Source organism: Dama dama, chromosome 8 (assembly GCF_033118175.1).
Source record: "Dama dama isolate Ldn47 chromosome 8, ASM3311817v1, whole genome shotgun sequence".
Taxonomy (NCBI): Eukaryota; Metazoa; Chordata; class Mammalia; order Artiodactyla; family Cervidae; genus Dama; species Dama dama.
Genome location: NC_083688.1, coordinates 10,755,673 through 10,824,090, shown reverse-complemented (window position 1 = coordinate 10,824,090; position 68,418 = coordinate 10,755,673). Strand labels below are relative to the sequence as shown.

Here is a 68,418-nt window from a genome sequence, read left to right as displayed (position 1 = left end):
ACAATGGAAACGAATATGATAAAAATGTATAAATATGTGTATAACTGAATCACTTTGCTGTACAGCAGAAATTAACAGAATATTGTAAATCAACTATACTTCAATAAAATAAAAAATAGGGACTAACCTTGTGGTCTAATGGTTAAGGACCTGCCTTGCAATGCAGGGCATGCTGGTCTCGTGGGGGAGCTGAGATTCTCAGATTCCGCGAGGCAACTAAGCCCGTGCCCTAACTAGCGAGAAGCCCTCGCATTGCAATGAAGATCCCATGTGCAACGAGTAAGACCTGAAGCAACCAAATAATTACATGAATTTTTTTTTAATGTTTTTCAAAAAAGAATTGCTGTCAGTTGTGTGGTCATCTCTCCTCTGAGCACCAATGTTCTAGTAACACCCCACCCTTGGCCTTTTGTTCTCCTGAGAGGTTGTAACTTCTTTATACAGTTTTTAGTCTCTGGGTTACCTCAGCATCTTTTTTCAGCTTTATTCTCTTTTAAGCTTTAATTATATGTCTAATTCCCTATATTAAATCTCATTAAAAGAAAGTTGCGATAGTTTAGCCCAATAACATGGGCCAGGTATTAAGGTTTATCACTAACTATCTATATTTAGAGTAAACAATTCTCCTGATGATTTATTTTTTCTTTGTTTGATATAATGACTGTCTTCCTATTCAACGAGACCGTGAAACAAAACTTTCATCATTTCTCCCCATTTCTTCCTTAAGTTGACATCTCTTTCAAATTTCAGAGTCATTCTTTTTCTTTTTTTTTTCCTGGCCGCACCATGTGGCATGTGGAACTTCCCCAACCAAGGATGGAACCCACACCCCCTGAAGTGGAAGCGTGGAATCTTAACCACTGGACCACTAGGGAAGTCCCAGACTCACTCTTAATTTGTGTATCATGAAATTAAAGGAAGAGATCAGAAAAATTGGATAATGACTATTGCTCCCTAATTCTTTCTTTTAAAAATGACTTTAAAAAATATTTAAATTAAATTTAAAATATTGCCTTACATGTAAGTAAGCATCTCTGTACCTCTTGTAAATTTGTAGGTATAGTTTTAAATCAGTGCTCAACTTGTCTTCAGTAAATGGACAAATTGTGATTATTACTAATTCTTTTCTACCATTGAAAGTGCTAGCCGCACAGTCACGTCCAACTCTTTGTGATCCCATGGACTGTAGCCCACCAGGCTCCTCTGTCCGTGGAATTCTCCAGGCAAGAATACTGAAGTGGGTTGCCATTCCCTTCTCCAGGGGGTCTTTCTGACTCAAGAATCGAACACGGGGCTCCTGCACTGCAGGCAGATTCTCTACCATCTGAGCCACCAGGGAAGCCGATTATCTAATGACTACTATGTTCATTAGCAAATGCCTGGAAGGAAAATATTGTCCTAAGCCTAGTGAAGTAATACATTTTGTTGCATTTTCTTTTTTGTTCTAATTTTTGAATACAAAACTTTGTGATTTACTAATAAAAAAGTGAATAATTGACAACAACACAGACGTGTATGTGGTTCACCACAGTTGCATGTCTTGAGCTGCAGTTCTCTACTGCTCCCAAATAAACCTGTTTTGCTGGTAAAAATAACTGTTGACCTGGCCAACAAAGATCCATCTAGTCGAAGCTACAGTTTTCCAGTAGTCATGTATGGATGTGAGGGTTGGACTATAAAGAAAGCTGAGTGCTGAAGAATTGGTGCTTTTGAACTGTGGTGTTGGAGAAGACTCTTAAAGAGTCCCTTGGACTGCAAGGAGATCCAACCAGTCCATCCTAAAGAGATCAGTCCTAAATATTCATTGGAAGGACTGATGCTGAAGCTGAAACTCCAATACTTTGGCCACCTGATGCGAAGAACTGACTCATTGGAAAAGACCCTGGTGCTGGGAAAGATTGAAGGCAGGAGGAGAAGGGGACGACAGAGGACGAAATGGTTGGAAGGCATCACCGACTCAATGGACATGAGTTTGAGTAAACTCCAGGAGTTGGTGATCGACAGGGAGGCCAGGCATGCTGCAGACCGTGGGGTCGCAAAGAGTCAGACACGACTGAGCGACTGAACTGAACTGAATTGAACTGACCTGACCTGTGTTTCAGATCAACAAATTCTAGGTAAAAGTTTTGCATGCTGAAGTGATTGGGGTGCAGTGTATCAATATTTGTAACTTATCTTAAAATTTATCAGAGATAAGATGAATCAATAGAGGGATGGCTAGAGTATATATGTGATTAAACAACTACAGCAAAATGTTCATTGTAGAATCTAGGTGGTGGGTATACAGTTTCACTGTAAATTCTTTCAGACTTTCTAAATGTTGCAAAATTTGCATTAAAATGTTGGTGGGGGGAAAGAGTGTTAAGAAAAAAAGAAGAAGAACAACAACAAACTAACCTGTAGTGACAGAAAGCAGAGAGAAGGTGTCTGCGGGACACGAGAAAGGGGACTGGGGGACTCACTGCACAGGGAGACAAGGGAATTTGATTTGGGTTAGTTATGTAGCATTTGATTAGTTACATGTGTGTCAAAACTCATGGAACCGTGCATTTAAATCATGCATTTTATTGCATGCAAATTATACTTCAATGAGTTTTATTCGAAAGGAAAAATTTTAGAGAAGAACACCAACCTCAAAGGGGAAAAAGTAAAACTTAGAGAACCTGGCAAGTCTTGCTTTGGCTGGTCTGTGACTTCAACTCCAAGCTTTTTTTCTCCCAAATCTTACCTATCTTTAAGGCCTAGCTGAAATGTCACCACTTCCAGGAAAGTTCCCCAGCCTTTCCAGCTCACAATGATTCATTTTTGAAGTCAATATTGATTCTGAATATTAATATAAAAAATACTCCATGAACAAGTATAGTGCTTCAGTTTATTCCATGCTTTCAGCTCACTATCCCATCTGACTTTCACCTTAACCACTAGTTAGGGCAAGGATTCTTCTATCTTCTACCCATTGTAGAGTTGGGAAAACTGAGCCTCGGGAAGGGAATCTTAACCTAATCTTACAGCCTCCAATTCCTGGGCTTCCAATTCTCCTTCTCCATTGGAAGGGTGGGTGGAGACAGCACAGGTCAAAGAGTTAGAACTCTTGGTAATATGCTTGAGAAATTCCTGGGCAATATATTTTTAAAAATATTCATTTGGCTGTGGCGGGTCTTGGTTGTGGCATGCAGGATCTTTAGTTAGAGCATGTGAGATCCAGTTTCTTGACCAGGGATCAAACCCAGGCCCCCTGCATTGGGAATGTGGAGTCTTAGCCACTGGATCACCAGGGATATATATATTGCTAGACCTCAGCTTCCACAGCTGTAAAATGAGTGAAATCCCTGTCCTGCCAATGTCTCAGGGCTGTGGTTAGGATTGCTGAGAACAGTCTCTGGTTGGTGAGTAAGTAATCAATAGCTATTTAATGCAATCAACATATAGTTATTGAGCATTTATGCAAGCACTGTCTCTGGCAGACAGTGGAGATACAACAGTGAGCAAGGAGACAGGCAAGAAACAATAAATATTATGAAAGACGCTGAAGAGAAAAGGGGTGGAGTTAGGTTGAGAAACAAGGATCAGGCCAGACCTCTTGACGAGACGATATTAAAGGTGAGGACTGAAGGTTTAGAAAAAGCTAGCCCCACACAGGTCTGGGAGGGAAGCATTCTAGGTCATGGGAATTCCATATCATCTTTCATTTCACAACTTCCATTTCACAGATGAGGAAATAGAGGCAATTCATCTGACAGAATGACATTGATCTAATTCCTGTCTTCCATGCAAGGGAGGAACTAAATGAACTAAACAAGCACTCTGTGAACATTTTCTCATTTGATCCCAACACTAACAATTTTTGATGGTAATATTCTCATTTTATAGATGAGAAAATTAAAGTTACCAAAGGCCATATAGGTAACTGGTTCTATTTACTTATCTTCTGCCTCATTCCAGATGGACTTGCACTTAGGTTTCAGCCTCGTCTGCAGGGTTCCAAAGTCCAAGCTCTTTCCCTGACACCAGACTGACGCTGAGAGTCTGAGAGCTGGAGACATAACAGACAACCACCTGGAGCCAAGGCCAAGTTCAGAACACGGGAAGGTTGTTATTTCTGGAGCACTGCTGCCCAGATCCAGCAGCAGACCAGGCATACTAGACCAGGATGTGGTGTGCTCAGTCGCTCAGTCGTTTCTGACTCTTTGCAACCCCGTGGACTGTAGCCCGCCAGGCTCCTCTGTCCATGGGACTCTCCAGGCAAGAATCCTGGAATGGGTAGCCATTCCCTTCTTCAGGGGATCTTCCCAACCCAGGGATTGAACCTAGGTCTCCACGTTGTAGGTGGATTCTTTACCAGTTGAGCCCATCCTGCTGGATACAAACATATATTCCACACCTATTTTATTTATTCAGCCCTGATCACATGCCAGGTCCTACTCTAGGCCCTGGAGATCAAGCAGGGAACATGCTAGACAAATATCTTCTACCTTCACAGGACTTGCAGTCAAGTGGGGAGATTAGTGAGCCAAGTAAAGGTTATAATATTGGGGAAAAAAATGCCTTCAAAAAACAGAAGCACTTGCTAAGTTTAGGCCAAAGGAGGAAGATGTATACTGAGGGTGGAGATGGGGAAGCAGAGAAGCTTTTTTTGACTCAGGGGACTTTTGAGTCTCATTTCCATCATGTATGATGTGCTAGGTTGCATCAGTTATGTCCAACTCTTTGTGATCCTATGGACCAGAGCCCGCCAGGCTCCTCTGTCCATGGGATTCTCCAGGCAAGAATACTGGAGTGGGTTACCATGCCCTCCTCCGGGCAATCTTCCCAACCCAGGGATCAAACCCAAGTCTCTCACATCTCCTGCATGGGCAGGCGCGTTCTTTACCACTAGTGACACCTGGGAAGCCCTCACTTCCGTTATGACCATCTGTAAAAGGGAGACAATACGAGGCTCTACTCTACAGGGCTGTGGGGAGAATGAAATGAGGTCATGCTTGTGAATCACTTATGGACGACTCGGCACGTAGGCAGTCTTAAGTCTCACGACCTTCTCTACTCCTTCTTCTAATAAAGGCTGCCTATTGTTTTAATTCAGGCTGCTATCACAAAAATATCTTAGACTGAGTGACATAAACAACAGACACTTTTCACAGTTCTAGAGGCTGGGAGGACGTGCTGCCATCCATGGGGTTTCAAAGAGTCGGACACGACTGAGTGACTGAACTGAACTGAGAGGCTAGGAAGTTCAAGGTCAAGGTACCAGCCAGACCAGCTGTTGATGAGAACCGTTGTCCTTGCTATGTCTTCACATAGTGAAGAGAGAGAGAGAGGAAGCAAGCTCCCTCCCGTCTCTTCTCATAAGGTCAGTAATCCCATCAAGAGTGGTTGAGAGTCATGACCTAATTACCTCCCAAAGGCCCTGTCTTCAAATAACATCACACTGGGATTTAGAATTTCAACATATGAATTCGAGAGGGACACGGACATTCAATCCACAGTGTCTATTTTGTCATAAATAGCAAGCTCTCCTCTGAAGACTTCCCCTTGCCAATAGGATAAAGTTCAAAATTCTTAATATGACTGGCTTGTCCTGGGCTTTCTCCTTACCTCCCCCTTCCTCATATTCTCTCTGATCTCTCTGCCCCTGCCAGGCTGCCTTCCTGTTTTCAATCTTCTCTTGTGTCGTTTCCTCTGCCAGAAATCTTTTATTTAATAAAAGATTACTTATTCATTTATTTGGCTGTGTCAGGTATCATTTGTGGCAGTGGAATCTTCTCTGTTGAGTCATGTGGGATCTTTTGCTGTGGCTTGTGGAATCTAGTCCCCCAACCAGGGATTGAACCCCGGCCCACTCTCTGCCTTGGGAATGCAGTCTTAGCCGCTGGACCACCAGGGAAGTCCCAGCCAGAAATCGTTTTTTGTTCCATCCCCTTTCTCTCCTCCCATCCTTGACTGTCTTTCTCATCCTTCATGTCCAAGATATTTCTCTGGGAACTCCCATCCTGAGTGTGGACATTCCCCTGCTGCGTGTTCTCATGGCTCCCTGCGCATTTTGTTGTCTTCCGCCCAGGACTCATCAAAGTACTTGCGGGATGTTCATCTTTAACACTGGGTTTTAAGGTCCTTGAAGGCCAGGACTGTGTCTGTCTCATTCACTGCTGTACCGTCCCCATCCAGCAGTGTCTGCAACAATGTAAGCACTTGATGATGTGGGCATGAACTTAGAAAAGGGGTTCCTGCTTGGGAGGTGAGTTTAGAAACTTGGGATTGGGACAGAAGCTCAAGGCTTCCCTGAACGGGAAGCAACACTGAAGTTAGAGGTGATTCAGAGAGAAGGGGAAAGAAGCTCTTCCAGCTGAGACATGGTTTTTCTCAGAACCAGGGCCATGCCACGGGGTGGCTTAAGAGAAGGCAGGACACTCGGGCAGTGAGTGTACTTAACATTCTCCCCAGAGATGGCAAGTAACTTGTCCAAGGTCTCCCGCCTTGGCAGTGGGGATGGGAGAGAGGAAATTTGCGGCCCTTTCAGTATCGCAGCGGTCGCCTCCAGCCTTGGGAAAAGAAAGTTGAGACAGGAAGTTGTTGGACTCTGTCATAGGGCGGTGACAAACTTTGAAGAGGGTCTAAAGATTCAGGCTTGTGAGACCACAAGCAAGAAATTTCTCCTCTCTGGTCTTTACTTTCACCGTCTGCAATAAGCGTGTTTTAGGCTAAGTACCTTGGTGAGCAGACTCTGAGATGGAAATCTGCATAGGTTTATTGGGGATCAGAATCAGACAGAATTTGGACGGCAAGCGCAGCAGCAACATGGGCCTCAGCTGATCATGAAGGGAGCCGAAGAGCTGGGACTATCCTTGAGTTGTTTCAAATGGAGGCAAAGAGGTCAGACCTTTGTATACGCCTCTCCCATCCACCAGGCCTTGGAGGCAGACTAGATTGCCTGGTGGGACATAACCGTGAACTTGGTTGCTCCCTTCAACTCAGGGCAGTTCCCAGAAAGGCACTCAGCAATCCACTCTCCCAACGGAGTGTGGGGTGTAGGAAGGAGTGCCTGACAGTCTGTGTTGCACACAACAGCATCCATTACAGAGGAATATAGGTTAGCAGTTTCCTAACTATTCCATGGAGACTTTGGGTTCCAAGAAGGTGCTTGGAAATGGGAGGGTGGGAAATTGCTCCTCTTGGATGTGTGTTCATTTCTGCAGAAATCCAACATATTTCCTTGGAAGAAAAGCCTCTGATGTTAGGTTGAAAATACTCTGACAGCACCTTGAATCTCTCCTTTTGAGGTGCCGATCGCAATCATAATTGAAACAATTAGTTGCGTAATGATTTAATATCTGTCTCCTCCACTAGATAATAAATTGCGAGAAGACAGGAGCCACGCCTGTCTTTCCCACTGCTCTGTGTCCAGGGCATTTACATATTAGGTGCACACCATCTGTTGCTGAACGAAAAGAATGACCTTGGCATCAGAACAGTGGGGAAGCTGTTAAAGCTGCTAGTTTCTGAGCTCCACCTCTAAACACTGACCCTCTAGGAGATTCGGAGGCACAGAAAGTTTGCGAGCCACTTCTCCATTCCACTTGTCCCAGGGCTCTGGTGAACGTTTGAAATCTGCTAGAGGAGACTCATCCAGCTCCCATTTCTACCTGCTCTTGGTCCGTCTTCAAAAGCCAGACCAACCAAGAATTAAGCTACCAGAAAGTTTCCACTAACTCCAACCTGGGTAAACATGCTCAGGTCCTGGACTGCAGGTTGCAGAAGTCTAAAACAGATTCATTTGATCCAGTCTGGAGCCAATAGTTTTCAATTCTACAGGCAAGTCAACTCGAACATGATTTTTAGAGATGCAGACTGAGGGCATAGGGGGTTTGGGGACTAAAGTAATGCTCTGGAGTCAGACTGACAAGGGTTCAAATTCTGTCTCTGTTCTGTGATGCTGAGCAGGTTTCTGAATACAGAGTGACTTAGTTTGAGGTAGCTGAACTGTACCAGGTGCTTTCCAAGCATTATTTAATCCACACAACCCTCCTGTGACCCTAGGTATTCATTCTGCTGCATAGATAAGCAACTCAAGGAGAGAGAATTGAAGTAACTTGCTTATGGTCAAACATTAAGTGTCAGGGTTGGAATTTGAACCTGGTTCTGCCTATCATGTTCTTAGACTGTAACTTGAGGTTCCTCCACATCTGTAAAATGGGACCACCGCTCCTTTCTCACAGGGTTGCTGTGAAGATGGAGCGATTACATTAGGCAAGAGTCACTCAGTAATGCTACCTGGAAAAGAAAACGTTTTGCCCTGTTTTTTTGGGCAAACTTGAGACGCTGTGAAACAAATCAACCCTCCCCCTCCCAGGGATACTAAATGGCTAAGTCAGGACCAGAATCTAAGTTCTGTACTCCAAGTCTGACTTATTTTCTCTCCCACCCTCTCAAATGACTGTAGAAGGCAGAAAAAGTGTATAGGAACATTGCAAAAATGAAGCGGGGATATTACTACCACGTGTAAAACAGATTGTTAGAGGGAAGCTGCCATATGACAGAGGGAGCCCAGCTTGGTGCTCTGTGATGACCCACAGGGGTGGGATGGCGGGGAGACCCAAGGAGGAGGGGACACATAGCAGATTCACGTTGTCCTACAGCAGAAACCTGCACAACATTATAAAGCCATTATCCCTCAATCAAAAACTAATTTAAAGGGGACCTCCCTAGTGGTCCAGTGGCTAAGACTCAGTCCTCCTAATGCAGGGGACCGGGGTTCAGTCCCTGGTCAGGGAACTGGATCCCACATGCCACAGCTGAGAGTTTTCATGACACAACTAAAGATCCTGCATGCTGCAAATAAGACTTGGCACCGCCAAATAAGTATTTTTAAAAATACATGAATTTTTAAAAAGTGAAGGGAGGAAAGGGTTACAGGGAAGTCAATCAGGGGAGGCTTCCTGGAGGAGACCTGGTTTTCATTTTGTGACGGCAGCATTAAGAGGAAGTGGGAAACCAGCAGGAGCGGTCTTAACCTCTTAGTCATAATGTGGTTTTTCTGATAACTGTGCTGGAGTTCCTGATGCCCAGAGAAGCTAAGACGCTTGACCAAGGTCACACAGCTACTACCAAGTGGCACTGGCACAACTTGGAGTCATATTAACTCCTCATGCCTGTCTCCTTTGTTCTGGGGAGGGAGCGGGGGTGGGGGGTGAGAAGCCAGAAAGAATGAAGTGACAGGGCAGGAGAAACAGAGGGTCCCCCCAAAAATTCTCACATATCCTCCTTCTGCCTCAGGAGGAACTCGGTAGTGGGAAAACAGCAAGGTGAAACGCCATGGCCTCACAATCAAGTTGACCCCAGTTGGAATCCTGACTCCATCATTGACCTGACATGGTCTCAGCAAAGCCACTCGACCCCTGAGTCTCAATTCTCTTGCAAGATTTTGCTGCAGATTCAGAGAAATGACCTCTAAGTACCCAGTCTGGGGCCAGGCTGAGTGAGAAAAACAACACAGCCATTATTATTCCACAGTGCCAGGCCAGCCACAGGGGGGTGGCAGGGCTGGACACTCAAGGGACAAAAGTAGACTTTGAGTGCCAACCACTCCCAATCCTGCGGTCACTGGCACAAATGCTCAGTGGGGTAAGGGCTGCGAGGTCAGGTCCCTGATGCAATCGCAGCTCCCTGCTTATGCTAAGAGGTGAACCATGACCCCCAGGAAATGGAAAAACAGCCCAGTACCAAGAAGTACAAAACAAAACCTTGGTGAACTTTTATTTCTCATCATACAGAACTGGTAGCAAAGGCAAAGATTTCTGCACTTGAACACTGGATACCCCTCCCCAGCCACCTGGGGACACTGACGGTCATCACGTCCCCTCTAGAATCCAAACCCCAATGCTGGGGCCTCTTCCCTCCTGCCCAGCTTCACTGCAGGGAGGGCTTTGAGGCCAGAAAGGGGTGCCAGTTGCTCGCCCATGCCTGCACGGGTATGAAATGTGGCACAATGAACCAGGCTCCTCTCCTGCCCTGCCCCAGAGAGGAGGGTCAGAAGCAGCAGCATCTTGGCCCTTGCCTTTCTCCAGTCCCCTCCCAGCTGGTCAGAGGGGAGGCACCTACGGCCAGAAGAAGGGCAAGGGAAGTCAGAATTCACAGTTTGTTTGCTATAGAAAGTGCCTGGGATCAGTCCTTGGCTGCTTCTGCCTCCAAGGGATCCACCTAAAACCAACCGAGAAGGGACAGAAACTAGGATGGGGGTAGGAAGGTCCTTGGCAGGTAGCCCAGAGAGACTGACTGCAGGCGTGTGTGTGTGTGTGTGTGTGTGTGTGTGTGTGTGTGTGTGTGTAAAAAATCCCCAGAGGCCCTCGGGATACTGCAATGCGTGCAGCTGGCTGCTGGCAGGCTGGCCTCAGAATCTGAGCAAAGGCCCAGACATCACAAGATGCAGTCCTGCCCCTCAGTCCGTAACCGTGGAAACGGGGCTCACTTGGCCATGACAGGGCCCAGGCAGGAAACCTGGGGTCTCGTGCCTATCTCCCTGAGCCACTGAAACCACGTGGAAAGGCTCACTTTTTTGGCAAATGTCTGTGGCAAAGCCAGGGGAGATGAGAGACCGTGGAGTGCCAGCCTCTGCCAGGTAGCTCAGCTCTGGGGAGACACTCCTGCTCTCCTCTCAGACACTGCCTAAGGCTCTGGGGGTGGGCAGTGAAGAACCTCGCCCATGAAAAATCAAAACACAGAGAATTTATCATATAATACTCTCTCCTCATCTGGACGGGCTTGGTCTCTCTCCTGGGGCCTCCTTCCAACAGGTGGTGGAGAAAAGGGTAAGAGGGCAAAGGGGGGGTCAAGGGAATTGAACTAGGACTGGCGTGACCAGGGAGCAAGGAGCCTGTGGGCTGCTGGACAGAACCGGCTTCTGGGGAGCCAGATGCACAGACCGGCTGTGACCCTGACTTTCACATTGATGGGTGAATGGCTGGTGGGAGGTAATGAAATCTTGTGGAGGAGGAAGCTGGAGGAGAGAGGTGAAGCCGCTTGGAGTGTCAGTCCCTGGTGTTTGCCCCTCTCCCTGGGGGCCAGCCAGGGACTTCCCAGGCCAGGAAGGCCAAAGTACTTGTGCTGCCTGGGCCCCCGCCTGCTGGCACACAAGTCCACGCTCAGTCCATTTTCCTTCCTGTGCCCTTGGCCTCTGAGGGTAAGGGCGGTTAGGAGGGGCTGGCACCTGGGAATCCGCTAGTCCTCTGCCAGCCCCCCACGCCCCGGGGTCAGAGCTGAGATACCAGAGTCAGTGCGATGGTCCTGTCCATTCCAGTGAGAAGGAGGGTGTGGCTGGGGGGGGCTGCACGTCACACCCCAGGCCCACCCCCAGAGTAGGGTAGGTGGGTATGGGACAGGAAGAGATTAGGGTCTGTCTCCAGAGAAGTCCTTGCAGCGAGGAGGCCCCCCAGGGTCAGCTGTTCCAGGCGCAGGCCTTGCATTGAGTCAGGTCATGTAGCGGGTGATGGCACGAAGGGCATAGAGCAGGGCGGCTTGCATGCGGGCCTCCAGCAGTAGCAAGTTCACGTGGACCTGGGGGCACAGACGAGGGCTTGTTGGCAACTGATGTCACTTCTCACCATCCCCTTCCCTCCCAGAGTGCCGTCATCCCTGACCACCCATTTCATCCTTCCCTTTCCTAAGGCTCTGAGTAACGGTGCAAGGACTGTGGGAGAATTTCAAGCACATTGATCCCAGTCATGACTAATCTCGTTATCCCCCAAAGCTAAAAAATACAGCTACCTCTGAGCATTTATTTGGGATCAGAGGTTTACCTTCATTTTCTCACTTCATCCTCCCAATAACCTTGAAATGCAGGCAGTTTTTAATTTTTATTGTCAAGAAAACAAGCTCAGAGAGGCAAAATGACCTGCCCAAGGTCACACAGCTCCCAAGTGATAGTGTTATGATTTGAACCCAGGTCCTTCCGGCGGCCACTGAGGACACCCATTTTACAGGTGAGTAAATGGGCTTCCCAGCGGGCGCTCATGGTAAAGAGCCTGCCTGCCGATGCAGGAGACATGAAGAGAGGCAGGTTGGATCCCTGGGTCAGGACCTCACTGGGTCCCGAGCCCTCGCCTCCTCCACAGGCTTCCATCCTGTTCCTCCCCCGCGAGCCGCACCTTCTCTGAGTGGCGGAAGTGCCTCCAGAAGTGGTTGTACATTCTTCGGGTGGTCTTCTCCGGATAGCAGGCCACTGTCTTGATATAGACCTTGAGGTTCCGCTCCAGGAGCTGGTTCACCTCCCCGTAGTCATAGTCATCATATCTGAATGGAAAGACCCAGAAAGAATCACTCACACCTCTGCTCCCACAGAGCTCCTCTCCCCCAGCCCCACCCTGCAGAAGGGGGAACAGAGAGCGGCAAGAAAAGGCAGAAGGTAGGAAGCAGCTAGAAGCTTGGTTCCTCTTAGAAAAGCAGCTAATATCATATATCACAGGGCACTGGACTTGCAAGGGAATGCACAGAGGCTGAGCACGCTGCACTGACCATGTGAACATATCCTCAAAACTTCAGTACAGGACTGGATACAAAACTATTGTATACAATGTACTGCACTCATCAGTCTCATTTTATAGATGAAATGGAGGTTCAGAGAAGTGAAGTCCCAGGTCACACAGCTGGGAATGGAATTCAAACCCAGCTCTGCCTGCCTCTACTTTACAGCTAAGGCCATGCATGGTAGATGGGGTAGGAGATCAGTGTGAATATTTACCCTGGAGAAGGAAGAGGGAAAGGGAAAAAGAAATTGGTAGTCATTTTACTGATGGGCAAACTGAGGCCTATGGAAGGCAATCAGCTTGTTCAAAGTCAAAGAGCAAGTTGGTGACAAGTCTAGAAGCTATTATGTCCCTCCCCAGTCCAGTGAGCCGGTGAGTCATCACAGATCAGCGTGGATGAGGAGGACTGGTTTTAGACTAGAGGGCAGATTGGGTAAACAAAGGTTTAGGAGCGAGGGCCATGTTGCATAGTGGAGCATCCTTGACCTGGAAGCCTGGCAGCAAGGGAGGTCACAGTGGCCACATATACACCCTAAGATGCCCATCCATCCTTGGCCTCCCCTGGATTAGAAACTTGTCAATGAGGTTGGCCAGTGGGAGACTGGTCAATTAAGCACAGCTCAACCCACGCAGTGAAATGTGATCTACAGCTAGTAACACACAGAAATGCACATTTTCTCCAAGGAATGTGCACCTTTTCAAAACTTTGGGGATTTCTGTTTTTTGTTTCTGTTGTTTTTTGATACTTAGAATAAACTGTTAAACTAGAAAAGCAAGGGAAAAAATCATGTTCATTAAAATATGCTCTCACTTGATTAAACTGAGTAAAATAAATGAGTAGACAAGAAAGTCTTATTTTTGTAAAATTATGTATGATTGAGTATTTGTGCATGGAAAGAAAAGACAGGAAGGAAATATTGGGTTAGTCAAAAAATGCATTCAGGTTTTTCCATAAGATGTTAACGGAAAAACCCAAATGAACTTTTTGACCAAGCCAATACCTGACAATAGTAAGAACAGGTGGGATCATGAATGATTTTTATTCTCTTCTTTTTGTTATCTCTTTTTCCTTACATTTACTAAAAACTGAATTTCACCATTGGGCATTTCTGTTGTTTTTCTTTATTATGAGAGAAGAACTGCTACTTGGAATGGAAATACAAACATTACTCTCTTTGAATGTATATATATGTGTATGTATGTAAGCATACTTGTGTGTGTGTGTGTGTGTATAATCTCCCTAGTTATTTCTGGGGGGTGGAACTAAAGACTTTCAAAAACTAAGCATGGCTATTATCTTTTATAATCAGCCAAGAAATAACATTTGCTTTGAAGAACAGTATAGGCAGGAAGAAAGAGAAAGACAAACAAAGAAAAAGGAAACAATTGTGAGCTCAGATGGAGGGCTTGTGGTACACCATGACCGGATGAGGGGACTTGCACTCACCTGATGCCAAAGACGCAGTGGATGTAATTCCAGATGGCCCTGCGGAGCACGGAAGTGTCTACTCCACTGTGCATGGCGATGGTGTTGTAGGTGAGGCTATAGGCTGCCTGGAACTTCTCATCCAGCAGCTGTCCACCCTCAGGGTAGAGCCGCTGGATCAGCGAGTAGCCGTGGTCTTCCCAGGTATAATCCTGAGAAACAGGGAAAGGAGTGGGTCAGTGAGCAGAATCCTTAGGGCCTGAGGCTGGCCAGAGGGATGCCATCTTCTGCAGCACAGCTGGGATCTCCATAATGCCTCTCTCCACCCCCGCAAATCTAACCCGCTGCTTGGTCTGGACCTGAGAAGCTGAGGAGGATGCAGCTTGGTGATGACTTCCTTCCTGTGGTCAGGATCCCCTGAGCTTAGGACCCAGCTGGGTCTTTTCACCTTCAGGGTCTCCCACTTCTTTCATGGAATCTTGAGGGAGAGAAGGTGCCCAAACTCTGATCACACAAACTACCCACTTCTGCTTGTTTGTAAAGCAATGCTGGGGCTTCCCTGGAGTTTCAGTGGCTTAGAATCCACCTTCCAAGGCAGAAGACATGGGTTCCATCCCTAGTCTGGGAAGATCCCACATGCTGTGGGTCAACCAAGCCCCTGAACCACAATTACTGAGCCTGTGCTCGGCAGTGAGAAGCCCTTACACCGCAACAGAGAAGCACCTGCTCACCACAACTAAAGAAAGCATGTACACAGCAGTGAAGACCCAGAGCAGTCCAAAAAAATACTAACTAATTAATTTTAAAAAAGCAATGCTAAGACCAGTAGGGAGAGCCTACCTGGGCACGGAAGGTGGGAGGTGCCTGAGTCCCCCGCCGGGTAAAGTCCTCATATCCGAAAGTGGGGTCTTCCACGAAGCACAGCATATCTGGGTTTGCAGAGGGCTCCAGGATGTCCGCTGAGGATGTCAGAAAGAGGTCACAGTGAGGCCAAGGCACGGAGCACAGAGGCCTCCACTCCCCATTAATCATCAATGGGGAGAGGGTGCTGGGGAACGTGGAATAGGGGGCCCAAGAAAGCCCCTCGCCACAGTGAGTGGAACCAGGACTTCGGCAGGAGGGCCTGGGGGAGGGGGTAACTCAGGTCCGTGGTCCAGGGGCTAAGGCCCCCAGTAATAACAATAGCAATCCTAACAACAGTGGCTACTTATGGAGCCGCTTACCCTGGGCCAGGCTCTGTGCTCAGCGCTTTGCTTCTGTTGTCTCATTTCCCCTACACACGAATCCCTCACGGGGGAGGAGGCTGGGACCTGAGACAGCAAGCGACTTATCAGTGGTCACACTGCCAGAAAAGCTACCAGGGGACTTCCCTGGTGGCCCAGAGGTTGAGAATCTGCCTTTCCTGGGCTCCATGCCTGGTCAGGGAACTAAGACCCCTAAGATCCTGCATGCTACATGGCCTGGCCAAAAAGAAAGAAGAAAGGCTAGCAGGCCTGACCCCAGAGCCCATGCTCAGAACTTCTTGGAAGTGGTGGCTGGGATGTGGCTACCGAGGTGCAGTAACATGAAGATGCCAGCTTCCCAGCAGAGAGGGTGCAAGGAGGGGGTGGCCCCTGAACTTGGATGCCCGGGACCCTGTACCTGAGGGGGTCACCAGCAGGCTCTCTGACTTCTCCAGCTCGAAGCGGCTCTCCATCTCCTCCTGCGAGGCGCCCTCGTCCCGCAGCAGGCTCTCCTGCAGCTGCCTCATGCGCTCCATCAGAGCTTCCACGTCGCGGGCAGCCTCAAAGCCCTGTAGGAATGACCCGGTGGTGACCATCCACCCCTTCTCCCTTGACCCCAGAAACCCCACACGTCTTTCTCAGATGCCGGGCCTTCCTGGGCAATCATGAAGGCCCAGGGCCTCCTCTGAGCTGGACAGCTCACGTGGCCTGTGCTTCCGGAAGTGATGTTTAAGCAGCTAGAGAACAGACAGGTCTTCTCTGAGGGTCAACTCCCCTCACAGGAAAGGGCTTTTTAAAGTATCTGTATTTTTAAAATACACACAACCAAGGCCACTTTACAGAATAAGAGGCAAACTTTGTATTGTTAAAGTGGTAAAAGTCAGCTACTTTAAGCCCACGGGGTTCCATGCTGAGGCCAGTCACATGGTTATTTCACCTCAGACTCGCAACCCTTTATGATGAGGGAGTCTTTATCCTCATCTTCCATATGAGGAAACTGAGTTTCAGAACCAAATGACTTAGGGCTTCCCAGGTGGTCCAGTGGTTAAGGATCCGCCTGCCAATGCAGGGTGCATGGGTTCGATTCTACATGCTACAGGGCAAGTAAGCCTCTGCACTACAACTCCTGAGCCAGCACCCTAGAGCCTGCGAACCGTGACAAAGAGTAGCCGCCCGGCTGGCTGCAACTAAAGAAAGCCCAGGTACAGCAAGGAAGACCCTGTGTGGCCAAAAATAAATAAATACACCTTAAAAAAGTAAAAGACTTTTCTAAAGTCTCCCAGGGTGTGATAAGGAAGCAGCTGCAGACAGGGAGGCACTGTCTTCTACCCAAGGACCAGGGGCCCCCAGCTTCCTCTCCCATCAAGACTCAGGCCCCTGACTTACCCCAGAGTGGTTCAGCGAGTCCCTGCTGGGGGGCGTGCTCTGCTCACTGGGGGGCGAAGGGGCCTGGGGGGCGGGGCTGCCCTCAGGGTCCCCCTCAGGGAGGATGCCACAGCCGAACACGAAGGAGGCCAGTGAGTGGCAGTGTGTGAGCAGGACCAGGGCCTGGATGAGCTCAGCCAGGGACCAGCTGTGCTCGCCCGTCTTCAGCAAGGCCTGGAGAGAAAAGGCAAGGCCAGACTTGCTCAGTTGCTTTGCCCCGAGCTGCCGGCCAAGCCCCATCCCAGCCCCACGCTCCCCCGGGGACCCGCCTCCCTGCCCACCGCACCTGGATGTGCTCCTTGGTGATGAGCCACGGCCGATGGGCCAGCAGCTTGTTGATCTCACTGAGTTTGCGCAGTTTCTCAGGGGCGCGGTGGAGGCCAAGCAGCCACTCAGGGTCACCGCCAGTCTGCAGGAACTCGGCCATGTGGGAGCCCACCAAGTAGGAACACTGGTGGCGGGCGGCAGCCTGGAGGCGGTGGACAGAGCCCAGGTCACCCTATCCTTCCTGTGCCCTGGTCAGGGTGGGCACCCCATGGAGGGAAAAGTCACAAGCCTCACTGTTGCCTGAGAGGCAGGAAACTTAGGTTCTAACGCCAGCTTTGCCACTGGCTGGGTGGTCCTGAGTGAGACAGTGTCTTTTTGAATGGATAAATGTATATCTAAATTACTTTGCTGTACACTTAAAACTAAACCAACATTGTAAAGCAATGATCCTCTGACATAAAATAAAAATTAAATTGCCTACTTAAAAAAAAAAAAAGCCTCTCTTCAAAATCTAAAATTCGATGGATGGTCAGATAAAGCTAGGGCTCTGCTCTAAGCCGCCTCTTCTCCTGTTTGTAGAATCAAGACCCCAGCAAAGAGATCTGAGGGCTGAACCCCACAATGAATCCACCCCTACGAAAGTCAGGCTCAGACCAGCTCACCATGATGGCGATGTAGTGGCGCCAGGAATTGGCCAGGGGCCCATCCGTGTGCAGCAACAGGTAGTGTAGGCGCCAGAAGCTGGTAAAGTAGTCGGGGTGTAGGCCCATCACCACGGCCAGGTTGTCCACCCGCCCCGAGGACATCAGTGCCTCCAGCCCCAGGTGCTGCTCGAGGCTCTCGGCTCCCTCCTGCAGGACCTGCCAAGCAAAGGTGAGGAAGGGTGACTCCCTAGTGCCCTCCCCACCAGAGAAACCAACATATTCATTGCCTGCGTTGTGATTTTAATAGCAAGAAACTGAAGACAACCACTATGTCCAACAAAAAGGAGATCAGGGGAGGAAAAGATATTTCATTAAGTGATTAATCAAATACTTATTGGACACTTTATGCAATGGTAGTCAATACTTATACAATGCTTGCAATGTGACAAGTACTGTTCAAACACATTATATATATGAAATTAGAAACTTATTTTCTCCAAGTTTAGATAGAAAGACCCAGGCACAGAGATTAGAATACAGCTTCTCCTACTTTCATAGAGCTTTTTTTTTTTTTTTTTGGCCATACCACGTGGCTTGTGGGATCTTAGTTCACCAACCAGGGGTTGAACCTGGGCCCTTGGTAGTAATGGTGCAAAGCTGTGCAGTCATTGGAAACAGATTCTAAACAGTTCACATTTCTTGAGTGCTTTCTCCACACCGGGTCTGAGTTTGGAGCTTTCCCTGTCTATATTATCTCATCAGTTCTTCCCAATTTCCTGTGAGGTGAATAGTATTATTTTCCACCACTGACACATGAGAGAATCAAGGCCCAGAGAGGTTTCATCTTGGCTTAAGGTTACAGATCTAATAAATGACAGAATCAGAATTTAATTCCCAATTAAGTTCAAAGACTATTTCTTTCCTTTATTACAGAGGAAGAGTAGTTATTTATCAATGAAAAAAAAAGATAAGAATATTTGAGTTTAACATTCTGGGCTACAGCAGGTGGTTGTGTGCTTTCATCCATTTACAAAGGGTGAAAGAAACTGGAGAGTTTAGACATTTGTTAACAGCTCATTAACTATTTGGCCTACACATTTAGGAAGGCAAGGAGGACAAGGAAATGTTTATCTTTGTTCAATGAAGGCCAAAGGAAAAGAAGGAAACGATTATTTTTTAATTTGTTTGTGTGTGTGCTTTGAAGTTCTCCCCACCACAAACCCCCCACTGGAATGTCAGTTTTGTGAATGGCAAGGAGTTTTGTTTGTCTTGTTCTCATCTGTATCCCCAGCACCTAGAACAGTGCCTGATAGATTAATCATTCAACAGACACCTGTTAAATAAATGAATGCATGATCTGACTCAGTAGATGAAAGATGTCTCTGATGTATTATGTGAAATAACAAAACATAACAACCAAATGAAAAAAAAAAAAACTTCCCAAATGAACAAAAATAACAAAATCATGTTACAAACTATGACCTTGGCTCCAAATGAAAAGAAGTCTGGAAAACAGTGGCAAATGTTTAACAGTGATTATCTCAGTGGGGTTGGGATTACAAGAAACTAAAGTTTTCTGAAACACTGGAAATTTTAAAATAATGAACATCTATTACACGTGAAGTTGGAAAAAAAAAAACTTTAATACATGTACATTCAAGGGTGAGAAGATAACTACAGATAGTTCTGTCTTCTTAAGGAAAAACAAGTCTTGTTCTGGGAACCACAAGTTTGTTCATTACCTAGCTGTGTTATTAGCATTTTATCTCTTGGAACTTGTTTCTTCCCAGTAAAATGGGGCTGAGATGTCTGCTTGGAGCAGAGCTGTTTTGCGGATTAAATGAGTCAGCAACCTGAAGGGGTAGTTTCAAAGCTGCAATTTCAAGAGACCAGAAAACCCCTCCCACCCACTTAGTGCCCCATGTCCTTTCCTCCCAGGACCAACGACAATCCTAACCCCTTCCAAGCTTACCTCCTCCACTGGAATGAAGGCGCTGGGCCCTCGGGGGCCTCGCCGAACCCTGCTCTCCCTCTGCTCCTAGAAGGAAACACATCATGGTCAGTCAGAGGTGAAATGGAGGACTAAGAAGATAGTTCTCGCTCCTGGAGGGGACACTGGAGGGGCCACACGAGGGGCTACACTGAGCTTTAATTTTATTTTTCAATATTTATTTATTTGAAAAAAAATTTATTTATTTGCCTGCACTGGGTCTCAGTTGAGGCACATGAGATTTTTGATCTTCACTGTGCTATGTGGGGTCAGTTCCCTGACCAGGGATCGAATCTGGACCCCCTGCATTGGGAGTATGGGGTCTTAGCCACTGAAGCACCAGGGAAATCCCCACAGTGAGCTTTTAGAATCACCTTTCTGGTGCACCAGGAGTCAGGTGGAGATACAGACCAGCTTGGTGGATGGAGAAAGGGTAAATAAGCAAGAGAGCTCACCCCACAGGCTGAATTCTTTTGGAACTGGGAAGGGACCCAGGAGTCCCACTACTGGGTTGCAGGGGCAGGGGCAAAGGAAATTATATAGCCACCGTGTTGCACTTTCCCAGGAGGCCACCTTTTGGTACCCATGGAGAACTTGTATGAGAACCTCCCTTGTTTGTATCCTGAAACCTGGTTACCAAGCCTCCTAGGTTCCTATGATGTAGCTTTATTGTCATTTCTTCATCCATCACCACCTAGTAGACACCACGGCCCCCTGTCTGAACCGCTATCCACTGCCTCACCAATGGCCTACCTGCCTCCACAGTCCTGGCCTCTTCTCCATCCTCTACCAAGATAACAGAATGAATGAATAAATAAAGCATCCACCCCCAACCCCACCTCTGGGACCAGGAGCAGATCTAGTGAGTACATCACCCTGGTGGTCACTAAGGAGGGCAAACTTTCAATAGCCAGAGTAAACTTTCTCAAGTGCAAATCTCATCAACTGGCTTAAAATCCTGCCTCCACCGCCTATTGCCTTCCAGATAGTTAGTGGCTCGGATCCACCGCCCTCTCACTGGTCATACCTTTTGTAGAACTAACTCCATTTTCCTGAGCACCTTCTTCTGACCCTCATCTGTGACCCCACAATTCCCAGTGCTTTTGCTTCTGAAAGCATCACCTTCTAATTGTCTGATTTAGGTCTCCGTACTTCCAGATTACATTTTGTGAAGAGCAAGGCCAGGTAATTCACACTAGTCTGTGAATGAAGAAAGCAGAGCTACATGGAGGGCAACGCTGATGGCAGCAGCTGTATCTTGACATGGGTGTAGGAGCCTCTATGGAAACCACATATTTTATTTACTCATTTATTTTGATACCTAGGTGGCAGGGGTTGGGGGGGGGGGGGTTGTCTCAGCACTGGCTTTAGAAACAGTTTATCCAAACCAGAGTCATATCCTCACTGAACAGAGATGATGTCCTCCTAACTCACCCCTCCTCATTCAAATCTAGACTTAGTGTTAATCCCCAGGTGTCCAGAGACTAAGGATTATAAGTGAACCTTCTTTTTTACATAGCTAAAAGACACCCCCTCACACACACATGGGAAGGACTGAAGCTGAAGCCGAAGCTCCAATACTTTGGCCACCTAATGTAAAGAACTGACTTACTGGAAAAGACCCTGATGCTGGGAAAGATTGAAGGCGGAAAGAGAAGGGGACGACAGAGGACAAGATGGTTGGATGGCGTCACCGACTCAATGGACATGAGTTTGAGCAGGCTCCGGGAGTTGGTGATGGACAGGGAAGCCTGATGTGCTTCAGTGCATGGGGTTGCAAAGAGTTGGAGAGGACTGAGGGGCTGAACTGAAAAGCACCCTGAGGGAGGCAGAGCTCTGGGGCTCTGAAAGATCACAAAGGAAAGAACAAGGGTACAAAAGTCCCCGGTATGAGTACCGATTCTGATGCCACTAACTTGTTGTGTGACTCCTAGAAAGTCACTGAGACCCTCTGAGCTTTAATCTTGGACAAAGAAGGCAGTGGGGCTGACTGCTCAGGTGCTTTGCAGCCCATGCTTCTGGGACCTACCAGACCAGGCTGGTCCAAGTCTAGCTTAGAAACCAGCACAAGCCCCAAGCACTCCTGTTTCAGCTTTCCTCCTCCCTCACCAAAGAGAAAAAGCCTAACAGCTCTGTCTGGGAGATAAGGATTGCTGACTCCACAAACTGGGCCTCCCCCTCAGGCGACCTAAGGACAGACAGAAAACCACAGCCAGGTGTGGTGGGGAAGGGCAGGAAGGAACTGGGGGGGTCGGTGGGGGGGACAGGGAGGGCCCACCAGGGTACTAGGTAGGGAGGGACAGAGAACAGTTTCAGGAAGCCCTTCAGAAAGCCCTTCTCTAAAGTCTGCACCAGGAGCTCTCAAAGGAAGAAACTGAGGCCTGTGGGTCTTTACGTGATAGGTCCGGATCTACCAACGTTATCGGCCTCAGTGAAGATGATGATAATGATTTGAACAATAAAGCAGAGTACACTTAAAAGATAGGGGCTCTTGACACAAACTGCCTGGGCTCAAGACAACTCCACCCCCTATTATCTGCTAGCAATGTGAGCCTCGGTTTCCTCTCCGAATTATGGGGTAATAATAGTACCTACCGGAGAAGGCAATGGCACTCCACTCCAGTAATCTTAGAAAATCCCATGGATGGAGGACCCTGGTGGGCTGCAGTCCATGGGGCCCCTACGAGTCGGACGCGACTGAGCGACTTCACTTTCACTTTTACACATGGGAGAAGGAAATGGCAGCCCACTCCAGTGTTCTTGCCTGGAGAATCCCAGGGACGGGGGAGCCTGGTGGGCTGCCGTCTATGGGGTCGCACAGGGTCGGACACGACTGAAGCGACTTAGCGGCAGCAGCAGCAGCAATAGTACCTACTTTCACTGGGTAGTCATGAGGATTTAATGAGTACCTCTATCACAGCAAGCACTTAGCAAGTCAGCGATCATTAACCTCGTTGTTATTTCAAACAAGGGCTTCTCAACCCAAGCTGTACAGGTAGAATCCCTTTGAGAAGCTTTTTTAAAAATACCAACGCCAAGGCCCAGCAATTTTAATTTAATTGGGTGGGGCCTGGCATAACTTGCCAGGGAGAGCCATTGTTTCACTCCATTCATTGATTGCTTTCTCAAGTATAAGGCACTGTGCTAAGTGCCTTCCAGATAGAACCAGAATTAATCTGTTCATTCAAAAGAAAATTTGTTAAAATATTTATTTATTTGGGTGCACTGGGTCTTAGCTGCAGCATGAGGAATCTTTAGTTGTGGCATGTGGGATCTAGTTCCCTAACCAGGGGAATCAAACCAGGGCCCTCTGCATCAAGAGCATGGAGTCTTAGCCACTGGACCACCAGGGAAGTCCCTTGACAAATATTTTTGATGACTACATTGTAGGCAGCAAGAGTACTGGAGTGAAAAGACAAAATCTTGGTCTTCCTAGAATTTACAAAGGAGAAAGACAAACAAATGATTAATAGGATTTCAAGTCACAGATTCCATAGAGTAAGAGAGTGTATAATGGGGTGGAGAAGTATGTGCAGTATTTCAGTCCTAGACAGGGGAAGCCACTGAGGAGACAACCTTTAAGTTGGTATCTAAATATCAAATATGTAAATGAGTTGATGGGCCTGTAAAGGACCTATAGAGATCTAGGGAACCAGCATTCCAGGCAAAGGTAGCAGAAGGTTTAAAGCCCTGAGGGCAAGACTGAGTAGATTCTAATCCAGAGTTCCAATACCCTGCATGCTTCCCCAACCCAGACACCCAAAACCTGAGAGGAAGTGGACAGAGCAGGGGCTACTGCCAAGAAATGACACCTCCAAACCAGCCCTCCCCTATTTCCTGGGGTAGGAAGTCAATAATAATGGTAGGTAACAACACTGATTGTCATGGGCTAAACCTTTATTTCATGTGCACTTGAAGAGTTCCCATTTTACAGATGGGGAATAAGGTTCAGAGAGGTCAGGTCACTCAGCCAGGAAAGAGGTAGCAGGGTTAGGAAACAAATCAGATATCCTCAACTGCAGAAATGATTCCCATTCTGTAAACTTCTCAAGGTCTCAGTGGCCCCAAGGCTTCGCCTCTGGGGTTCACGAGGAGTGAGATGCTCCTGCTCCCTGTCCACATCTCCAGGGGCTCTGCTGCCCCAATAACAGCCCTTGTCATCCTGTGTTGTTTCATACCTTGAGAGCACATCCTGGATCATGTTCCCTGTTGTGACCCCAGTATTTAGCACAGCAAGTCCAATAAAACTTTCTGTAATGATGAATATTGTTTATCTGCACTGTCCAATAAAGATGGTAGCCCCAAGTCACTTCCTTGGTGGCTTCTGTGGTAGTTCAGATGGTAAAGAATCTGCCTATAATGCAGGAGACCTGAGTTCAATCCCTGGGTTGGGAAAATCCCCTGGAATAGGAACAACTACCCACTCCAGTATGTTTGCCTGCATAATCCCATGGACAGAGAAGCCTGGTGGTTTACAGTCCATGGGTTTGCAAAGAGTTGGACACAACTGAGCGACTAACACTTTCACACGCAGTGGCTGAGCATTTGAAATGTGACGAGTGCAGCTAAAAAACTGTTTTAAATTCAATAAAATCTAATTTATCTAAATTTAAATAGCCACATGTGGCTCAGGATACACATTCACACACCTGATAAAGGCAAGATCCCTTCCCTGATTATATGGATGAAGAGTGGGGCAGGTGACCCACCCAAGGCAACACAGCTAGGGCGGGGCAGAGTAAAAACCAATGAGTTTCAGCTGAGAGGACCACCCAGGGCAGCGAGAACACTGGTCAGTTAGCTGGGTGGCCACTCAACTGAGAAGGCATCAGGATGGGTTGTAAGGAGAGGATCAATCACCTCAGCACTCCGCGCCTGGCTCTGATTTACGCGTCTACTCACAATTCCCTTTCATATTAACTCTGACACTAGCACACTGGTTGCATTTAATCTTCATCAGTTCGGGGGTGGGAGTAGGGGTCTCTTCTGCACACAAGGAAAGATTAAGGTTCCAAAGGTTAAGCCACAGTTCACAAGTGGCCAACTCAAGATTTGAATTCAGCTCAGTCTCGCTTGCAAGGGTTCTGTCCGCCACCCCAATCAGCCTCAGCCTTTATTCCTGGTAGGCCTGCCATCTCCAGGACTCAGTTACAGACTCCTTCAAGGTTACTCTGCCAGCTGGGCATGGGTAGAGACTCCCCTCCCCGTGGGCTGCTGAATTCAAGATACTTGCCTGGGTTTACACCTGAGAGGGACTCAGAGTCCTCCTTTGGGAGAGGCATTGTGTGAGTGATGCCATAAACTCATCTTCCCACCATGATCTGGCTGATTTCTCACAACCACCTGGAGGGAAATAGGTCTTCTTATCCCTTCTTCAATCCTAAAGGAAATCAGTCCTGAATATTCATTGGAAGGACTGATGCTGAAGCTGAAGCTCCAATTCTTTGGCCACCTGATGCAAAGAGCCAACTCATTGGAGAAGACCCTGATGCTGGGAAAGATTGAAGGCACAAGGAGAAGGGGATGACAGAGGATGAGATGATTGGATGGCATCACTGACTCCATGGACATGAATTTGAGCAAGCTCCGGGAGTTGGTGATGGACAGGGAAGCCTGGTGTGCTACAGTCCATGGGGTCGCAAAGAGTCAGACACGACTGAGCGACTGAACTGAACTGATCCCTTCTTCAGAGGCAGCTCACTGAGGCTCTTTCAGAGACCTGTTCCAGACAGGCAAGCTCAGATCTGACTTCAAAGTCTGTGCACAGTTCACAAGGGTCAGCTAAGCCAACAAGGGCAAATAGTTACGAGCATTTATTAGGTGCTAAGAACAGTGCTGGTGATGGGGCCTACAGTGTTTCCAGTCTAGCAAGGTACACAGACAAGAAATGCCTGATTACACAACTGCTACACTGTAACTGGGATAACAGCTCTTGCAGTGGAGAAGGGGGACAGGAAGCAGGTATGCAGAGGTGGGGAAGGAAAGACTTTCCTTGAAGCAGTGATGTTTCAAGAGCTCAGGAGGGCTCTGAAAACACACTACCAGTACTAGAGTGAAGTGTCTGAAGGCCTTGACTTGGTGAAAGGGTGTGTGCCACAGCATGAGAGCTGAGGGGACTGTACATTCCTTGTATGTACTTGTATGTACTTGTCCAGCTTCCCTTAGGGCTTGGGCACAGGGCTCTGTAAGTTCAGCACCCTACTGTCTTCTAAAAGATTCTGCTTAAAACAGACATCTTTCCAAAGTCCTCTTTTCCTGAGAGAGAAGAATATGTAGAAAGGGGTCTGACATTACCAATTCCCCCAACCCCTTCTGCTGTTGACAGCTAGCAAGCTTCCATCTAAAGGCCCCGCCCTCAGAGTCTGCCCAGTCCACCTGGAGCTCGCTTTTCTCCCCGTATCACTTCCCAGACGCTGTCCCAAAGAGAGATGAGCCAACATTCGCCTCAGGCAGGAGTGGCGGGTTCAGACACCCCCTTGCAAGAGACACTCTGGGGAAGGGGCAATACATGCTGTGGCCACATTCTAACAATACCTAGCGTGTTTGACGCAGGACTTAGTTGCTATGCTCCAGGCACTGAGCACTGGCCTTTGCATGTCTCCTCAGTTACCTCCCAACAATCCCTCGGAGACAGAGCCAGACCCCGACGTAAGGAAGTTGCTGATCAGAGAAGGGATCCCTTGGCCAAGGTCACAGAGCAAGAAAGTAGGAGGGCTGGGGGACATGAACTTGGAGCAAGTCTGCTCTAGTGCCCAGGTGCTCTCAATAAAGAAAATTATTTCCTTTCTTTTTTTTTTTCCACAAAGAAGGAAACTGACTCAGAGAGTAAGATGACTTGGTCAAAGTCACACAGCTGAGAAGAGGCAGGAGCAGTTTTCCTTCCTCCACTTGGGCTCCTAAACCATGACAGGGGAGGGTGACAAGCTAACAGAAAACTGAGGACCCCCAGAAACCAAGCTGCTCAGAAAAGTGCAGCCATTTATTCCCAGGATCACAGGTCTAGCACAGGTCTGACTCCCAATCCCAGTAAGACACTTGCACCAGGCTCCAGGCCTGGAAACCAAAGAAACAAGCAAAACTCCCTGCTGAGCCAACCACACTGGGAAATCTTAAAGACACCACAGCCAGAGAATGAGCTGCTCTGCAGGGGGAGCCAAGGAAGCCTCTCCACAGCCCCTCCTGGGCCTCAATTTCCTCATCCCCTAGATGAGCGGCAACAGTATAGCTCAAATTCTGCTAGTTTAAGTCCTGAGGACTCAAGAGAAAAGGCAGAACCGGAGCCTGCCATCCAGTAGGTGCGTAATAAACAAGATGACCATGGTCCGTGGTGGTGGTAATGAGGCAGGGGGGTGTCAGATTGGGTGCAGCCGTATTCCCAGCCTCACTGTAAAGACAGTCTCTGCAGAACAAACTTCTGGGACGTCAGACCAGTTAGTAGAGCACAGCCAAATCGGCGCTTGGCTTCGGGAGCCGCGGCCAGGATTTTTCCCCTCTGCGAGCTTTCACCGCGGCACACCTGGCAGTCCGCCAAGGCCCCGGAGCTCCCGCGCCCCCAATCCGAATCGGGGGTGCAGGTGGCGGCGAGGGACGGGGTCGACCTTCGTGGGCCAGCCTCACGTACTCCCATCACCGAGCGGGGGCACTGGAGCCGGGTACGCATCCTACCTAGAAACGGTTCCTCTAGCCCCAGCCTAGAGGAAGGGATCTGCGGAAGGGGGCGGGGAGGAGGAGTGGTCCGGCCGCCGCGCCGGGATTTGCCTGGACTTGAACACTCCCTAGACGAGGGCCCAAACCCAAGATTACCTCGAGAAGGCGCCCCTCTCTTTGGCCCGGAGTCTGAGGGAGCCGCGGAGGGCTCTACAATCCTACCCCCGTCCCCCGCCCCGGTGAGGGGGCAGGAGGCGGAGGCTGAGGGGGCCGAGGCTGCCGGTTGATGCAACCCCACTCCGGGTTACGCGCTCCATTCCCCCTCCTCCAGCCGAGGGGGCGGCTCACAGACTCAGCTCGCAACAACCCGAAGCTTGGACGCGGCTCTGGGTTCGAGGGAAGAGTGGCGTCGCTCGGCCGCTGCTTACCTCTCCGGCCCCGGGCAGGTAGCCCTTCAGCTCCGCGCGGCACTCGGAGTCCGCAACGATCATGGTGTGCGCCAGGACCCAGACGCGGCTCGGCGACCGCCCGTGCACCCGAGGGGCTTTCAGACAGAAGCGCGCAGGAAGCCGGGACTAGGGGCCGCTGGGGGAGCTTCTAGAGCCCCCGGGGGTGTCTCTCGGGGTTCCAGAACGCTCCGAAAGACCAGGATCCGGGAACGGCCGCCGCTGCGCTGGACTCTCCGCTTGTCTGGCTTCTGGAGGAGTGAATGGCCTCGGGATTGGCCGCGGCGCAGGGATTTTCACGGTCCGGAGCTCCTCGGGACTCCGAAGTAGCCAGCGCTGCTAGCGAGCCCAGCGCTACTCAGCATCTCCACCTCGGAACTGCCAGCGCTTGCCGGGCTCTGACACCAGCAGAACCGCTCTGCCCGCTGCGGTCCCTGGGGAAGGGCGGGGACACAAAACCCCCCGCGCCGCAGCCAATCAGATGCCTGTTTCCCGGGGAGGCGGGGGAACACCGCCCTCAGCAGCCTGGGGCTCAGCCAATCGGCACCGGGAAGTGCCCGGGGAATTCTGGGAGCTGTAGTCAGCCTCCGACGAATGCTGCAAACTTTTGCAAGAGGGTTTAGTCAGAATGTTGGCAATACCAGATGAGAGTGACAGCCCCGCAGAGTCACTAAAGCTGCATGATGAAACGGGACTTCACCGGGCTGGGCCAGAGATACATGGGTGTGAAATCCCTCCCAAGTACGTTCTTCAGCTTTTCGGTTCCTGGAGCGACTGGTTCGGGTTAGGAGAGGTAGTGCTAATTACAGAGCTGACCGCCCGATCTTTGGGAGATCAGAGCACACTGCCCTGTTCTTCTGGCCTCCGGGAAGGCTCCACCTTAGAATGTACCAGACACAGGGAATCCAGCTTATTTGTGGAGTCTCTGGGAAAGCCTTCATTCATTGAAGTCTCCTTGGCAACTTCTTGTCTAATCTCAAACCTTGTTGCTGCAGTTTCCCCTCTTCTGCTCCCTTGGGTCCTCCCATCTTGCCTTCTATCCCACCCTCTTCTAAAAACTTTGCGACAAGGTATTCTACTGTTTTGTTTTTTTTTTTTTCCTCCCTTCTGTCTCTGGCCACTCCTTCTCTGACTCTTCTTTCTCCTCCCACCTCCTGGAACGTGGGTGTTCCCCTAGTTTCTGTTTTCATCTTTCCTCTCTCCAGGCACACTCTCCCTTCCCATCTCATCCATTTCCTGGCCTTCAACTCTTCATTTGGGAGAAGTCGCTTCTACCAGCACCTCAAAGCTGACTTCTTCTTCTGTTTCCTTCCCACAGCCTCTTGACAGTTTTTCTTCAGGGCTCCACTTTTTGTTTCAAAGTTAATGTTTACTAGGGATAGAGAATCCCAGCAGGAGCTCAAGTGGACTGGATGACCTCCAATGGCCCCTCTGTGGCTTCCCAAGTCTGACTTGGTCTCCAGACTCTTGGGAGAGGTAAATTAACCTCATTCTCAGCTAAGCTGAGACCCTTGGGCTGGGGCTCTGTTATAATGCTTATTACAGTCTACCTTGTGTTGTACTTTTCTGTGGACATGAGTTTTGATTATAAGCTCCTTGAGGACAGGGTCCACATCTTGACATCTTTGTCTTCTGCCCTATGCCACCTAACAAAATATCCTGACAATAACATGCCCTTGTTGATTAAATCCTCCTTTGAATTGAATTCCCCTCTAAGTTACCCTCCTCAAATATGTCAGGTTCAGCTTTTACTTTTAAAATATACTCTGTTATGTCAAATGTTTAGATCAACTTTACTGGCATTTCATCAGTCACAGAATGAAGTTCAAACCCCTAGACTGGCATTCAATATCTGCCAAGATCTGCCTCAATATATCTTTTCTAGCCTAATCACCTGCCACCTTCATGTTCCTTGTTTGATCTTCAAGCCTTTCTCTCTGCAAATCTCTGGCCACTGAACTCTAGCCCAGCAATTAATGCCTTTATTAGTAACTGTGGTCTGAATGAAAGCTTTAAAATGCCACTTCCTATAGAAAGTATTGCTTTTTTCAACTGAGCTGTAAATAAGCTCTACCACACATTGTTTCTACATTTTTTGTACCATTGGTCTTCAAATTTGATGCAGTCTTGTTATCATATTTGCATGTCTTACACCTTCTCTCCAACTAACAATAGAATGTTATTGACCAAGTTTGCAAAGTGAGGAAACCTAAACTCAGAAAAGTAAAACTTTGTGTCAGGGTCATATAATATCTTCTTTTAATGGCACCAGACTGTGTCAGAACTCCCTGAAGGCAAGAACTGTGTCTTATTGTCTCTATCTCTCCCACTAGCATGTAGTGAGTCCTCAGTTCAGTTCAGTTGCTCAGTCTTTACAACCCCATGGACTGCAGCATGCCAAGCTTCCCTGTCCATCACCAACTCCCAAAGCCTGCTCAAACTCATGTCCATTGAGTAGGTGATGCCATCCAACCATCTTGTCCTCAGTTATCCCCTTTCTCCTCCTGCCTTCAATCTTTCCCAGCATCAGGGTCTTTTCTCATGAGTCAATTCTTCACATCTGGTGGCCAAAGTATTGGAGCTGCAGTATCAGTGAGTCCTTGGGAACTACTTTTATATTAATGAATATGAGTTGCCCTCCTCTGTAGAATGACTCTTTAGAACCTTGAAGGAAGTGACTAAATCATTCCCAAGGCTTCACTTACAAAGTCAGTAAATTTGTGAAAAGCAAGAGATACTGATATTCTCAATTGAATGAGATTTTGTGACCCAATCTCCTTTGAAGGAAAGCTTGGAAGGGACACAGATACTACTACTTACTGAGCTCCAAGGATAGTCCAGGATTCATCTGTTATCTCATGTAATTCTCACCACCATATCATGAAGTAGGCAGTATGCCCCCATCTGACAGATGAGGATACTGAGTCTGGAGAGGTGTGTTGGCAAAAGTCAGACAGCTTAGTAATATATTGAGTAAGAATTCAAATCTAGACAGGAATGACTCCAAAGCAGAAACTCCACTGCATCACCGATGAAAGACCTGTATGTAAGAAGCAGGCTGACACAAGGAACTGATATGTAAAGCAGAATTCCAATATATTAATTGGGAGTGAGAAACATAATTGTTAAGTGGCCCATAATTGACAGGCCAGCACCTCTTTATACCAGGAAAAGCCAAATTATCATCAGAAAGTAGTTCGGGTAGTTGGAATCTGAGCAAAAAGAGCCAGAGAAAAGATGAATCACTAAACCACCTCCACAGCAAACGTGCTGGTTGGGGCTCAGGCTTCTTCCCTCACTCTTTCATTCACTAAACATTTATTGACCATCTAGTGTGTACCAGGCACTGTGCCAGACTCTGGAAATCCAGCACTGAAGCTCCCAGCCCAGGTAACACTGCCAAGTTTGTTCCTCCCCTCCTCCATGCCTCGTATTTTTGGTTCAGGAAAGATCCACCTCCTGTTGCCCTTCTCTCCACTCTTGCATCAGCTCTGTTGAGGCCACTGATTGGTCAAAGCTTTCTTTTATTCCTCAGTCACATTCCAGTCCTGAAGGTACATCTAGATGCTATTTGAAATGTTTCTGAGGCTCCTTTAGCTTCAGACCCTCTCACAAATTTTAACCCTAATGGAATTCTCATCTGTTCTGAATTCGTTCTTCATAAATTAATTTTCTAATCCCAAATGCAATATGATAGAATATTTTTATACCCTGACCAGATCTGGGGCTATGATTATCAACTCAGATGTAATTTTCTGAGCTCTTATTGTCTGCCACACCCTCCCCTTCCATTTTAGAATATTTCTGCCTTGAGGGAATTTCAGGAAAGAAATCCAACTCCAGGTGACTTATTTGATAAAACCAAGGGAGACTCAATCTCTGTGGCTCATTCACACATTCATTCATTTAATTACTCATTCAGCAGGCATTCTGCTAGGTGCTGAGGGAGGGCCTTCTGGCTGACAGGTCCTGAGCTGTCAAGCTATACAACCAAAATTGACATTGTCCCCAGGAATTGTGCATTAGGAGGCAGAACAGCCATAGACTTGAAAGCAGAACCAACCCTCTCCGAAGAGCCCTGCCCAGGAATCAGGCAACTACAGTGCTAGTTTTGAGCTATGTGATCCAAAGTGATTTTTTTTTTCCTCAATCTCTTAGGATCTGTTTCTTCATCTGGAAAACAAAGGAACTGAAAATAGCTCTAACTCTCCAGAGACAGTGTGAGAACTGGTGTTGGGCATTACATATAATTCAGGTACATGGATTGTATCCTGAGGACAGAAATCTTCAGATTTCAAAAAGTTCACCCCTCTTGGATTTCCCTGGCAATCCAGTGGTAAAGACTCGGCTGCTTCCACTGGAGGGGGTGTAAGATGATCCTTGGTGGGGGAAGTTCAGCGAGATGCGGCCAAAAGACCCCAATAAATTAAAAACAAAACTCACCCCTCTTAAAAAATAAAACACAAAACCTGAGCTCCAGTTTGGTTGTCGGCTACGAGCCCTCAGCGCACCCTACAGGCAGGACGCTGTCATAGCTCAGAACCGGCTGGGGGAAAAGGTAGATTTTTGAGTTCCCAGAACTGTCAGATCCTGAAACGAGGTCAGCCAACAGCTAAGACCATGAGGATTTCCTTGCTGCCAGCAGGAACCAGACTCCCCAGAGACCACCCCGCTTTCCTCTGCCCCTGCCCAAATGCACTTCATGTTATCTTGACTTACTCTCTCACCTTTCAGGCAGGAATCCTTAAGTCCAGAGAGAAGGCATTTGCCAAAGGTCTCCCAAGAAGTTGGTCAGAGAGCAGAATTTAGAACCTTGGGATCAGGCTCCCAATCTAGGACCACCTGCAGACTGCCTCAAGAGCCTCCCATTTCCAGAGAGAAGTGTCTTTGCACTGGAGTTTTGGTCACCCTCTCTCCCCCTGTCCTCCAGGCCCCGAGGCTCCATTTAGTCCATTCTCAGACAATCACCCTGAGGCCTACCACTGGAGCAGTGCCCCAAGGCCTTGCCACCATCCCTTTCCACCTCTTCCTACCCTCAGAAGCCTTTTGTTATCCACCGCCCCCCGCCCCCCTCCCAAGTTGTACTTCGAAGCAGGATGTCAGAACTGAAGGGTCTAGTTCCAACACTTTAGAGCTGTGGGAACATGGGCAAGTCACTTCACCTCTCTGAACTTGTTTCCTGTTTAGTAAAATGGGGCTATAACGTTTACCTTCAGGGGTTATTGTGTGGAGTAAGAGTTAACGTCTCTTATCCAGGCTTGATGCAGATTAAGTGCTCAATAAACAGTAATTATCATTTAAATGGTACCGAACTGTGGTGTTGGAGAGGACGCTTGAGAGTCCCTTGGACTGCAAGGAGATCAAACTAGTCAATCCTAAGGAAATCAGTCCCGAATATTCATTGGAAGGACTGATGCTGGAGTTGAAACTTCAATACCTTGGCCACCAGATGCAAAGAACTGACTCACTGGAAAAGACCCTGATGCTGGGAAAGACTGAAGGCAGGAGGAAAAGGGGACGACAGAGGATGAGATGGTTAGATGGCATCACCGACTCCATGGCTATGAGTTTGGGTAGGCTTCGGGGAGTTAGCGATGGACAGGAAATCCTGGCGTGCTGCAGTCCATGGGGTCGCAAAGAGTCGGACACGATTGAGCGACTGAACTGTTCTTATTTTAAAGTACCTAGCTCAGTGACTGGTAGATAGTTGGGTGTTCAAGAAAGGTGGTCATGACAATTAAACTTAAAACTTTGGAGCACGAAGCCTGGCATTTAGCAGGGACTGAATAAAAGAAGTTAGTCATGTTGCTTTTTTGACCCAAGGGCGCCCAGTACCTTTGCAGTCTAAAAGTCTCTCCCGAGCAAAAAAGCTGCGGAGCCTACTTCTTTTTGCTCAGCAACAGGGTCTCCTTACGAAAACCGTGGGCTGCCAATGAGCAGGAGGATGGGCGGGGCTATCTGGCAGCCAGTAGCAGCCCGCAGCGGCACTCTGGATAGGCCCAGGCTGGTTTCCAGGCCGCTTAGGGAAGCTAAACCCGGAGGCTGATTGCTGGGCGTGGAGTGTCTCCAAATTCGCCTCGCTAATCAACCGGGCTCTGATTGGTGCGGACTGCGGCGGCCCGCCCCTCCCTCCGTCCGATCCCGCCCCCAGGGGAGGGGGCGGGGACTACGCCTTTAGCTTTCCATTTCGTTTTCCCCCTTTTCCTTTTCTTCTGTTAATCAACTTTTGGTTTTAGTTCATGTTTTTCTTTTCCAAATTATGTAACATATATTACTGCAGAATATTGGAAAGTATAGAAAAGGATAAAGCTATAAAAGAAATAACCCGAAATGATATCCCCTTCCCCCTTTAAAAAAGGTTTTTCACGGTCTCTACCCTAAACCGGTATTACTCCTGTTCATTGTTCTATTGCTGTAAAAGTGTAAACCTAGAAACAACCAAAATGTTCATCAAAGAGGACTGGTTAAAGTAATAAACAGATTGGTCTACACAAGGAAACAATGCCGCACAGAAGCAGAAGGAGATAGCTATACGTGCTGTATTGTAGGTGCTCTACATGAAATGAAAAGATGTGCTGAATTTAATGTTAGGTTAAAACAAAGACACAAAAAACCAAATGCACGGTGATACATTCAGAATGATGTCGTAGATATGTCGGTGATTACACAGACGCAACAAAAGTCTGGAAATATGCGCAGTTTGCAACAAACTGTTAGGATCCAGTTACCTCTGAGATAAAGGGATAACAGAAATTATAAGACTTTATACACTACACTTATTTAATAATCGCTTAAAAGCCAAGATGTAGTACATTTGTAACTTTAAAAAAAAAAGATACTTTCAAAGAACTGGAGTGGGTGGGGAGAAAGGGGCAGAGGGAATCCCTTTGAAATTCTAATTCCACTACCAAGAGAGATTCAGTGTTAACACATTGGCTTTTATTTTTGCCTATATTTATTATATATAAATATAATGTTATTATGATATACTAATTCTTTAACCTCTGCTTATATTTACAGTCTATAAATTATGTGGACTTCCCAGGTGGTTCAGTGGTCAAGAATCTGCCTACCAATGCAGGAGACCCAAGACCCTTGGGTTGGATCCCTGTGTCAGGAGGATCCCCTGGAGAAGGAAATGGCAAGCCACTCCAATATTCTTGCCTGAGAAATCCTGTGGACAGAGAAGCCTGGCAGACTACAGTCCATGGAATTGCAAAGAATCCGACACAATTGAGTGACTAAACAGCATATAAATTATGTATGACTGTAGAGCCTGCTTTTTCTACTTACTATAATTCATGATGATTTTCAAAAATTAAATATTATTTATACTTAATTTGTTTAAGGTTCATAATAACGTGATTTTACTGATAGGTTTTCTTTTTTTTAGTAACTTTTTTTTAAAATGAAGCTCTTGATGTCTTCATGAAGGTTCTTGATGTCTTGTGGCAGAAAGAGTTGAGCTTTAGCCACTGAACCACCAGAAAATTCTCCTAAAACATAATTTTTAATGGTTGTAGAATGTTCACATGTCACATTCATTAATATCTATTGCTAGACATTTTTCAACATTTTATGTCAAAGTGAGATGAAGCTCTTACATACAAAATATTGCATTATATTCCTGATTAGTCTCCTAGGTTAAGTTTCTAGGAGCAAATTCATGAGTCAAAGACTGGGAACAAGTATACTTCTCTTGATGCTAACTGTAAAAACTTTTCAAAGTTTATTTCTGTGAATATTTTTGATGCCTATCTTAGGTCAGGCTGCTATAACAAAATATCGTAGACTGGGTAAGTTTGAAAAAACAGAAATTTGTTTTGTCAGAGTCTGGAGTCTGGAAGTCCAAGATAAGGTGCCAGCATGTTGGGTTCTGAGGAGAGCTCTCGTCCTGGCTTACAAATGACTGCCTTCTTGTTGTCCACAGATGGCAGAGAGTGAGTAAGCAAGCTCTCTGATGTCTCTTCTTAGAATGGCACTAATCTCATCATGAGGGTCCCACTCTCATGACCTCATCTAAAATCACAGAGTGGGAGAAAATTTTGCAACTTATGTAGCTAATTAAGGTCTGAAAGTGAAAGTGAAGTCCTTCAGTCTATCCGACTCTTTGCCACCCCATGGACTGTAGCCTACCAGGCTTCTCTGTCCATGGGATTTTCCAGGCAAGAATACTGGAGTAGGTTACCATTTCCTTCTCCAGGAGATCTTCCCGACCCAGGGATTGAACCCAGGTCTTCTGCATTGTAGGCAGACGCTTTACCGTCTGAGCCACCAGGGAAGTCCAATTAAGGTCTAGCAGCCATCATATATAAAGAATTCTGGGGGCTTCCTTTGTGGTCCGGATGCTAAGACTCCAAGCTCCCAATGCAGGGGGCCTGGGTTCCATCCTTGGTCAGGGAGCCACATCCCACATTCCACAGATAAGAGTTTGCATGCCACAAGTAAAGATCCTGTGTGCTGAAACTAAGACCTGGCGCAGTCAAATGAATTAATTAATTTTAAAAAGTTCTGGAAACTTAATGACAAGAAGACAAATAATCCCATTCAAAATAGGCACAGGACTTGAAGGGATGTTTATTCAAAGAAGACAGACAAATGGCCAATAAGCACACAAACAGATGCTCAATATTATTGGTCATCAGAGAAATGCAAATCAAAACCATGACGAGCTACCACTTTACCCACATTAGGATAGCTAGAATCAAAAAATCACGTGTAACAAATGTCAGTGAGGGTGTGAAGAAACTGGATCTCTGTACATTGCTGGTGGGAATGCAAAATGCTGCTGTGCAACAGATTGGCAGTTCCTCAATAGATTAAATATAGAATTACTCTATGACCCAGCAGTTTCAGCCTAGGTATTTATCCAAAAGAACTGAAAACAGGTGTCCAAATAAATAATTGTACAGGAATATTTTTAGCAGCACTATTCACAGCAGCCAAAAGGTGGAAGCAAGCCGAATGTCCATCAGTTGATGAATGGATAGTCAAAAGTGTGATATAGCCACACAATGGAATATTATTCTGCTATTAAACAATGGAATGGAGGTGTGGGATGGGGAGGGAGGTGGCAGGGAGGTTTGAGAGGGAGGGGACATATGCAAACCTATGGATGATTCATGTTGACGTTTGGCAGAAACCAACACAATACTGTAAAGCAATTATCCTTCAATTAAAAATAAATAAATTAAAAAAAAATGGAATGGGACTTCCTTGGTGGTCTAGTGGTTAAGAATACACTTGCCAATGCAGGGGACATGGGTTCCATTCCTGGTTCGGGAAGACCCTAACCCTAACCCTAACCCATGTGCTGCAGAGCAACTAAGCCCATGTACCCTAGAGACACGAGAAGCCATTGCAATGAGAAACCCAGGCACTGCTTCTAGAGAGAAGCCCCTGCTGACCGGAATCTGAGAAAGCCCACGTGCAGCCAGGAAGACCAAGTGCAGTCAAAAATAGATACATGGAAGTTTAAACCATGTTACACAGATGGACCTTGAAAACCTTACTCTTAAGTGAAAGAAGCTAGACACAAAATGTCACATTTTGTATGATTCCATTTGCATGTTGATTCAGAATAGGCAAGTCTATGGAGACAGAAAGCAGGCTAGTGGTTGCCAGGGGCTGGATTGAGGAGGAAATGGAGAGTGAAAGCTTAATGGGTATGGAATTTCCTTCTGGGGTGATGAAAATGTCTCCAACTAAATAGAGGCAATGTTTGCACAATATTGTGAATATACTAAATGCCTCTGAATTTTACACTTTAAATGGTTAATGATTAATTTTATGTCATGTGAATTTTATCTCAAGTTAATAAAAAGAATGATGAGCAAGGGGGAACCTGTGGCATCTGCTAATTGCGAGATTGTGTTGGGTGGCCCAGCGTGTGAAGTGTTGACATACGTCTCCTTGTGTTTCTCTGTTCCTTTGCCTGCTCCCAAGCTTTTTGTTCCTTTCTGATGTTTGAGGTTGAAGATTCCTCATGGGTAAAAGTGGTTTAGGTGTTTTCTACTCTAATAAAGGACTGTACTTAGAAAGAAGAGGGAAAGGAGCAAAGGAGGGAGAGAGGATGGAAAGAAGAAAGGAAGGACTAAGGAGTAATCACACTGGGATTGATTCAGCTTACAGGTGGTCAGCTCAACCCTGGGAAGATTCACAGAACTTACTACACTACCTCCTCCCCAGCCCCGCAGCGTTCCCTCCATGCTGCAGATAGAAAGGCTGAACTATTGTCAACTCCCCAGGAACCAAGGACCTCTCAATGCCAGATGCTGTCATTCGTTCTTGAGTGCCATTCTCTCCTGTTTACCCGGCCGTTGTTATGTCTCTTCCCGGTCTGCGTCGGGTGCCTGTCCCACGACCTCCTCCAACATTCTAAACTCATCCCATTAGGACTACATTGTTGCTTAACCACTTGACTTTGCCAATAGGCTGTGGGTTCCTAAAGGACAGGAGTTGGAATTATTTTGTAGTTGAATTCCCAGTGTTTACCAAGTGTCCAGCATGTAGTACATACTAAATATAATTTTTATGTTGAAAATTATATGCATACTTTTTAGAAATGTGAAACTGGAATCCATACAATATGCAGCAATGCATATTTGAAAATAGTGGAATAACCCTGGGTCATCCCCAATGGTCCTGGCAAGACCCACCACTCCCAACCTGTTCCATGTTGAGGAGGGAGTTAACAGGTAGCTGAACCACTGCAACTCAAGACTGGAAACAGGAGTTCTGAAGTAAAGTCCTTGCTCAGCACAAACCTGCTTGTGTGACCCTGAGAAAGTTATTCCCAATTCCCTGCTTTTGTTACCTTGGTTATAAAATTAAGCTTATGGTGTATGAACCTATTTACCAGAAATATCATGAGATTTAATGAGTAAATAATTATAAAGTGCTCCATAAATATAAATTGTTGTGCAATTGTTAAATAATTGTTAAATAATCTCGTGTAAAATTCCATAGAAATTCTTTTTTTTTTTTTTAATGTTTCTGACACAGGTGGTTAGAAAGCTACTTAGACAGATCTCCTGCGCTTTTCAGGGCTTCTCTGGCCCCTGCCTTTCCTGAGTTTTGTTTGTTCAGGTCTTGAGATTCTGTGAGGCAATAGCCTGTTCTTCCAGTAAATTACTGTTTTTCTCCTCCATAACCCAGCCAGTGCTGGTTTCTGTTACTTGTAAACAAAAAAGATTTTAACTAATGCAATAAACCAGTGTAGCATTTTCCAAATTGTATTCTGTGGAATGCAATGTTTGAAAATACTAATATGTACAGAATAATTTTTTTTACAGGATAATTCTTAATACATTTTTTTTAAAAGTCCTAAAATAGCATTCATATTGAGAACTATATTAGAGACTTCCCTGGTGCTCCAGTGGCTAAGACTTTGTGCCCCAATGCAGGGGGCCCGGGGTTCTATCCCTAGTCAGGGAACTAGATCCAACATGCTGCAACTAAGACCTTGAACAACCAAATAACACAATATTTTAAAACTAAATTAAATATATAGTTATCTTCATTGTGCTTAGTAATCTGCCTATGTTGACACATATGTTGCCTATGTCTGACGATTATTAAAAGTGCCCTGTGCCCAAGAATGTCAGCAAATTTCATTAGAATTTAGAATGGTCCTCAAACTTCAGGGCACATCAGAATCACCTGGGGGAGCTTGTTTAATGACATTGCTGGGTTCTACCCTCAGTTTCAGCAGGTCTGGGATGTGGCCTGGGAATCTGCATTTCTAACAAGTTCCCAGGTGATGCTGCTGCCGCTGCCTTGTGGCTTTAAGAATCCCTTGCTGTAGTATTTCCTAAATTCTAAGAACCACCTGAGGATGCTTCTGGGTCTTTGGTTAATCTCATGACCTGTGCTGTGTCTGTGGTAACTGGTTCATATCACATAAATTATCTTAGGATTTTTAACATATATTTGTTTAAAAAATTTAAAGTATTTAAAACAGTTATATCTTTCCATTACTATAGCATGATAGGAAAACTAACCACAGGTATGTCCTAACAAAAAGACCATGAGTTACCCTTTTCATAAAGCTCAGGTAGTTTTAAATTAGGCGGCTCCAAAAACTTTTTTTTTAAGAGTTGAAACTCAGTTTTAACCACTGGACTTCCACTGCAGGGGTTTCAGGTTGATCCCTGATGGGAAAGTTCCACATGTTGCCAGGTGAGGCAAAAAAAAAAAAAAAAATGAACTCATGATTCCTTGTCTTCACTTTAAAGTTTCAACTCTTTGATCCAATCATCATTAGACTGATTTTTATTTAAAACATAGGACAAGAGCAGATGATACACTGCTGTTGAGGAATCAACTTAGGAGCATCATTCCCAATAAGGAAAGTATTGATTATAAGAAGTCACAAAATACTATAATCTTCAATTTTTTTTTTCTTTGCCTGTTTGGCCTCGGGGCATGTGGGATCTTATTTCCCCGACCAGGAATCGAACTCCAGGCCCATGGCAGTGAAAGCAGAGTCCTAACCACTGGATCACCAGAGAATTCCCAAGATTTTGTGTGCCCTTTTTTTTTTTTTTGGTCATAAAAGTCCAAAATGAAAGATGTTACTTTTTCCTCAACCAGTTTTTAAACATTTCAAATTTTTACAGTGTTTTAAAATTTTAAAAAGGTATGTGAGTTAATATGACCATTTTTTGTACCTCATCTTTAAGGTCATTTTGTTGCTGGCCACTACAATCTCAGCACTCATACCTCAAGAATATCTAGAAATAAACTTTCCATCAGCAGCACTATGGGTAAGTTTTGGAAACAGCTATCAATCGTCTGGTCTGCAAGGATAGGACTTGTCCAAGATGTTATCACTCAATGGTTCTAAAGCCTTTTGTGCAAACAAAAAGTCATCTGTCTTAAAACAAATGACATCACAATTCTGGGGCAAATGATCTACTACTGAACTGGTGAATTGAAAATATCTTGCCAATGGCCCATATGTCACTTGAAGTTGTTTTTTGCATTTTTGTCTACAAGAGTTACACAACTAGTTTGTATAATAATCAAGGCCTTAAAGTCTAAAGCAAGAGGATGCTCGGCAAAGCAAAATGTAACTTCAGAGATAATTCTGATTCTGTGCTGTTAACAGATTAGGAGTCTAATCACCTGGATGCCAAGGTGACACATGATTTCTAATTCCAGCCTTCTCAACCTGCATGAGGATAATTAGAACAAGGGTAATTAGTTCACACAGAGTTGTCTAATCCATTTTATAAATGCAAAATGGTATTATTACTGATGGTGCCTTGAATTACAACTTTTAAAGTCTATCCTAAAGGGGATCAGTCCTGGGTGTTCATTGGAAGGACTGATGTTGAAGCTGAAACTCCAATACTTTGGCCACCTGATGTGAAGAGCTGACTCATTTGAAAAGACTCTGATGCTGGGAAAGATTGAGGGCAGGAGGAGAAGGGGATGACGAAGAGGATGAGATGGTTGGATGGCATCACCGGCTCAATCAACATGAGTTTGGGTAAACTCTGGGGAGCTGGTGATGAACAGGGAGGCCTGGCGTGCTGTGGTTCATGGGGTCACAAAGAGTCGGACATGACTGAACAACTGAACTGAACTGAAGCAACCACTCCTGTTTTCCAGACTGCTCTTGACCTTACACATTGACATTTATCCCTTAAGAAGCTTTCTCTGACACCTCTTGCCTAGTGTCTGACAGGGAAAAGGGGCTTTCTGTTCTCCGTGTCACACTGTTTCCCATGTTGCACAGCCCTCATCACACTGTGCTTTGTCTCCGAGTTCCCCACTGCGGGTACCCTGTCTTCTGATTCATTTTAGTGGCCCAGTAGTGTGTCCCCTCACCCCTCTTCAGACAGAAGCATTACACACAGTTCACTAATGACAATTTATTATAATTGGCTGGAAGCACACAGGTTGACTTTGGTTAAACCAGAACTATGTCTCCATAGAAGTGGGCAATAATAGGTAGCCATTCTATGGAGAACTTTGCACTTAGTCATCATCCTCACTCTGTTTTAGTTTCTTGATCGACTGCTTATGCCGCTCAATTTCTTTCTGCAGGCGCTCAATCTCCTTTGCATGATGAGAGATCTCATTTTCATGGTGTTTCTTCAAGGTGGCCAGCTGTTCTTTAGCACGAGCTCTACAAGGACAGAGTGGCTCTTGGTTTAATCCCAATTCTTCACCCCAAAGAGATCTCTAAGCACCTGAAATACCTAAGGCAAAGAACAGGCATCCCAACCCCACAGGAGTCTGGCTCTTCTACCCTCTTCAAGCCCCACTATGAAAGACGACTCCATCCTAAGATACAACATTTATAGGAGATGGCCAAAAATGATTCCATTGTCCTGGTGCTAGTGCCTGAAATTCCTCCGCTAATGATGGAGTCCTTTCAGATTCAGTAGAAAATTCCAGAAAGGTGACTTAAGTCCCTACCTAAAGGACTTATTAGAGAAACAACCCAAAGAACAGAATCCCTTTCTGGGGAGGAAAAGAGCAAAAGGAGGTGGGGAGATATAAAGGTGCATAGTTAAAGGACAAATATATGTGTCCCACCAGTTTATCTAGGGCTGTCTTTGCCTGAGGACTGCAAGGCCCTCTGTAAAGGCCAAAATGAAGGGGAGGAAAAATAAAAGTGGTCTCTTGAGTCCAATTTAGGTCTCAAGAATGGATGATTCAAATGTTGGTTTGGCCACATAAGGGCTTCTGTTTTCCATAAATGTAAAATGTGGGAGGCCAATTAGATGGTCTCTAAGGGCTGCACCTTGTCTCTCCGGTATGACAGGTGCCATGGTGATAATCCTTCATAGTGAGCAAGAGAGGGCAGAAGAGAAAAGATAGGCCAAGGAAAGCAGAAGATAGATTAGTTCCACGCTGCTACCCACGGTGGATACAAGTCAGTGTAAGATAACTGGAGGTTGGTAAACAGGGTAGACAGGCCCAGCCCAATCCATGCTCCTAAAGGCTGGGCTGGGCTGGGCGGAGCAGGCCAAGTCTCCAAGAAAAGGGGGGAAGGGTGTCCCAACCACGTGCAGCTGCCACATGCTCCTACGATCCCACTCGCTGAGGCGAGTTGCAGAGGCATAAGGGTCTAGAAATGACTGAGGGTCTGAAGAATCAGGGAATCCATCCTTGCGGGGCTGCCAAGCTAAGGCCTGGGATAAGGGCCAAGAGAATCAGGCTCACTGAGTTTGCAGATAATGAAACCGTCGGATCTAGACGCTCTGGGAGGAATCTGGGGGGCATTCTGCATGATGCGGGTAGAACTCCATGGGTGGAGATGGTAGATGACTCAAGAAGAGATGAGTCGTGGTCTGCAGACCCGCAGGTGGAAATGACTTGGATATGGGGGCCGTGGGATTCGGCAGGGCACCGGGAGCCCACAGGTGGCGACAGTCGGGCGCTCAAGCCTTGGGTGTTAACAGGTTCAGGGGCCTGTTGGGTCTGTCTCGGGGGGTGAGGTGGGATGGGGTCGGGTGTGGATGGGACGCCGCAGGACGCCAGGGAGGGATGCGTGGGGGCAACTGACAATTGAAGAAGGGTTGGAAGGCCGTGAGGGAACTAGGGCTGGACTCGGGGTCCCAAGGGCCTCACCGGAAGTATCGTTCCTCTTCGGCCTGCTCTCTTTTTCCGAAGGCCCCACCGGCGTCCCGGATCGCGCCCGCACTGGACCTAACATTATCTCCCTGCGGAGAGACAAGGGGGCATTGGTACAGACGCGGGCCGGGGGGAGAAGAGGGATCCGCGCTCAGGGCTGGGGCAGCGGACCCTACCGCTGGCGTACCTGTTCCGAGCCAAAGCCTCGGCCTTGCATTGCCCAGACGCTCCAGACGGCCTGCCGGGTACGTGCGGCCAACGCCGTGGCTGCCATTGCTGTCAGTGAAGCACCCCTCCAGTGACCTGAAGCACAGCTTCTCCTTAGGCGCAGCTTCGCAGGCGCTAACGGCCCTGCTGGCCAGGCAGCCAGTCGTTTCGCTGGAGAGGCGGGATGAAGCCAGGAGTAGCGAATCATGCGAGGGGGAGGCGGGGTTCCTGTAGTTTGTGGCGAATCCTGACAGAGGGGCGGGGTCATCTTTAGCCAACCCCTAGCAAGGGCTCCAGGGTCAAAGGACTGGAGAAAAATGGAGGAGGCTGGGGAAAAGCTGAACAGAGAGGCAGTAGCCAAGGTCTCGGCTGTTGGATCTATCAGAATTAGCCATGGCGTCCCCCCCACCTCACCATTCCTACTCTCATGTTACTGTTAAACACCCAAAGGAAGCCTTCATTTTTCTGGACTACTAGCATCAATAAGATGGGTAATAAGAGGGCGGGGGGCGGAGTGGGCGGCTCCGTCCATGATGCTGGCGTCCAGGGTGGCCTTACTTAGTCATTTAGAGTTGTGGGAATTTTTTTTGTGTGTGTGTGTGGTGTATGAATATATGGTTTTTTTTTTTTGGTTGTTGTTGTTGCACTGACATTTCACTCTCAAGTCTCAAATTTCAGCTCAGAGAAAACTTTTCTGCCCTCCTTCGTCATTCTATCAATAGCTCATTGTTCTTTTTGTCTTTTTGCGCCTTCGAGTTTATGAAGTTGTCAAGTCATTACTGAATTAATATTTGCGAGATGCATTGATGTGTTATCAAATGGACTTGATAACAGGACTTCTGGCAGTGTGGTGCAATGAAGTTGAAAAGAGCATAGGTAGGTGTCTAGGGAAGACATTACCTTGGTCTTCCCTTAGACATCTAACAAATGTCATCAAGATAATAGTAGTTCATAGCCTTGTCCTATGTCATTTTCTCCCTCTGGGCCCAGTTTTTTTCTCTTTTAGTTGAGAGAGTTGGGCCAGATCTTATTCATGATTATAAAAATATCTTCTTTGGTTTCTGTGACTTTGTTGAAGTGTTTTTAGTGATCACCTTTTCGCTGGAAAAATACCAGCCCTGGTTTGAATGACTTACATGGGAGGAAATGGCTGCAGGACACATTTTCAAATGTTCATTTCACAAAACTTGAAAAAGCATGAAAGCAGAAGGCTAGAAATAATAATCACGCATAAGCCCACTACTTAGTGATAATAATTGTGTGTGTCTCTAGATACTTAAGTGCCATTCCTGTTTCAGAGGGCTTCCCTGGTGGCCCAGATGGTAGAGTCCACCTGTAATGCAGGATCCCTGCATTGATCCCTGGGTTGGGAAGATCCCCTGGAGGAGGGTCTGGCAATCCACTGCAGTATTCTTGCCTGGAGAATCTCCATGGACAGAGGAGTCCGGTGGTCTATAGTCCATGGGGTTGCAAAGAGTCGGATGAGACTAAGTGACTAAGCACACAGCACAGCATCTGTTTCAGAAACTCTGCTTCTGGTTCTCAGATAATATTGTTTTTTGATTATCTCCTGGGTGGGCATCCAGTGGAAGGTCTTTCTGAGTTTGTGCAAAGGATCCATAGAGGCATTAGGGTGGCTGCAATTTAAAAAAAAAATGGAAAACAACAAGCATTGGTGAGGATGTGGATAAATTGTAATCCTCCTACATTGCTAGTGGGATTGTAAAATGGTTCAGCCACCGCGAAAAACAGCCTGGCAGTTGCTCAAAAGGTTAAGTATAGAATTACCATATGACTCAGCAATTTCATTTCTAGGTACATACCACCCCTCCCACCCCAGTAGAAAACTGGTACTCACACCTTCATAGCAGCACCATTTTACAATAGCCAAAAGATAGAAACAACCCAAATGTCCATCAATTGACAAATGAATAAACAAACTATGGTATACACGTATGATGGAATACTATTCAGCCATAAAAAGTGATGAATGTATGATGTGTGCTATGTTTCGAAGGAACCAGGAAAACATGCTAAGTGAAAGAAGACAGACACAAAAGGTCACATGTTGTATGACTGCATTTACATGAACCATCCAGCATAAGTGAGTCCATAGAGACATTGGCAAGTATGGGAAGAAACTGCTTATTAGGTACTAAGTGTCCTTTTGGGGCGATGCAACTGTTTTGAAACTAGACAGAGATGGTGATTACACAATATTGGGAATATACTAAAGACCACTGAATTGTTCACTTTAAAATGGTTAATTGTATGGCATCTGTGCATGCGTACTAAATCACTTCAGTCTCCGACTCTTTGCGACAGTATGGGCTGTAGCCTCAGTCGTGTTCTACCCTTTGTAACTGTAGCCTGCCAGGCTCCTCTGTCCATGGGATTCTCCAGGCAAGAATGCTGGAGTGGGTTGCCAGGCCTTCCTCCAGAGGATCTTCCCAACCCAGGGATCGAACCCCTGTCTCATTATGTCTCCTGCATTGCTGGTGGGTTCTTTACCACTATCGCCACCTGGGGAACCCCAATTTAAAAGTTTATTTAAAGGTATCTGGCTGGGCTGCGACCCCTTTAAGAGACGCAAGGAAGGGGCCGGGGCTAGAGAGGCGGGCCTGTTAGAATCACGTGAGGTGGCGCCTGCGCAGAAGAGTCACGTGGTCGCTGGGCCGGGGAAATGGCGGCTCCAGGAGAGAGCGGGGCTTCGGGTGGAGGAGGCAGCACGGAGGAAGCATTTATGACCTTCTACAGTGAGGTAAACACGGAGTGAGGAATGGCGGCACCGGGGCGACCCCGCCCGGGGCTATCCTCCCAGTGGGAGAAGGCAGTGATCCTCCTGGCCTGGACCGTTGGGCGGCCCCTCCTGTCTGGCCTTTGGGGCGGTGGGGGACTCGGGGTGTGTGTGCGTCTCCTCCTGATACTGCAGGGGGGAATCCCCTGGAAAACTGAAAAGGGGCGGGGGTCTGACGTCTGCGGGGAGGCGTCGAGCTTGGCCAACGAAGTGCTTGGGCGCGCGCAGAGTTCCCCGAGTTGGCGTAGTCCGGTGCTGTCTGCGGCTGGGAGATTTGGTCTACCTGGGGGCGAGTTAAACGGCTTAGTCCCCGTTTGTATTCAAAACGGAAGCACTCTCCAGTCTTAGTCCTCTGTAGTGAGTTTTAGTAGTTATTTCTGCCATTGGAGAACGCTAGGCATTGTGCATCATGCCATGTAGGCACTATCTCCATTTTACAGATGACATACCTGAGGTTTAGGGAGGTGAAATAATTTGTTCAGGGTCTTAGAGCAGATAATAGTTTGGTATGTTAGGACGGGAGTAAGTTTGGTTTGAGCCTCATTTACTGTCGCATCTCCATCGGGTACTGCGTAGTAGTTACTCAGTGAATATTTGTTGAGTAAATGAATGAATGAGTGGATGAACGAATAAATGAAAGAAAAGGATGACTCTTGGAGTCATAGGACCTCGGATTGGATTTTTGCATGGCTGTTAACGTGACTGTGACTGAATTCTTTCAAGCCATTGATTTTGCTAATCAATTTTCACGTTTGTAGAACGAAGTTTATTATTAAAACAAGAGTTTTAATGAGGGTTAAAAGAAAGCTTCATAAAATATAAAGAAGAAGCTACTTTGTAAAAGTTAAAAACAAGGCTGAATGTGAACTTCTTTAGCTTGGCGGGGATTTGAGGGATGGAGTTGCTCTCCACCTGGCTGTGATGTATTCAGAGATAAGCACCGTGTTACATTCACCTTTTATCTCTGGTATTTGTAACAGTGCTTGCTACATAGTTGGGCTTCCCCAGTGACTCAGACGGTAAAGAGTCTTACTTACTGCAGTGCGGGAGACCCGGGTTCCATCCCATCTCCAGGGAAGATCCCCTGGAGAAGGAAGTGGCAACCCACTCCAGTAGTCTTGCCCGGAAAATCCCATGGATGGAGGAGCCTGGCAGGCTACAGTCCATGGAGTCAAAAAGAATCGGACACGACTGAGCGACTTCACTTTTGTTACATAGTAGTTTCTCCGAAGTAATACGTTTTAAAACAACGTAGTACGTCCATTTATAGTCTACTTTCAAAATGCCTAATTCACTTTGAAGTGTTAATTTGCTGGTACCAGTGTTTTCTGGTGGCTCAGATGGTAAAGAATCTGCCCAGAAACTGCTGGTTATACAGAAGACGGGGGTTTGAACCCTAGGTGGGGAAGGTCCCCTGGAGAAGAGAATGGCTTCTCTCCAGTATTCTTGCCTGAAGAATTCCATGGACAGAGGAGCCTGGCGGGCTACAGTCCATGGGATCGCAGAGTGTCAAACACTGAGCAACTAACAATAATGAGTACTGAACAATTATAGGGGAACTTGTTTTAATTTCCTAGTTTTTTTTTTTTTTTAAAGCAATCCTGGTTTGTTTAAATTTTAATGTCAATTTCATTTGTGAGCTGTATTTCACAGATGACTGTTATTTTGTGTGTGTGTGTGTGTGTGATGGAATATTTTCTTCTGGGGGCAATGACGTATGACTGTTTTGCTGTAGTTTGCTCTCTTCTTAGCTACCCAGTGATTATGAACAGAAGGGTTTTCATGAAATGAGTTATATGCTCATGGGCTATGGATTTCATATTAGGTACTGTACAAACATCATGGGTGTCTGATTTTCCCTTTTGTGGCCCCATTGAAATGAGCCGTATCTCTTATGAAACTCCAGCAGTGCTAGAGCTTGCCCTGCAGACACCTTTTTTAAATTTGAGATCTACACATTCACTGGCATGGTTTGTTTAATGAGAGAAAAATGCCGTTTAATCATCATTCAACTTATGTTTATTGAGCACTTGATATGCACTAGGTCCTGTATTGTTTAGCTCCTGGAGAAATGGTAGCTGACAGCAGAAAGAAGAATCCCGTCTTCATAGGGCTTTCATCTTATAGAGAAGGCTAAATAATGAACAGATGTACGATATAGTGTTAGGTGGTGGTAAGTGCTATGAGGAAAAATGAGACTGGGAAAAAGAGAGTATGGTGGAAGGTGGGGAGTGGTGTGCTATTTTACAAAAGTTAAGAGGGAAGATGCTGAGAAAGATTAGCTATTTTACCAGAGTTAAGAGGCAAGATGCTGAGAAGGATTAGTTTTTCCTGTTATTGAAATCCTTTCCAACTCTGTTTTGGCCATAGAAATAAAGATAGTATATATAATATGCCAGAGGTTCATTGCAACTAAAATTTCAGTTCTGACGACAGCACCAAGGATGTTTTTCTGGGACTAGCCTGGTGCTTGTTCTCCTTAGTATTGTGTTCAGGTCAGGGATTTTTCTATTAGAGTTAGAAAGGTAGAGTTATTTGCTCCCTCCCACATATTTTTTAGGTGTATTTTTTTAGTGTCTATTTCAGTGTAATTGTATTTTTCCTTTCTTAAAAAGTTGTGAATTAAGTTCGAACATTCACAAGTACGACTTCCATCGTTAGAGTAGAAATTGAAGGTAATAGCTGTGACATATTTATTTTTGAATCTTCTTGCTCCCTGCTCTGGAGTCAAACTGTTAAATTTAACTGGGGTTAAAATTCTGGTTTATAACTTGAGTGATTGGGCAAAAATCTGAGTGGTTACAAAAAAGTTGAGTGGTTGCAAGTCAGTTGACCAAAGTCTCAGGTTTGTTATCTGAAAAATGGGGATAATGGTGGTACCTACCATAAGGGGTTGTTGAGAGGAATAAACACCTGTAAAGTTTTTGTAATTTTACATTATATTAAAAGTCAGTAATTGGTAGCTGTTGTAATTATTCCTAAAGTGTTTAGCAAAGTACCTTGAACATGTAGACATGCAAATAAATGTTTGCTGACCATGTCAGTGAGTTACTTGTTGAGATGACAATTTACAGTTCATTACTGAGCTTTACTAATGAGGTTTTTATTCCCTTTATTTTAGGTGAAACAAATAGAGAAGAGAGATTCAGTTCTAACGTCCAAAAATCAGATTGAAAGATTGACTCGTCCTGGTTCCTCCTACTTCAATTTGAACCCGTTTGAGGTGAGCTGTCTGATATTCATGTGGCCTGGAATAAGGAATTTTACCTAGCTGTGGGCAGACTTACTTCAAACACACACCTAATTGGTGCTATGCATAGTTGGAATTGAACTTGGGTGGCTTTATTGTGAGCAGAGCTTGCTGTCATCTTTTAGTAACCCAGATATATATAGATTTATTTTCGGGTGTGATGGAATAGCTAGCCTTGGTAAATTTAGGATCTTTGATTTAATTTATTTGTTAAAACTTTCCTGTTTCACCACAATAAAATAACTCAACAAGCAAAAAATGACCATATGATTATAGACAGGCATGTACACTTTTGAATTTCCTTAGTTTTATAACTTCAAACGTTTCTTGATAAAAGTAAATCATGTTTCTTATAAAAATTAGAAATATACAAACAGCAAGAATAGTCATGTATAATTCCATCTAAGAAAACACCTGTTTATTTAAAAAAAATTTTTTTTTAATTTGAAGTGTAGAATTTTTTTTAAAGTATTATTTATTTATTTGGTTGCACTGGGTCTTCATTGCTGTGAGGGGGCTTTCTCTAGTCGTGGTGAGTGGGGACTACTCTTCATTGAGGTGTGCGGACTTCTTGTCATAGTGGCTTCTCGTGGGATTCAGTTTATGCAATGTTGACAAGAATAGCACAGAAGTGACGCTGCCTTCTCTCTGTCACCTGTAAAGTGGAACCTGATTTTGATTTAGCCTATTATTAATGATGTTAAGTTGATCTCTTAAAGAAGTGCCTGCTAGGCTTGCTTATGAAATTAACTTTTTTCCCCTTTCTAGGAACACTTTGAGAATGTGTGAATATACTGTCCTTGTTGAGATATCAGTTTATTCATTTGTCAGTGTAGACTTGGGGTTTCCTGTTTTATTCAGTGGGTTATGATTCAGTATTATTTATTCTGTTGTTCAGATATCCCAGATTTGACCAGCAGGTTACTTTCATGCCAGTGCTTATCTTTTTTTTTTTTTAATCATTCTTTGATTTGTAGGCACTCTTGTACTTCTCTGAACCCAGCCTTGAATTAACCATTTCTTTGAGGATCTCTTGAATTCCTTTCAATGAAGAATGATATTTAGAAGTTAAGATTTGAGTGCTGGGCATACCCATTGCCATAGTCATTACTCCCAGGGCCTGTTGGTAGATAGGGCTAAGGCGTGTGTGTGTCTGTGTGTACACACATATACATGTATTACATAAAAGTTCAACCCAACACCACAGGGTTTATTCTAGGACGTTTTTCTTCCAATGTTCATAGTTCCCTTCTCTGATAGCAGTCTGGCTCCTGTTATCTTTATTTTTTGAAGTACTGGTATTTTATTTATGCATTTGGCTACCTCAGGTCTTAGTTGTGGCACACAGGCTCTTCACTGCATTGTATGGAATGTTTGGTTGCATTGCATGGACTCTCTAGCTGCGCCCCACAAGCTCAGTAGTTGTGGCATGCAGGCTTAGTCGCTCCTTGGCCTATGGGAACTTAGTTCCCTGATCAGGGATCAAACCCTTATTCCCTGCACTGCAAGGCAAATTCTTAACTAAGGCCCTCCCACTGTCTCTAATATATACATGTGTACTTAATTGATCCCCCTGTATGAGTCTGACCTCCCATGCCTTCCCTCGTGTGAACGCCCTCCCCTCCCTACTTCACTCTCACACCCACCCCAGATTGCCTCCCTGTGCAGAAACCCTTCTCCCCACCTCTGAACTCTCCCCTGCCGGGTCATCTTCACTGTGGGTATGTGTCTCCTGGCTCTGCCTCCCGTGCCTGCCCTCCACCGGCAGGGAGCTGTCTTCATCCTTCTTGGGTCCGGCATCCTCCCCATCAGGCAGGCATCCTTCCTGCCCTGCTCTGGCTTTGCCACCCCGTGTTAGGCTACCTTCCTCTGGGAACACCCTCGTCAGCTTTCTTGGGTTCTGACTCCATACTCCAGGTCACCCCCTGCATGGAGGCCCTCTTCACTCTGTTCATGTTCCAGCTCTCTGTGCCAGTGATACCTGGGCTCCTAGTCCCAGTTGGGCTGCTCTGTAACATTGATGCCCTCCTCCGTGGGCACCCCCCTCACTGGGCCTCGGCTTGCACACCCCCATGCTAGGCTTGGGCTTCACGGTGATGTCCTTGATGGGCTCCTGCACTCTCTGCCCATCCATATTGGCAGTCTCACCCTGCTTAGGTTCTGCCACCCTGGGGCAGGCTGCCTGTCCATAGAGATGCCCTCTTCAACCCACGTTGGCACTTCCTGTTGAGCTCCCCTTCTGTGGATGCTCTTCTCACCCAGTTTGGGTTCCAGCACCACATGACTGGCTGACACTTCTGGGGTTCCTGTCTTCTTTGCCCCAGATAGACTCTGATGCTCTGCTTGGGCCATCTTGACTCCCTTACCTGAAGTAGATGTCTACTTTGCCTGGTCCCACTTAACATATTTGAAAGAGAAGAAGAAAATGAAAAAGCTGAAACTTAATCATAACTAATCATTAATTAAGCGTAACTTAACTGATCATTAATCATTTAGTTATGATTTTGGGGAGGACAGAGGGGAAGATGATATATTTGAAAGGTGATAAAAGAATTTGGCAGTATATCCATTCTGTTGTACTTTTAAATTGAGGTAGTGTATACTGTGAACGGGGGTCACTTGATTGTATAGCTTACCCCTTTATTCGTTAAGATAATTCGTGTTTTCTATGGAGATCTGATTGATGAGGAGTAACATTGTTGGGACCAGGGTGAATGCTAGGATTTTGCCATCCTGCCAGTTACTGTGGTTCTGGAAGTGGAACTTACTGCTCCATATCTCCTGTCCTGGCTGTAGGAAGTGTGTGTGAATGTGTAAAGAATACGGTAAGGTTGACACACTTGAGGAGGTGCAAGGTGATGTTTAAGTTTGTAGGACTCCATGACTGTCCATTAGAACTTTTGTCTTTTCTCTTTTTTGACAAATATGCTGGCCGCTTTATAGTATGGGTGTCATTGTCGTCGTCTTTTTAAATTGAAGTATAGTTGATATACAGTGTTGTGCTAGTTTCAGGTGTATAGCAAGGTGATTCAGTCATGCATATATATGTGTGTGTGTGTGTGTGTGTGTGTGTGTGTGTGTGTGTGTGTATGTAAATATATATGCTTTTTCAGATTCTTTTCCGTTATAGCTTATTACAAGGTATTGTAGTTCCCTGTGCTGTATAGTAGTGGGTCCTTGTTATCTGTTTTATATGTAGTAGTGTGTATCTGTTAATCCCAAATTCCTAATTCATCCACCCTCCACCCCCATTGTCTTCTTGTAAAGTTGATTTTTGGCCCTAGGTCAGGATTAGGTATGCCTAGAAATTTAGGAAATCTTTCTGTTGAGGAAAAAACAATATCTTCCGTGTAGGAAAAAATCTCCAATTTAGGGAAATACTTCTGCTTCTTCATGCACCAACTCTTGAGACATCTAAATGAATCAGACTTTTCTCCAGAAGCAAGCAGACTGGTCTTTTTCTAGTAAGAAGTGATATCATAATAGCTGTCCTATTGGCTGTAAATTGAAATGTGAGTAGTCGTCCTATGTACCATTTTACTGAGCATCAGGTAGAAGAGGGACGCCGAGTGGTCTTATTACAGGAATTCTAATCCATGGGGCATTCCCTACCCCCACCCCACCATCAGTGCAGTTCCCTATTTGGACATATTTCTAACCATCAGCTATTATGCGAGCATCTTTCTCTTATGCATTCTATGAATGTTTCCTCCCCCACTTCCTTTCATAAGCTTAGATGAATCTGTGCTCCTGCTCAGTTCTGCCTTCTTCATGTTCCTTTTTTCTATTTAACTTTAAAGCCCCAGAAGGCAGCACCACAGACTTTTGTTTTCTGTTTATCTTGTTTGGCACTTTGGAAAGAAAGATATTTGTCTCACAGGACTCTGGAACTTGCACATTATTCACAGGTCAGAGAGTTCAGATAGGATCTAAGACTGGATTTCTCTTTCAAGCAGAAGATCCTAAAGGTGACAATTGCACTTTATTTGAGTTCAGGAACTTATATTGATGAAAATGCCACAGCCAAGCGTTATCATTTCTGTGTGATGATTTATTCACTCTCTGAGGTCCAAGACTGTGGATTTTTCTTTGCAGCATCCCCAAAGCCTGAGACATAGTAGGAGCTCAGAAAAATCTTCCAAGAGTCTGAACAGACCTGTGTGCTTCCTTAGAGTCATACTGATTGACATAGTATTTATCATTTTGGTAAGAATTACTTGTGACTTGTCTGTTCCTTCCCTTGTGGACCTTAAATTCCAAGAGAACAGTAGTGAGCACAGTATCTAGCAATCCCAATTGCTCATAAATTTGTATTGAATGTGTAAACTGGCTTCAAAGAGGTTTGGGCTGGTATAGGCTTGTTGTCTTTACTGTGTTTCATGGCTACATATGGCACCTCCAATGCTTAAAGACAGGAAAGGAGTTGGATTAGGAGTTGGATTGAAGGCACTCAGTGAATATATGTTGCAGTGATCAGTGTATATATGATCTGAGTCTTGGAAAAATAACTTTTGGCGTGTGTGTGTTGGTATGTGTATATTTATACATTTTTGTTGTTTAGTCGCTAAATCATGTCCACCTCTTTTGTGACCCCATGGATTGTAGCCCACCAGGCTCCTCTGTCCATGGGATTTCCCAGGCAGGAATACCGGAGCAGGTTGCCATTTCCTTCTCCAGGAATCTTCTCGACCCAGGGATCAAACCTGTGTCTCCTGCATTGGCAGGTGGATTCTTTACCTCTGAGTGACTGGGAAGCCCTATATTTATACATACCCTCTTCATTTTTGCCATATCATCTGAAAGTAAGCTGTAGACATTGATGCTTCATGCCTAAGTATCTTAGCCTGCCTCTTCTCCAAACAAGAACACGTTTCCACATAATCACAACACTATTACCACACCTAGGAAAGACCACATTACTGCAATTCAATAAACATCATCAGGCATAGAGTCTACACTCAAATAACTCTAATTGGCCTAAAAAAAAAAACCTCAGTTATAACTATTCTTTTTTTTTTTAAACTGTTTTAGTTTTTAACCTGGGAACCAGTCAAGGTTTATGAAATACATTTGGCATGATTGGTTCTAGACTGTAGCTTTATTGAGGCTTTTTTTTTTTTTTTTTTGTGAAGGCGGGATGATTTCCATCCTTTCACATTCATCTGAACACCTTTTTGGGTGTGCTGGACTTCTCTTTGTTTGCTCCAATGCATTCTTTTTTTTTCAGAACCAGGAAAGGTAGGGTTCTCTAAATATTTGTGTGTGTGCAGTTATCTCCCTTTGTCTGTAAATCTTATTTAGCTGCATTTTTCCTTTCGAGTGACTCCCCACCCCCCCACCCCCAATTCCTTTCTCCCTTGGGGTGGTATGGTGGGGCCACACTCATTCTTGAAAAGTCTTTGTTTTAAAGATTTTCCTTTTCCCTCATCCCCAGTTGTATGCCTGCCATTTGAGAATGGGCATGCTCTTGTAGTAACCTTCAGAAGTCTCTTGAATGTAGGGGTGATTCAGCTTCCTTGCCTACCAATAACTCTGCTACTGAAGGTGGGCTGTTTGAATGTTTGGACAGCTTGCTATAAATCTTGACATTACTTGTTGTCAAGTTTTTCTGAGACCCTGTAAGCGTCTGACTAAGTTTGGCAGATTATTTTTCAGTTTTAACTTCTTTGGTATGTATTTTTCATTTCAAGTTTTTTTTTTTCTCTTTATCCCCTTTAATGACTGATCATCAGTTCTATTAACTTCAAACACACTTATTTCTGACCTCTGTCATCTTTTCTAACCAGGCATCTTAAGCTGTATTATGATTCAGATCACCTGGGGGTCTTGTTGAAATCTTGATTCTGATTCAGTCACACTGATCTGGGGCCTGCTTTTCTGAATTTCCAACAGACCTTCTCACCCTCTGCCCTTTAGCTCTTCCTTACGCCTTGAATACTAAGTAAATAAATAGATGCTATGTTGAATCTATGGAGTAAACTGTGAAATCATCTGGTTTAATTGTATTTCTTAAAATGAACCCTTCTTTAAAAAACTATTTATGGTAGTTTAAAAAATGTTTTCCTTTATTTATCTTTGCATTTCTAAGTGTATAGTAACATGTTCAGCAGGTAGTAGCTACTGTGTAAATGTTTGAATGAATCTATGTTGTGGTGGTGGGATCAGAATCCTTGATGAGGAATGTCAACACCAGGATACCCAGGATTGGAGAAGAATGATAAAATTTGTTTTTAAACCATATTGTACAAAAAAATAACAGATTTTCCTGCTATTTCACTGTACCCTAGTTCTGCTGAGCTGGAATCAGAATTTCCTAGAGTAAGCCCCAGGCATTGCTCTCAGGTTTCCACTCTGGGCTGAGAACCATAGAGTAAATTTGTGTAAATTTTAACATGGAGCCAAGTCGAATTTCTGAATTGAGGTGAAAATCAGGATATATTTAAAGTGATGAAAGGCAAGAACTTCCAACCAAGAATATGCTACCTGGCAAGACTCTTGTTTAGATTTGATAGAGAAATCAAAAGCTTTCCAAACACTCAAAAGTTAAGAGAATTCAGCACCACCAAACCAGCTTTACAACAAATGCTAAAGGAACTTCTCTAGGCAGGAAACACAAGAGAAGGAAAAGACCTACACAAAATAAACCCCAAATGATTCAGAAAATGGTAATATCATCATACATATTGATAATTGCCTTAAATGTAAATGGATTAAATGCACCAACCACAAGACAGACTGCCTGGATAGAAGAAAACGTGTGCATTTACATGTATCTCCACTTACCACATCACTCTACTTAAACCTCCAAATTGTATGTAATAATTTTATAAATGTTTCCATTATGACTTGCAGTTGTAATTATCTTTTATTTAGTTGATTGTGAAAACTGAGAAACATCTTTTACTGTTGTTAAAAAAAAAATTCAGATAGTCTTATGGGGGGGTACTTTATTTTAAGATCAACAGTCCTCCCTCATTTAAAAAAACAAACATGTAGCCCCCCTAATTATTTCCTTGTTGAGTTGCTATACTTTCTCCACATTTGCAAAGATAAGTAGAGGGTGGGTGCTTTTCTTAATGAAAAGGAGTGAATGAAGGAGGAAGGCAATATTTTTCTCATGGTCTGGAAGCATGTACTGGTTATAGGGTAATTTATTATTTTTCTGATGGAGTGAAAGTAACCACCGAATTAATTGAGAACCCTGAAACACTATAGCTGTTACTCTGTTACTGGTTTACTCATTTCTGTTTCTTGAACATTTTTTAGAACTGTTCTAGAATGCTGACAACTGTTAGATGCCAATTATAATTATTGGGCATCTCTTAAATCTATAAATTCTTTTCATCTCTTTTACAGTTTTGATTTTGATTCTTCCAGGTTCTTCAGATAGATCCTGAAGTGACAGATGAAGAAATAAAAAAGAGGTTTCGGCAGGTATGGTACTGTATTCCTGTAATAGGTGGAGTTTGAGCCTTTTGAAAATGTGTTGAGCACATGATTTTCTTAGGACTTAACTGTTACAACTTTTGGGCAAAAATTTAACCTTTTTTTTTTTTTCTTAAATTTTGTAATTCTTAAAAAAAAATTACGGTGACTTAATATTAAATAATTGAATGACCATAGCTTCCCTATGAATAGGATGAATTTTACATCCAAATAGAATCTCTCCAGCCCCTTAATTAAGAAGGGGAAGTACAAGGTAGAGTAGAAAGCTTTCACGGAGTCATGTTGTACAGTACTTACCAAATCCCCTGGCTCCTAGGAGAGTACATGTTAAATGATTCATAGCAGTGATTTACTTTTAAGATCCCATTTCTCAATAATTATATTTTTTGTGAACCTATATGAATACTCAAAAGATATCTGGTTTAATATAAAGAGTGCTTTCAGAAAGTTCTCTCAGAAAGGAGATCCAAGACCTCTGATTATTGCTCATTCTAATATTTAATAACTCAGGCTATAGAGTTTATAGTAGCCTTTTAAAACACCCTTCCAGTCTGCGGCTTCTCTGATGGATCACATGGAAAAGAATCTGCCTGCAATGCAGGAGACCTGGGTTCGATCCCTCCTGGAGACCTGAGTTCAGTCCCTGGGTTGGAAAGATCCCCTGGAGAAGGGAATGGCTACCCACTCCAGTATTCTTGCCTGGAGAATCTCATGGACAGAAGAGCTGGGCGGGCTACAGTCCATAGGGTCACAAAGAGTCAAACACAACTGAGCTACCGACACTTTGACTTTCAGTCCAGTTTTGACAGCTGAGTAACCCCCAGCCTTTTCCTTTATGAGCTGAATAATCATACTCCCTCTAATGTCTTTGTAAATTAAATTTTCTGTATATTTCATGCGTTTAAAATTTCTTTTTTCTTCAGCTTATATTTTTTATGTACTTATTAAAAAAGTTTTTTTTTTGGCCACACTGTGAAGGATGCAGGATCTTAGTTCCCCCACCAAGGATCACACTTGCACCCCCTGCAGTGGAAGCACAGTCTTAACCACTAGACCACCAGGGAGTTCCCTATGATTGCTTTTTCAATACAGTCATTGCCTTGCCATTGCTGACTCATAATCGTCTTCAGATCTATTATCAAGCCAAGGTATTTTTAATCTTTGCCTGCCCAGTCATTTCCCATGATATAACTTGATAGTTTTTTTTTGGTTCCTGAGTTCTACTCTGCACTTATGTTCAGCGTTTGCCTCTTTTTCAATTTCTAGTTTTCTAATGTAGTACATTAGCAGTTTTTCCCAGTTAAATAAGCATTTATTATTCATAGTAAGAACTTTTAGACTATTTGTATAACAATACAAAGAACTCAGTAAGATTTTTTATTTAGTTGTTAATAGGCCCTAGTAGTTAAGAGTCTGTGCTGAAGCTGTGTGACTGAGTTTCAGTCTTGGCTGTACCTCTTACAAGCACTGTGAGCTCTGGCAAGTTACTTTCAACTTTTCTGTGCCCTGTTACCTCATTTGTAAAATTCTTGTAACAATGGTGACCACCCTGGGATTGTTATAAGGATTTGAATGAGGTTACACACATAAAGCAGTTAGAATAGGTCTTCTTTGTGTGCTATTGTTTATGTGTATTGGTATATGCTAAGTCCTTTACTTGCATTATCTCATTTCATCTTTACGACAACCCAGTGATCTAAAGGTAGACAGTGTTGTCCCACTTAGAGGAGGAAATTGAGGCGGAGATTAAGTGGACTGCTGAAGGTCTCACAGCCAGTTGGTGACTGCAGTTGGAATTGGAAGCCAGGACTCTGGCTCCAGTAGTGCTGGGCTTAGCGTTAGATGCCCACTTGCTTTCATCCCAACACAGTCCCTGTGTTCACGCTGTTTCTGTCTTTCAGTGACAGGTCAGTGGTTCTTCACCCTGGCTGTCTGAAAGGGTCACCTGTGGAGGGTTTTGTTTTTAATTTTTTAGTCATAAGAAGTTTTAATTGTATTTTAAAAAGAATAAAGCAATGAGAGCCCATATATTCACCATCTGTATGCAGTGGGTTCCTTCAGTAGCTGTGTATTTTTGGTTGAATTGTAAATTACAGACACCATGATACTTAACACCTAAATACTGAAGCAGTTATCCCACCAAAGTAAAAGAGGACATTTTCTTTTTTCTTTTTTAATTGGAGTATAATTGTTTTACAGTGTTGTGTTTCTGCTATACAACAATGTGAATCAGCCATAAGTATACATATATCCCCTCCCCAAAAGGACATTTTCTTGCATAACTGCCTGTCACACCTAACAAATCAACACCAATTCCTTTCTATAATATCATCTGATACCCAGTCTGTTGCTGTGCTATGCTCAGTCATGGCTGACTCTGCCACCCCGTAGACTGTAGCCTGCCAGGCTGCCCTGTCCATTTAATTTTCCAGGCAAGAATACTGGAGTGGGTTGCCATTTCCTACTCCAGGGGATCTTCCCGACCCAGGGAAGGAACCCACATCTTTTGCGTCTGCTGCATTGGCAGGCGGATTCTTTATCATTGAGCCACCTGGGAAGTCTGTGTGATACACAGTCTAGTAGAGATTTAGAAGAGATTTTAAAAGTACAGATGCCAGCAACTCATTCAGAAGGTCTCAGGTTGGAAAGTAGACCTCTGTATTCCTAAAAATCTTCACAAGGTTCAAGCGCAGCCGGAACTGAGAGCTACTTCTTCATATTAGAAATTCTTTCAGGAAAGAGATGATATCTCAGACCTGTTTAATCCTCTTTAGTGCTCCATACAATAAACATAAAAGGAACTTGGTGCTTTTCATTTTTCCCTTCCCTCACCCAGATTATCAGAGCATCTTCATGATGCCAGGCTGATATTTGTTCTCAACTAGCTGTTTTCCACCTGTGTGCATTTACCTGTTGATATTTGAATTTTATTAAGGACTAATACAATACCTCTGGGCATTTTATGACATTTATCAATTTTTTAAAAATTGCTTCTGGCTAACAGTTTTTGCCCTAGTATCTTAGAGCTTTTGGTTGTAGAGAGGTTCAGTGAAGGTTAAGAGTTAATAAATGTTCCTCTTACTGAAAGACTAACTTTTCTCTGATTATAGTTATCCATACTGGTGCATCCTGACAAAAATCAAGATGATGCTGACAGAGCACAAAAGGCTTTTGAAGGTATTTGTAAATTTACCTGCTTGTGAGTAACATTGTGTCAATGCTAAGGACTAACTGTTCCTAGTCCTGGATCAAGAAAAGAATGTTGTAGTTTTGTCTTCTGGTCAGGAAGAAGCTGTGGTTTTCAGAATAGTTGTCATTCAAAGCAGAATGTTGCTGTTTAGAAATAGACCTTAACTTTGCTTAGTTAAAACTTGTGTGTGCCAACAAAGACTATTACTGCGTAGGCTCATTTTTTTTCCCTTTGAACATAAAAAATAATTGGAAGAATTTGATCACTGAATTAAATTTAGATATGGTATAATTAGCCTTGAGCATATATTTAATTTTCTTCCAAGGCTTTCAAAGAAAGTCATTGCCATAGTTGTATGTTTTTAAATTAGTGTAACAACAGTAAATAATTTAACAAAGTAGGGAATGCTTTTAGATGGCACAAGTCCATTTGCACTGCCTGAGTAGAGTTCAGACTTTGAGAGGGTGTTTGCAGAAACAGTTAATTTCAATGTTTTGCATTAGCTGTGGACAAAGCTTACAAGTTGCTACTGGATCAGGAACAAAAGAAGAGGGCCCTGGATGTAATTCAGGCAGGAAAAGAATACGTGGAGCACACCGTAAGTATTTATAGTGCTGCTGTGTTTACAGGAAGTATTAGCACGCCTTGGGCACCCTGTCGGAGGGTAAATGTTCACATTGACATAGCAACGCCGGCCTGGCCTGACTGCTCCTGTGGTCTCCGCTCCTTTGTGGTGGCGGTGGCCATGCGCAGTGCGTGCCTGAAGCTGGCATTCACTCCTAGCGCTGAGGGTGCGTGGCCAGGATGCTGCACCTACCTCTTTCCCCAGCAGTCCCGTGTGCAGAAAGCTCTTCCTGTCCTCTCGGCGCTGTGCCCTGTTCTGAGAGTGGAACAGTAGAGCCGCCATGCTGCTGCTTGGCCCTGGACTGTTATCCTTGTCTCTGTGAAAGGGCTGAAACAGGGGCTTGAGAACGTCTGGCAAGGCCATATGAGTACATTAAAAAAAAAACAAAAAACAGGAGGAGGTACATGTCTGTTAATAGCAGGGTTGGGAAGGACTCAACTGAAGTGAATTCAGTTATAGCTGGCTTTATTTTTTTGCAATAACCTAAATCTCCTGAGTGGTGGGAAGTGTTAAGAAACTATCTTAACTATTTTCTAATAGCTATCTTAAGAAAGGTCTCTGTTTTAATTTTTCACCTGCTGGGGCAAAACTCTTGAGGCTGTTTTATAAGGGCAGTTTCTATTGGGAAGGAATATAGATGTGACCTTTTATTTGAAGAGCTTTGGTATCTGTAACAACTCTATAACCAATCATAGTAATGAGGCCAGTTTAGATGAAGGAAATGAGTAAAAAGAATAGACAGACTGCCATAACTGTGTCTTGTTGGTCAGACGCTGGAATTCAAGGGCCAGATTCTGGTAGACACCCAGGAAAGGACCTGACGATTTGCCCACGAATTATTGTGATAGTTACCCTTCCTCTGTATTTTGCCTGTAAAGGAGCCACCACTGTCAGGCTGTCTGACCACAGGGTGGCAGAGTAGGGCCTTTCTGAGCTTGGAAGGCACTTGACGTTTTGCTGGACTGAGTGGTTATTTATTGGAGTAAATGCCATTCTTAGGTGAATGGGTATATTTATTTTCTGGGGGGGATCTCAGTGGTGGCCAAAATGATGTGAAAATTGTTGGTTTAAAGAAGTTTCCCAGAATGCAGGGGTAGAAATGCCAGAAAACAACCATATTTGATGCTACAAATTCTGTAGCTTCTTTAAAACTTGACAGATCTACTTTCTTTGCTATAAACATATAACCACAAGCCCTGAAAGATAAATGCATAATCTGTTCAATGTAGCAAAGACTCTTTGGATCTGACCTGGTATGTGAGTTGGGGACAGCTCCCCTGTTTGTCCCATGGTGTTGGATTTTAGATGAGGTGGAGAAAGGACCCCAGTTCCTCGTTTTCTTCTATTGCATTGCTGGTTTGGAGGGGAGGCAGGGGCTTATCTTTTTTCAGTGCAGACTTTTTGTTACAACTGTAGAAAAGTGCACACATCATATGTGTGCAGCTTAATGGATATTCTCAAAGTATAAGTGCTCATTTTTTGATGGAAAAAAAATTCTTTTTAGGTGAAAGAGCGAAAAAAGCAATTAAAGAAGGAAGGAAAGCCTACAAATGTGGAGGAGGATGACCCTGAGCTGGTAGGTTTGAAATGGGAAAAGCCACTTCATTTCATGTGAATGGTTCACAGCCGTTGGGTTAAAGAGAGGGAGGTTTGAAGATTGATGCGCACATGCTGGAAGCAGGTTACCTTAAAATATTAACAGGTACATTCATTCTGCTTTTTGAAAAATCCAACTCTTTGGGGGACAGAGGACTACGGCTTTTCCTTTGAGGATGTGTCTGCTTGTTGGAGCTCACACTTGACTTTATAAAACACTCAAAGCATCGTCCATAGTTCCTGCTTTTAATTTCTCCTGAAGAACATTGCAAATTGAGGTACCCATGAAGCAGATCAAGAGCAGAATCCTAGATTGTTTTTTTCAGGTACCTCACCTGTATCTTGACTTCAACAGCAGTTATTTTTAGAGTCTTAGGTTTAACTCTTTCTAAAGCATTCCACTTGGTTTTAAAAGAACCAACTAGGGCTTCCCTGGTGGCTCAGTGGTAAAGAATCCGCCTGCCAGTGCAGGAGACATGGGTTCAATCCCTGATCTGGGAAAATCCCACAGGCCTCAGAGTAACTGAGCACGAAGCCACAGTTACGGAGCCCACGCACGGGGACTGCTGAAGTCTGCATGCCCTGGAGCCTGTGCTCCGCAACAAGAGAAGCCACTGCAGTGAGAAGCCCGTGCACTGCCGCTTGAGAGTAGTCCCTGCTCACCAGAGCTAGGGGAAAGCCCATGCAGCAAGGAAGACCCAGCAAATAAACGCACCAGCAAATATTTGTTTTTGTAACCACACGTCAATTTCTGTGATGTTTTAAATCACCTAAGTACAGTGCGGCTGCAGCTGGGATAGTCAGCTTGGGAGCAACCAGAGTGACTCTGGGTACACAGCTGTCTACCAGCTGCAGGTCCCCATTGTGCTTCAGGAGATCATATGCTTCCAGGGAGATGGCAAGCATCAGTCAGTCCTGTGGGTTCTTCAGTGGGGATTGGTTAAGAAAGAGATTCTACTTATATATTTGTGTCTCATTGCGTCACTAGCCTGAAAAATTTCAGTTAGGTCAAGTAACTTGATCCACATGCTTATCTTAAAAGATTCACAGAGGGGCAACTGTCTTGCTAGGGCTGCTTCCTATCAGCTTCTTCAATCAGCAGTTGTCCCCTCTTCTATGTGGTAACACTGCTTCTTGAGAGCTGTTGCTGCTGCTGCTGCTGCTGCTGAGTCACTTCAGTCGTGTCCGACTCTGTGCGACCCCATAGACGGCAGCCCACCAGGCTCCCCCGTCCCTGGGATTCTCCAGGCAAGAACACTGGAGTGGGTTGCCGTTTCCTTCTCCAATGCGTGAAAGTGAAAAGTGAAAGTGAAGTCACTCAGTTGTGTCCCACTCGTAGCGACCCCATGGACTGCAGCCCACCAGGCTCCTCGGTCCATGGGATTTTCCAGGCAAGAGTACTGGAGTGGGGTGCCATCTGTTAGGCCATCTTTTCTGCTGGATTTTGGGTTTACTCCATTTCAGTATTGTAGTTTTTTCTCCTCAGCCCTACTTTCCCTTCTCTTTATCCTTTTTAGTCTTTTCTGAATACTCTTATAAATATTCCTTGGTCCTTCTCTGTTGTTAAGAACCTTACCTGTTTTTTAGTTATTCCCCTCCCCCCCGCCCGGCCCCGATTATAAAGGAATACATGCTACTGACAGAAAATTCAGAAAAAGCAGAGAAATATAAAAAAATTAAAATCACCAGAAACGGTTCATTTAAAAATATTGAAATATTCATATGGATTCCATTGCCTCTTTAATTGTCCTTATTAGGGACTGGAGTTTGTCAGCATTGCTTTCCTTGAGCAGTGCCTGGCAGGTAACAGTGTTCAGAAGTGATAGTAATTTGAGGATTCCTTTATTTCCCTTTTTTTCCATATATCATCCTTTGCTCTAGTGTCTCTGATTTTAGAATATAAACCCTGTGAAATCTGCATGATGGGTTATTTTTTTATATTTCTTTGTATATTGAAAATATACAAAGTGTTTATATTGTGTTATAAATATAACATTGTGTTATCTGTTTCTGTCAATGTGTGAGTCAGGATACCCAGTTTCAATGGGTCCAGCTGAGCCCCCAGACGATGGTGGTTTGAACGAGTGAGTGCCCTTTCTCCCCCGTGCAGCCGTCTTTGGGAGCATGGCCGCTGCACTGTGTGGATTCGAGGGCTCGGGGGCCTCCAGTAGCTCTGCCACCAAGTGTGTCTTCTTATACCTTACCAAGTGTGCTCCCTCCAAGCACATTCCGGAAAGTAGCTGCATCACTTTTCCTTACAACTTATTCGCTGAAACTTAAGTTACATGGCCACACCTAGCTACAGAGACGCTTGGGAAATGCAGGCATTTATGCTGGGTGGCCATGTGCCTTGAGATAAGGGATTGTCACAAGAAGGGGGAAGAGATAATGGGGTGAGGATGGGGACAACTAGTAGCTCTGCCTCAGCTGAGAGACTTCCTGGACCGGTCTGCTTGATGGCATCTGCGTATCTCTAATTGTACCTCAAGTGGTGCCTCACTCAGACTAATTATAAAATATGTGAACAAATTGGATGTTATTTTTGCCAGTTGGAAAGGGCCCTCCGAAATTTCAGCGGTTGTGATAAGCATCGAGTTGCTTTTGTTTTCCTCATTGGTGCTTTTTTACCTGCGCAAGGCTCCTCTGTATCATCCCCATGTGGAAGAGCTCATAGACGGATGTGTTATTTATCTCCCAGGAGAGAGCCAGCTTCAGTTTTTCCTTGTTGGTTTAATTTGCTTTTGTCCTGGGTGCCATCAAAAAATATTTATTCAAATTGCTGATAAAATATTTACTTTTCTTTGTTCTTTTTTTTTATAGTTCAAACAAGCAGTATACAAACAGACAATGAAACTCTTTGCTGAGTTGGAAATTAAAAGGAAAGAGAGAGAAGCCAAAGAGATGCATGAAAGGTATATATTGGTATATTCGTTTAAGCCATGTCTAAATAGCTAGATTAACCAAGATGGTCTTTGAGGATTTTTCTGATGAAGCAATTACTCTGCAGTGCATCATTTAAATACTTGAAATAGCAAAAGTTTTGAATCACTAGGGTAAGGCATTCTGTCTGACTTCTGGGAAATACTGAATAGGCTTGTCCTTGGGGCATTTATAATCAAGAGTGCTGTGTGTTTCCCTCCTGATTTCTTGGAGTGAAGTAGGCAGTTACTGAGGCCAGAGCCATTTGTGTGAATAGTGGCTGCAATTTTGGTGAGTATTCAGTGTTGTACAATGTCATCTCTTAGAATGTACTTATTGTCCTAAAGTGTGATTTGTCTTCCTCATCGGAAATCTTGAGGCTGGGGCTTCCCTGATGTTCAGTGGTTAGAACTCCATGCTTTTCACTGCTGAGGGTCTGGTTCAATCCCTGGTCAGGGAACTAAGATCTCAGAAGTCAAGCAGTGTGACCAAAAAAAATAAAAATCTTGAGGTTAATTTAGTTTACATATTTTGTATTGTTGATTGGTGTTCAGCAATAACTAGGTTTTGTTAGTTGGGATTGTGTGAAATGGCTTGTTTGGGGATAGGGTTTTGCGCAGAAATCCTCCTGAATGAGAACTTTTGCTGTTGTGATGGTCACTGTCACAGAAGTAAGGTGGCCTGGGTTCTCAACATGGCTTTGTCAGGGTCTGAGCCCAGAACACCCGGTTAGTGTTGGCTGGGCTTTGATGACCTGATCTGTCTATCTCTTTATTGGCAGTGTCTGTATTTTGCCCCACAGCCCTGCCCACGGTCTCATCTGCATGTTTTAGAATGAGACATTCATGAAGTGCTCTGAGCCCTTTCCAGGAGAACCCTAGGGAATTGACTTACTTTGTACACTGGCTTCTGTGGGGAAGATTCCTAACTTGTATGGTTAACACAGTCTCCAAATACCATCTAAATCCTGTGGTTTGGTTTTCCTCCTAGGAAGCGACAACGGGAGGAAGAGATTGAAGCTCAAGAAAAAGCCAAACGAGAAAGGGAGTGGCAGAAAAATTTTGAGGTGAGTTTCCAAGGTGATGGGGAACTCTTATTCCAGAGGGAGAAAGCTTCCCAGCTGAGAAACTTGATTGCTGGGCAGTCCCAGGACTGCCTGGGGCAGACTGGGGGGGGAGATGGCACGTGTGGGGAAGAGTAAGGGCTTTGGGGACCGAGTTCTGGCTCAGCCGCCTCTCTACTGCGGAGCTTGTTGGCAGGGATGTGACAGGCACAGCTGCCAAATGGGCTCAAGACAGTGGTTCACACATTTAATTTAGGGATAAACATGGAGCAGTGCCCCACTTAGAGGTCTGTGAGTAGAACCCGAGGTTCTTGTAACCCCCAGTGTCCTGCCTGCAGAGAGACTTCGGGCTTTATTCCTCTTTGACATCCTGGTTCATCCTTCAGAGGCTCAGCCCGGTTTCCTGAATTGAGCCACATTTGGTCTTATCTTCTGTTAACATGTAGGATTCAGGATAGGGATAGGCTAACCAGAGATGATGGCTTTGTTTCTGTCCCACCACATGTGTGCAGAGAGAGAAAATGAGAAGCCCCTCTGTAAGGGGGAAGGATTCCTGTGGTCCTCCCAGCACAGCTGGCCAGGCATTATGCTGCTTTCACACCTCCATCCAAATTTTAAGGGGCAGAAGGAAGGTGTCGGGGAAAGAGTGACTGTACTGCTGGCCAGACAGATGGCTTTGAGAAAAGGATGCAGCCTCTGAGCCCTGGTGTCCTTGTTTGTGAAGTGGTGGTGGCATGACACACCGCACCTTTTTATGAGGGTTAGAAATGTTGTTCAGTCACTAAGTCGTGTCTGACTCTGCAACTCCATGGACTGCAGCACACCGGGCTTTCCTGTCCTTCACTGTCTCCCAGAGTGCTCAAGTTCATGTCCATTGAGTTGGTGATGCTATCTAATCATCTCATCCTCTGTCATCCCCATCTTTTCCTGCCCTCAACCTCTCCTAGCATTGATATTTTCCAGTGAGTCAGCTCTTCGCATCAGGTAGCCAAAGTATTGGAGCTTCGGCTTCAGCATCAGTCCTTTCAGTGAATGTTCAAGGTTGATTTCCTTTAACATTGACTGGTTTGATCTCCTTGCAGTCCAAGGGATTCTCAAGAGTCTTCTCCACAAGAGTGCTTCTCTTCAGCACAATTCAGAAGCGTCAGTTCTTCAGTGCTCAGCATTTTTTTTTATGGTCCAACTCTCACATCCATACGTGAGGCTTAGAAATAGCATGCACTATTATTAGAAACAGCACTAAATATTTAGTCCAGAGGTCCCCAACAAAGGATAGCCTCATTGTCATGAGTTTTACTTATCTCATCCTCCTCAGTTTGTGGCTCATCCTGCCTTCTCAGGGGTGGTATGACTCTTTCTTGGGCCCATGGACGTAGGGGGAAGCCTCTGCTTTGTTATACTGTAATAATTCCAGAGGGCCAGGCCAGGTTGGCATACAAGGGGGATGGCAGAGCAGGTGTAGCCCTTCCTTTCCCCAATTGGTTTCCTCACCTCAGACCCCTTTTGTTTTTAGGAAAGTCGAGATGGTCGCGTGGACAGCTGGCGAAACTTCCAAGCCAATACGAAAGGAAAGAAGGAGAAGAAAAACCGGACCTTCCTGAGACCACCAAAAGTAAAAATGGAGCAGCGTGAGTGACCGCCAAGGGTCACGGCCCAGAACCTTCCCCGACTGTCTCCCTCCTGCTTTGAAGGACTCATTCTTTCCTCCCATTTTCACCCCAACATAGAGTAGTATTTGCTTTTTAGTCCATTTTGTTTTCAATACAATTTAATACCGATCAGAGTAATTCTTTTGTACATTGAAATGAGGGGCTCGGTTTAAAAAGAAACACCCCCCCCGCCCTCACCCCCCAGACCAACTGGGACTGGAAGGTGCTGCCTTCTCTTCCCACAGCCTGTAACTTCATGTTTTGTACTTCACCGAAGTGTGATGGTTAGAAACGTCGTGTGTAGTTTGTGGAAATCATCCAGTTAAACACACTGCTGACTCTGGTGTTGCCGTGACTTCAGAGACAAGCCTGGGCCACCTTAGGAAGCCCCTTCGCTTCGGTTGCTTGCTTCTGGGTGTGGCGTCCTTCGAAGCCCCAGATCAGATGGGAAGGCCGCCAACACCCAGAGCGGTCACTGGACGCCCCGACGTCCCTGGAGTTAGGC

At 45.2% G+C, this 68,418-nt stretch overlaps 3 protein-coding genes across 3 annotated transcripts; 1 reads left to right on the top strand and 2 right to left on the bottom strand.

Moving 5' to 3' along the window:
- Nucleotides 1-9,721: 9,721 nt before the first annotated feature.
- On the bottom strand, nt 9,722-28,008 carry SESN2 (sestrin 2). Its single transcript, XM_061148357.1, has 10 exons — nt 27,563-28,008; nt 19,470-19,535; nt 17,516-17,713; nt 16,873-17,055; nt 16,548-16,760; nt 15,580-15,730; nt 14,779-14,897; nt 13,960-14,150; nt 12,135-12,279; nt 9,722-11,544 (listed from the first exon to the last, which is right to left on the bottom strand). The coding sequence occupies exons 1-10, from the start codon at nt 27,623-27,625 to the stop codon at nt 11,458-11,460; spliced, it is 1,416 nt and encodes a 471-aa protein (XP_061004340.1). The 5' UTR covers nt 27,626-28,008; the 3' UTR covers nt 9,722-11,457.
- A 13,432-nt stretch (nt 28,009-41,440) lies between these two features.
- ATP5IF1 (ATP synthase inhibitory factor subunit 1) lies at nt 41,441-43,533 on the bottom strand. The gene is made up of 3 exons (XM_061147855.1): nt 43,359-43,533; nt 43,169-43,260; nt 41,441-41,717 (listed from the first exon to the last, which is right to left on the bottom strand). Exons 1-3 carry the CDS (start codon nt 43,443-43,445, stop codon nt 41,567-41,569), a joined length of 330 nt encoding a protein of 109 aa, XP_061003838.1. The 5' UTR covers nt 43,446-43,533; the 3' UTR covers nt 41,441-41,566.
- Nucleotides 43,534-46,025: 2,492 nt separating this feature from the next.
- DNAJC8 (DnaJ heat shock protein family (Hsp40) member C8) lies at nt 46,026-68,045 on the top strand. The gene is made up of 9 exons (XM_061148356.1): nt 46,026-46,139; nt 49,297-49,398; nt 56,803-56,859; nt 59,982-60,048; nt 60,565-60,659; nt 62,191-62,262; nt 65,103-65,194; nt 66,192-66,267; nt 67,778-68,045. The coding sequence occupies exons 1-9, from the start codon at nt 46,062-46,064 to the stop codon at nt 67,898-67,900; spliced, it is 762 nt and encodes a 253-aa protein (XP_061004339.1). The 5' UTR covers nt 46,026-46,061; the 3' UTR covers nt 67,901-68,045.
- Nucleotides 68,046-68,418: the final 373 nt, after the last annotated feature.

What these genes read in the sequence shown, in the direction of transcription:
- DNAJC8 (XM_061148356.1), top strand. Translation starts at nt 46,062, where the DNA reads ATGGCGGCTCCAGGAGAGAGCGGGGCTTCGGGTGGAGGAGGCAGCACG. An exon ending in TTATGACCTTCTACAGTGAG is followed by an intron (nt 46,140 to 49,296) that starts GTAAACACGGAG and finishes CCTTTATTTTAG; the next exon opens with GTGAAACAAATAGAGAAGAG. An exon ending in TCAATTTGAACCCGTTTGAG is followed by an intron (nt 49,399 to 56,802) that starts GTGAGCTGTCTG and finishes TGATTCTTCCAG; the next exon opens with GTTCTTCAGATAGATCCTGA.
- ATP5IF1 (XM_061147855.1), bottom strand. Translation starts at nt 43,445, where the DNA reads ATGGCAGCCACGGCGTTGGCCGCACGTACCCGGCAGGCCGTCTGGAGC. An exon ending in GAGGCTTTGGCTCGGAACAG is followed by an intron (nt 43,261 to 43,358) that starts GTACGCCAGCGG and finishes GTCTCTCCGCAG; the next exon opens with GGAGATAATGTTAGGTCCAG. An exon ending in GAAGAGGAACGATACTTCCG is followed by an intron (nt 41,718 to 43,168) that starts GTGAGGCCCTTG and finishes CTGTCCTTGTAG; the next exon opens with AGCTCGTGCTAAAGAACAGC.
- SESN2 (XM_061148357.1), bottom strand. Translation starts at nt 27,625, where the DNA reads ATGATCGTTGCGGACTCCGAGTGCCGCGCGGAGCTGAAGGGCTACCTG. An exon ending in GCCACTACATCGCCATCATG is followed by an intron (nt 17,056 to 17,515) that starts GTGAGCTGGTCT and finishes CACCGCCTCCAG; the next exon opens with GCTGCCGCCCGCCACCAGTG. An exon ending in ACTCGCTGAACCACTCTGGG is followed by an intron (nt 15,731 to 16,547) that starts GTAAGTCAGGGG and finishes TCATTCCTACAG; the next exon opens with GGCTTTGAGGCTGCCCGCGA.